Genomic DNA, 72089 nt, shown 5'->3' on the forward strand with positions numbered 1-72089 from the left:
CTGAAATGAGGCAGAATAGTATTCAACTTCTCTAGCCCAATCCAAATTGATGATATGGGTCATTTATTCTAACAAAAATCAATCTGGCTTTTTCTTCCAGGGAAGATATAGCAGGTCACAGTCAACTATTGCTCCCATGACAATCAATGAAGAAAGCAGAATAAATTACAAAATATCATGTTTTTAAAAAGAATAGCTGACTTAAAATTCTAGAGAGGAGAGAGTCCTTCTAAACCAAACTGTTAACCCTACCCATTTTTCTCTAGAGGCATTTGCCAATTCTAGGCATAGGCTGTGTTATCAGGATTGGTTTAGGCAGAGGGATTCTAAAGGGAAACAGGAGAAACAATTAAGCTTTAGCAGTACCACTGAAGAGGTACAGAATATAAATTGTTTTCAAGCACATACGGAAAGTTACTAAAATCAAACATATTCTGGGTCATAATTCAGGTCTAAACAAATTTTATAGGACTGAAATCAGTCCTATATGTCTTATGACCAAAGGATAGTAGAAAATGTCTGTATTTAGATGAACTGAAGGAAATGAAAAACACAACTTTAAAAAGCAACAAAGAAGTAGAAGATCTGAATAATACTATATCTCAATCCATAACTGACGATCTTCCCACAAGAAAAATCCAAGCCCCAGATTGCTTCACCAGTAAATTTAAACAAACATGTAATTAACATATGTTAATTAATTAATGTATCTCAGACACTCCTCCAAACAACAGAAGAAAAAGGGACACTGCAGCCCATTTTATGAGGCCACTATAATATTGACACAAACACGTGACAAGGATATTAAAATAAACAACAGGCAAACAGCTCTCATGAACATAGATGCAAAAAAATTCCTAAAGAAAAACAGTAGCAGAAGAAATCCAGTGATTTATAATAAGTATAATACATAATGAGCTTATCCTACCAATGCAAGGTTTGTTTAGCATTAGAAAATAAATCAATGTAATTCACCCCTTTAATAGGATAAAAGTGAAAAACCTTATGATAATCTTAAGAGATTCAGAAAGATTCAATGTCCCTTTATAATCTTAAAAAAAGTATCAGCAAATTAGCAATAGAAGAGAATTCCCTTAACCTGGTTATGGACACTTACTAAAAAATCTACAAGTAACATTATAATTATTAGTGAAATGTTGAATGTTTCCCCTGCATTTAAGAACAGGAAAAATTATGGGAACATATGTATATGTATAACTGATTCACTTTGTTATAAAGCAGAAACTAACACACCATTGTAAAGCAATAATACTCCAATAAAGATGTTAAAAAAAAAAAAAACAGGAAAAAGGTGCCTAGTATTACCACTTCTAATTAAAATTGGGTTGGTGGAACTTATCAGTGCAGTAAAGCTAAAAAAAAGAAATAAAAGGTAGGAGCTTGAAAGGGAGAACTCAACGTCACTAATTATTAGAGAAATGCAAAACAAAACTACAATGAGATATCACCTCACACTGGTCAGAATGGCCATCATCGCAAAATCTACAAACAATAAATGCTGGAGAGGGTGTGGAGAAAAGGGAACCCTCTTGCACTGCTAGTGGGAATGTAAATTGATAGAGCCACTATAGAGAAGAGTATGGAGGTTCCTTAAAAGATTAAAAGTAGGACTACGATGTGACCCAGCAATCCTACTACTGGGCATATACTCAGAGAAAACCATAATTCAAAAAGAAACATGTACCCCAATGTTCACTGCAGCACTAGTTACAAAAGCCAGAACATGGAAACAACCTAAATGTCCATCAACAGAGGAATGGGTAAAGAAGATGCGGTACATATATACAATGGAATATTATTTAGCCATAAAAAGGAATGAAAATGGTTCATTTGTAGAGATGTGGATGGACCTAGACAGAGACTGTCATACAGTGTGAAGCTAAGTCAGAAAGAGAAAAATAAATATTGTATATTAATGCATATATGTGGAATCTGAAACAATTGGTACAGATGATCTCATTTACAAAGCAGAAATAGGGGTACAGACATAGAGAACAAATGTATGGACACCAAGGGGGAAGGGGAGGTGGGATGAATTGGGAGACTGGGATTGACATATATACACTATTGATACTATGTATAAAATAGATAACTAATGAGAACCTACTGCATAGCACAGGGAACTCTACTCAGTGTTCTGTGGTGACCTAAATGGGAAGGAAATCAAAAAAAAGAGGGGATATATGTATACTTATGGCTGATTCACTTTGCTATGCAGTAGAAACTAACACAACGTTGTAAAGCAACTATACTCCAATAAAAATTTTTAAGAAAAGGAAGAACTAAAATTGACTTAATACATAGATGACTTGATTGTTTGCATAGAAAATTTGAAAAGAACTTACCAAAAAAACCACTATTAGCATTAATATGGGAATTTAGTGAGGTGGCTAAATTCAAGGTCAAAATACATAAAAAAATAAATTGCATTTCTATATACTAGAGACATAAAAATGAAAAAGAAATTTTAAAATGTCATTTCAAATCCCATCATTATGATTCACTTTGTTTTAAAGCAGAAACTAACACACCATTGTAAAGCAATTATACTCCAATAAAGATGTTAAAAAAAAAAGAACAAAAATCCCATCATTAAATATAAAATATCTATGAATAAAGTAATGAAAGCTGTATAAGGCCATTAAACTAATAATCACAAATACAGCTAAGAAAAATTAAAGACCTAAATAAATGGGAGGTGTAGAGCAAATGATAAATCCCATACATTGCGGGTATGAGTCTAAATTTGTATAATCTCCTAGGAAGACATGTTGGCAATAACACTAACACTGCATGTGCACATAATCCATGACCAAGCAATTGCACTTTGAAATATATACCCAAGAGAAATGCATACTTCTGTGCATCAGATATACTCCACAAGAGGTTCATTCATAGAAGTATATTCGTAATAGCCCCAAACTGGAAACAATTCAAACGCCTGTTTAAAGTTGAATAACTAATAAATTGTGGTATATGTATACAACTATTTATTACATAGAAATCACAAAAAAATGCAACTTCTGCTATATAAAACAACATGGATGAACCTCAAAGCCATATGCTGAGTGAAGAGTTCAGAATAGCCTTTAACCTGAGAGGCATATTAATTGGAAGGAGGCATGTGGGAGCACTCCAGGTCTACTAGAAATGTTCTATAGATGGCTCTAGGTAGTTGTTACACAGGTGAATACATATAGAAAAATTTATGAAGTTGTACACTTAAGATTTAGTCACTTGACTGTATTTAAATTATACTTCAATTTTTAAAAAGTCAAAGGGATAGGGTAATGGAAGCAAACAATTCGTCTTCTGAATCATACTTGTCTCTTACACAGACTGTTGAGACTGCACTTTCTTTCACCCAGTATTGCTAACATTAGTTTACACATGTTTTCAATTTTTGAGTATTCACTACATGAAAATACAGCACCATATCCTAAGATCCTATTTATCATTGTACCCTCAGTTTCTAACTCATTGCTTGACAGTTATATACATAAAACAATAAACATAAAAGATGACTGTGAGGGATAAATGCAATAACATTTATTATGAACATATAACCTAGGACAGTGCCAGAAAGTAGCATGTTTTAAAAATACTTACTATTTTTCTTCCCTTCCTAGCAACACAAGCTAATTTTATGCTTAATATGCAGTAATTACAGCAAACTGCTTCTTTCATTCTCTAATGAAATTCTCTCTGTGAAATGTACTTTTAATAATACGGATTTCTTGTAAAGTATGATTCAAAGTATATAGCAGAATTACTGTGTTGGTTAAATAGCAAACTATTGAACAATGTTGACCTTCCATTAAAGGTGAATCAGGGTGATCTGTTTTAATTATTGCAATGTAATTATATCAGGATATAACACTTGATTTTCACCTTGTTTTTGAAGAAATATTGTTAAACAATAGTTAAAATATATAATAGAAAATATTTCCAAACAGTTCAGGAGTGATGGAAGTCTAATTTGATTAGACAATTCAATTATTTTAAATGAATTTGTGTGTAAAAGATGGATATTCTCAACTCATTTTTAAGATTCTACTTTTTCTATTATAATTACCTCTAGGCTATGTAGCATAAACAGTGTCTTCTTTGCATGGATCTGGGGCAAAGGAAAGCTACATCTAAAACAGACAGACAATTAGCATTAAAAGTAGCTGAAGCTGAGGAACAGGAGAGGCCCCTGTATTTCCCAATAAGAAGTAAGTGGCATGATTTCATTATACGTCTTAAATTGTAATTCACAGGGACAGACACAAAATTACTAGCATTGATTTGTGGTTAAACTGCTGCTCACATGAGCAATTCTATGAAGTATATTTCTCGGTTGAGTAGCACCAGGAATATATTCATTTTATGACGGGAAATTATTTTCCTCAGGAACGACTGGAGAGGTCAGCTAATTAAACATAAATTCATATGGCTGATAAAAGTGTTGAGCGGCTTATAATGCTATGGGATAAAGAGCTATTCTCAAAGGGTTAGCCATCTATGAACATGATACTGTGTGGTTGGGTTAATTTTTAATACTACACAATGGCTGTTGCTTAAAACAAAAATTTTTAAACAGACTTTAAAAAATATCTAGCAGAGAGATCTTAGGACAGCCACAATAACTTACCTAGATTATCCACATAATTTCACTAGCTCTCCAGTTTATATTGAACGAGTGTGTGTGTGTGTGTGTGTGTGTGTGTGCGCGCACGCGCGTGTGTAACTTCCAGTCAAAGACACTTACTTTATCTATGCCATATAACAATGCAAAGGTGGTCCCTCTTTTGACATACCTCCATACATTTTCCTTCTATTGAGAAGTTTTACCAGGACATATTTTATTTATTTTACAATTAACCAAAGATAAAGTTAGCCAAACACTAACTAACCTGGGAAAGTTATTCCTACTACCCAAAGAAAGAAAACAGTAGTATATTTTATTTATATGTTACCACAAGATAACAATTAATTGCTAAATTTTAAAAAAAGAATATTCATCCTGACATAAATATCTTGGTGTTTCCTCACTTGGAATGGTCAGAACATTCTACCTGTAGTAGAATCTATGGAGATGGTAAATACCTTAAAAGCATTTTCAAAAGGTATAGAGCCTCTCTAGCCAGCTACAATTCAAAGGAGAAGGGAGTAGGAACCTTCTCAGCAGATGGGATGGTGTAACGCGTCTGGGGCTGGGGATTTGCATGAATATGAATTACAAATAGCACAGATAACATGGTGTTCAAAAGCTGTTATGAATCTTGAATGTCAAAGTCATTTAGCTGACATTTGGAGGGACATAATTACCTTAAGAACATTGAAACGGGTTGGTCTAAATTGCATGGACAGAGAATCACAGGACACACAATGGCATTGCTTTGGCAATAATTGTGACAAGCGGGCATGGCCAAGGAAGCCAAGAATGGCACACATTAATGCAGTGACATTTTTTCAATGCATGCTGCCCTTTCAGAAATATGCATATGAGGCCTAAATAACCTCTGACCCATCATAAAATAACAGGAGACCAAAAAAACACAAAAAACAACAAAAAACCCTACCATAAGCCCTATTACTGGTAGGCTAAAGAAAAGAGTTCATTCACATGATACACACAGTTTTACATATTTCAAACACTTAAAATGCATTTAACATTACCAGACTTCAAAGTTTCATCATTTTTCATAGGTTTACTCACAAGTCACTAATGGTACCTAGAGTGACTTGAAAAGCATTGAAAAGATTGACAGTTCCCGATTGTAGAGTATGATGCTGTTAACTAAAATCCCCTATATTATCATAAATTATCAATCAAAACTTAAATATGCATTTGTAACGGAAAAATGTTTTTCATCAGTGTTTTAATCATTCAGGTGTATAAAAAGATGTTTTAAACGTGAGGCACTGTGAGAACGGGAGGAAGTGTACCAGACATGGTATGTACAATAATAGGTCAGTTCATGATTTCCTAGAGGAGCTAATTTACCACACTTGACAGGGACCCACAGGAGAGCATATTTTACTCCCTAATTTTTGACATTGGTGCTACACCTTCAGTATCAGCTCTGATATTAGAGGACAGTGCAAGAAAGTAATGTCCCATTAACATTTCATCAGATAATTCACATATCATTTCTGAAATATCGATTAAAATGCAACACCAATGAGGCAATGAACACTTTAATATCTACCCACTAAAAGCAAATTTGTGAACTCTTATTAATATTTCATTTTCAAAAGTGAATGAGATACTTGACTTCTTTAACAGATCAATATCTCAGGCTGTAACAACATTTGGAGCCCAACAAGCAGAATTCAATCTACACTTCTATTTACTTCCATTCTGATGCCAGCCCTGATAAATCCCAGCCTCACTGATCACAATTTCCTCTTATCTTCAATGGCACTGTGGTCTATTCCACACCATTTAATACTTGCTCACTCCTGTACTGTGGGCTGATCTTTCATATACGTCAGTATTTCCTTCTTAGTGGAATTATATAAATTATTTATGGAATGAATAACATTATATTGAGGATGTAATAGTTATTGATAGAATTTGTTGATAGATTAGAAAGACACTGATTGCTGTGTGTTGATGAAAACAACAAACATGGATTATCTATTGTATGCTAGGAACTGTGTGGGATAAAAAGACAAACAACATGTATTCCTCCAAATGGCGATCACAGGCTGGAAAAATCAGGAAGTAGACAGATGCATACATAGTTAGGAGTCAAAATGACTGAGAGACAGACAGACATGATGATAATTACTATAATAGAAAAACATCATGACAGCAAGTAACGTGGAAGATCCAAAGAGGTTCTGTTAGTGAAAGGAATAAAACCACTCATCATAGAGAGGGCTATTTGTTAACTGTAAAATATTTCAAGGTCAAACTTGAAGAATAATTCAAGATCATGCAAAGACACAACTTTTTAAAGAATCATGGAAATAAAATCAATATTAGGTTATCTCTAATCTGAGTTGAACAAAATACTGAAGTCATTATAAGATATTTGAAAGGTATTCTGCCCTAAAGGACTTGATTCTGAAATATAATCATCAAAATCAAAACTGGTCCATTCATTTAATGAATGAATACTGAGTCCATACTCTACTCAGACAACATGCTGAGGCGTTGGGAAAGAAAAGTGAGCAAGACAGATCTAGTCCTGTCCTCATAACAGTATTTCCCTTTGAACAAAGTTCTGCTTACTTTGGTTGGTTCAGTATACATCTAAAATATCAAATAATTATGGTTACATTTTCTTTATAGTAATAATAATAAATGTATGTTATGGAAAAATTAGAAAACAGAGAAAAGTGTAGGAAACCTGTAAAACCATCACTTTGATACTTAATAATTTTATGTTTTCTTGAATACCTCTAAGTTTAAATATCATATTTTAAACCCTGATATCTTACTCTATATCAAATTTTTATCACATTTCCATATACCTTTATGTTTTAATTATTCTCCCCATAAATCTTCACAACCATAAGTATTATGTTTCATATTATTCCAATTCATTCATTCAACAAATAGTTGCTCAGGGCATACTACACTCCTGACACCATTCTATATGCACTGATACAGCAGGGAACAAGGCAAATAAGTTTCTTGCTCTCAGGGATCTCTCATGGCTTACATGGCTTTGCTATAATTCTTTTATTCACTGTTTTTGGACAACTATTTATTATTTATCCCTAGAATAAGAAAGTGCAACGAAAGCCTTGTACAAATATGTCATCCGACACTTGATTATTACCTAATGATACAGTTCTCGAAATGTCATAACTCATAAGCATGTATAATTTAATATTTTGATCCATTTTTCAAAATTTCTTTAAAGAAGAATTTCATAAATATCCACATGCCCACCTGCTGTGTATGAATGTGGACAGCATTACATACTCAAGACTATTAAAGATGTTTTTAAAAGTCTTTGCCAATTTAACGGTCAAAAACAACATCTGCAACTGACTTTATTTATTATAAGACTGCATAGATTTTCTTAAATTCACTGGTAGCATGTATTTTTATTTTTTAAACTGTCTGTACAAAACATTTTCTCATTAGTCAACTGATGGTGTCTTTAATGGATTTGTAAGTGCAATTTGTGTGTTTTAGTCTGTAATTTTTATAAATATTTTCCTTTTAATAAAATGGCTTTGTGCTGGAAAAGTGCTTGCTTACTTAAGTCAATTACTTACCTCTTTTTATAGAGATTTATACTTTACACTAGCTGCTTTAATCCATTTATTTTTCTTACTGATATAATATATGAGATAAATACCTAACTTGATTTTCTCCCCCATCTTCACCATCAGCACAGCAGCAGCATCATAAACTCATTCTCTTTATTTCCAGGAGGTAAATATATTTTTTTCTATTTCATATCTCATGCCATAAGGTGGAACGTCTAAAACAATGTTCATAATAGTGGTGATAGCAACACGATGGTCTCATCTTGATTTCAATAAAAATTACTAAAGTATTTATCTTTTAACTGCAGCGCTAGCTGTTGACTTATATGTGCATTTTTAGTGAAGTTAAGGAAATAGTCTTCTGTTATTAGTTCATCAAGAGTTAATTTTTATCAGAAACAGGTATTAGATTTTCTTAAATGCCTTTGAAGCATTTACTAAGAACTCCTCGGTGCTTTTACTTACTTATTGACAGACTATAATATTCATTTTCCTAAAATTAAGTTCCCATTTGTATATCCTAAATAAATTCTTGATTAAAATTTATTATATTTTGATAAGCTACTGAAATTTACTTACCAGTGTTTTTTTTTAAGTTTTTGTATCTATATTCCTACATAAGATTTGTGTGTAGTTTTGTTTTTGTGCACTGTCTTTGTGAGATTCTGGGATTAGGTTTTTTAGAGCTTCATGCAATAAATTTGAGAGAATTCAACATTTTTCTATGTTTTAGAATGTAATTTAGAATGCTAAGTTTCTAACAATTGTAAAAGTTAAGTTTATCAGGGTGCCCAAGTCTCTCATCAAATACTGAGGATCACATTTGGACTCCAAAGAAAACCAAGAATTGCTATATATATTGCTATATATATACATATATATATATATATATATATATATGTATGTATGTATATATATCAGAGGTTTCTCTTTAATGTAGACATTAAGTAAGTCATAGTTAACACACAGCACAGATTTTACACCTGCCTTTCCATACCAGTATAATATTTGTTTTATGTTTCTTTTGTGTGTTTTGCTTTGTCTCGTTTTAACACTACTCAATAGTGTAATAATTCTAGTCCATGGTTATATGGATTGGGTTTATTTATCAGTTTAAAAAGAAATAGTTTCACCATATTCTTTTTAAATAACTAATGTGATTCGTATATCTTTTAACTGTTCCTTGGCATTAATTATTCCCCAGAAATTAATTGCTGTGAATGTATAATTAATGAATTAATTGAAGGTGAGGTGTCACTTAAGTAGTTGGCAGATTGTCTTTAAACTAATAATCTGTTCTCCAACTATCTGCACTTATTTCAAGGTGCTACTTTCTTTTTAATGTCTTTAAATCTCAGATAACCTCACATGGAATAGGCTCTGTGGCATGACAAATTTAATTAGAAAAGAGGAAATATAGTGCAGTAGAACTTATGAGAACACAACATTTTCAAAGTTTAAACTGGTGACTTTTCACATTTATGAGGGAAACACAATATTGTATTCTTTATCTTGCAGGTCATGGGTTACTTGCACATATGCGTGCGTACATGACTGACGTCACTTGGCTCAATGAACAATACCAAGTTATCAAGGCATCCATGAGAACTGCATTTATGAAATTCATTAAGTTATTTCCTGTTGTATATATTCCCCTGGCATTTCCTTCCATTTAAAAAAAGTGGAATGCTTTTAATTTTCTTACTCTGGAATTTCTCCAATTTGACTTGATCAACATGATTAATTCCTGTTATGTCTTTTGAGTCTCAGTTTCTTCAAATTAAATAGGTTCTGTTGGATTTGATGATTTTGAGATCTGATCCCCATGTAACATATTATAATTAATAGGTGATGAAATTTATGGACATTGCAGACCACATTAATGACCTAAAGGTGAATTCAGGGTTTTGTTTTTATTTTTGTTTTTTTTTTGCTTACCTGCCTTTATTTATAGATAATTCATTTAAATCCAGTAACTCTGAGTATCTTAATATGGAAAATAATGACAGCAATAGACCCTAGGTCATAGGATTGTGAGGAAGTTAAAAAAATACGTTTGCAATTACTGTTATAGAATCTAGCATGTGGTGGGTACTCAATAACTGTCATTAAAATAATTACTATTCTTTCTCCACATTGATGGGGACCTTTTTAATCAAGTACTAATATCAATGAGGGCATTGCATCCTATAAAATATATTTTTTAAAAAAGAGCTACGATCATAATCTATATCATTATTTTTAGTTAAATTTTATTCCGGACTCGTGCACAATTTTTGGAAACATTTAACAATTCTTCATTTTAATCCTTACATCTTTATTGTAAGATTACTAAAATGTTATAGGCATAGTGTGGCTGATTTTGAATAGCAATTTAATAGTCTTATGATTTTATCTTGCAAAAGCTAATACAATGAGTGCTAAATTAACACTAAGTGGCTTTTCAGTGGGCTGAAAGATTATTCAATGAGTCATTACTAACTGAGCAAAGTCCACATGAAAAAACAACTCTGTAAAATTCTGGGGTATAACTTTAGCTACTAAAATTGGGTCAAATTTTTGAATAAAGAGATAGTAGACATATGAATCAAATTTACAAGTGACACAGAACTGGATATAAAAATCAGGAAAATAATAGGTTAGAATTATAAGAGATCTTATCAGGCTATAAAAATTGGCAAAACTGAGCAAGTGAAACAGAACAGGGACAAACTCCAAAAGCAAAAGTATAAGGTAAAAAAACATTGAGGGAAGTGACTTCCTTATCAGCTACACGTATAAAAAATTCAGGTTTGGATTGACTATAAGCTCAACGAATGACAAGTTTGTTGAAAAAATACAACACAATCATAGGATTTATTTTAATTAAAGAATGGGATATGATTAATCTTTGACAAAGGAGAAAAGAATATACAATGGGAAAAAGACAGTCTCTTCAGCAAGTGGTGCTGGGAAAGCTGGATAGCTACATGTAAAAGAATGAAATTAGAACACACCCTCACACCATAAACAAAAATAAACTCGAAATGGCTTAAAGACTTAAATATAAGAGGGACTTGCCTGGTTGTGCAGTGTTTAAGAATCTACCTTCCATTGCAGGGGACACAGGTCAATCCATGGTCCAGGAAGATCCCACATGCTACAGAGCAACTAAGCCCCTGTGCCGCAACTACTGAGCCCATGTGCCACAACTACTGAAGCCCGCGCACCTAGAGCCCGTGCTCCACAACAAGAGAAGCCACTGCAGCAAGAAGCCTGTGCACTGCAACAAAAAGTAGCCCCCACTCGCCACAACTAGAGAAAGCCCGCATGCAGCAATGAAGACCCAACACAGCCAAAAATAAATAAATAAAAATAAAACAAATTTTTAAAAAAAGACTTAACTATAAGATACGATACCATAAAACTCCTAGGAGGTAATATAGGTAAAACATTCTCTGACATAAGTCGTACCAATGTCTTCTTAGGTCAGTCTCCGAAGGCAACAGAAATAAAAACAACAATAAACAAATGGGACCTAATCAAACTTAAAAGCTTGTGCACAGCAAAGGAAACCATAAACAAAACGAAAAAACAACATACAGAATGGGAGAAAATATTTGCAGATGATGTGACCAACAAGGACTTAATTTCCAAAATATACAAACAGCTCAAGCAACTAAACAACAAAAATAACAAACAGCTCAATCCAAAAATGGGGAGAAGACCTAAACAGACATTTTTCTGAAGAAGAAATAGATATGGCCAATAGCCACATGAAAAGATGCTCAGCATTGCTAATTATTAGAGAAATGAAAATCAAAACTACGACGAGGTAACACTTCACACCAGTCAGAATGGCCATCATTATAAAGTCTACAAATCACAAATGCTGGAGAGGGTGTGGAGAAAAGGGAATCCTCCTACACTGTTGGTGGGAATATAAACTGGTACAGCCACTGTGGAAAACAGTATGGAGGCTCCTAGAAAACTAAAAATAGAATTACCATACCATCCAGCAATCCCATTCCTGGGCATATACCCAGACAAAACTATAATTCAAAAAGATACATGCACCCTTATGTTATAACAGCAGTAGTCACAACAGCCAAGACATGGAAACAACCTAAATAACCATCGTCAGATGAATGGATAAAGAAGATGTGGTACAGATTGGGTTCGTTTGGGTTTTTCTGTAAAATGTTATGGAAATACCCGAATGAACTTTTTGGCCAACCCAATGTATACAATGGAGTATTACTCAGCCATAAAAAAGAACGAAATAATGCCATTTGCAGCAACATGGATGTACCTGGAGATTATCATATTAAGTGAAGTCAGTCAGAAAGAGAAAGACAAATACCATATGATGTCACTTATATGTGGAACCTAAAAGATGATACAATTGAATCTATCTATGAAACAGAAACAGAATCAACAGACACAGAGAACAGACAGGTGGTTCCCAAGGGGGAGGAGACTGAGGGAGGGATGGAGCGGGATGTTGGGGTCAGCAAACATAAGCTATTATGTATAGAATGGATAAACAACAAAGTCCTACTGAATAGCACAAAGAATTATATTCAATATCCTATGATAATCCATAATGGAAAGGAATAAATTTTTAAAAAATGAATGTGTATATATATATATATATATACATATACATATATATATGTATATATATATATATGTAATACTGAATCATTTTGCTGTACAGCAGAAATTAACACAACAAAGTAAATCAACTATACTTCAATTTTTTTTAATTTTAAAAATAAGATATGGATAAATATATATATATAAAATGCCTCTAAATCTCAAATAACTACACATGCAATGGGCTCTGACTGGTTGCCTGACTATGGCATGACAAACTATATATATAAAAAATCATGGAATAATCATGAAGAAAAAAGTTGAGGGATTGGGCTTCCCTGGTGGCACAGTGGTTGAGAATCTGCCTGCTAATGCAGGGGACACAGGTTCAAGCCCTGGTCTGGGAGGATCCCACATGCCGCGGAGCCGCTGGGTCCGTGAGCCACAACTACTGAGTCTGCGCGTCTGGAGCCTGTGCTCCGCAACAAGAGAGGCCGTGATAGTGAGAGGCCCGCGCACCGCGGTGAAGAGTGGCCCCCTCTTGCCACAACTGGAGAGAGCCCTCGCGCAGAAACGAAGACCCAACACAGCCAAAAATAAATTAATTAATTTTAAAAAAAATTGAGGGATTAAGTTGGGGCAGGTGATACCACAATATCATCCCAGGTCAAGCTAATCTTATCCTTTGCAATGTTGTATATGACACAATAGAGCAGAAGTTACTGGGAGATTAAACCTGTTTATAAGGCTGAACTTTAAATGCTGCACCTAGAATAAGGAAGAAAAAACCCTGCTTATTGTCTCTATCTGATGGGCTTAAGCACTGGCTGGAGAACTAAGAAACCAAATTTTTTAGTACAGTCACAAAGAAAGCCCCAGAATGAACAAATTTTTCCAAGAACTTATGAAAAAATAGTACCAATCTTTATTAATTTTTGCAGATCATAAGAAAAGGAAATACTTTCCAACTCATACTTTCAATTTGGATGGACTCTGACACCAAACACTGACAGGATGTATGAGAAATTAGAGGCTATTTTTTCTCATCAACAAAAATGTAAAAATCCTAAACAAAAGCTTAGCAAAATGAGCTTAGTAATAATTTTAAAAGATAATAATACATCATGGAAAAAAACAGTTTTTTAAGAATGCTTCCTGGATATGTTTTAGGACATTGTAAAATACATATTGTCCCAATCAGCAAAATCTCTTCATTATTATTGACAGAAAAAATATTGATCTCTAATCGGGAGAACCTTTTCTTATTGGACAATGAAGAGTATGTAACTGATCATATTCTTCCTTTACCTTCTGTTGCTTGGAAACTCAGAATTCACTTATTTATTCAATCTTTTCTTATCATATTTGTACATTTTATTTCAGAAGCTGTTCTGTTCTAGGTACTGGAAACACAAGAGTGAAAATGACATGCTCTTGTGGAACATCTATTCTTGTGGGCATAGAGGGTGGAAAGAAAAGGCATGAAACAAACAAGTAAAGAAACACATGAGAAAAATAATTTCAATAGAGAGAATGTTATGAAGGAAATTAAATAAATTGACAAAATTAAGAGAATGTGGCATTTAGATATGGCACCAGAGTTGAGTCTTGACTAATTCAGGACAACTGCCAAAGAGCTGGGATCAGAGCCTCTAAACAAATGGAACAGCAAGAACAAAAGCCCCAAGGAAGGCAAGAATCTTGAGTGTTGATGGGAAATAGGAAGAGAAGAAGTCTGCAAGAGTAGTGGACTTAGTGTCCTGTCATGGAGGTCAGAGAGCTGGGCAGGAATAGATAGTGCTGGTACTGTAATATGAAGAAGTAATTAGGGTTTTATTCCATGTGTGACAGGAGGTCATTCAAGGGTCTTAAACAGAGGACAGCATGATCTGTTTCTTGTTTTTCAATAAGCAATCACTCTGTAATGCTGTCAACTCTTTAGGAATCTATGATATACATATATAAGCATATGCATTCTTAATTTCTCCCATATTGATCTTCTATTCTGATTTCTTTGTTCTCTAGTCTTGTCAACTTATTATTTAAATCTCAATATTTAGTGTGTGTGTGTGTGTGTGTGTGTGTGTGTGTGTGTGTATTTCTTGCAAGCTGATTAAAACCTTAATTTAAATAAAGGTATGAATTATGATTTGGTGAGTATGTTTTTTGAGAAGAATTAATTTCCAAGACCCAAGTTTGGTCTTCAAAAACTCAAAGTCTAACAGTCTAAAGATCTCTCTTTTTGTCCACAGGAGAGGGTAGGTGGGTTGGGAAGTGAATTTCAGGCCAGGTAGGAGGGTGAGAGACAAGTGAGGAACCGAGACTACTGAATACCAGAAGTGCAAGCTTGGCCTAAAGACATAGGATTTCATATTTTCCTAACGCTGGACTGACCAAACAAGATCTGTTTCCCCCTCAGAATGGGGTGTTTTCCATGATGCCTGTTGAAGATCTTGGTCCACAAACTCAGGGGTGAGAAAAACACTATCTTATTTTCCTTATGTCAACCCCCTCCCCACTGAGATGTGAGAAATTCCAATGAGTAATGGGAGTCTTTTCCCCATTCAAGAGTATGAGAATCTGAAACTTCAAATGATGGCAAGAAATTATGGGAAGGAATGCTAATTTTCAGTAAAGCCAGGTCACTGCTGGCATCCTCATTTTCCAAGTCCAGTGGCTTTCCATTTCTTGCCACACATTTGGTACAGAAATATTACTTCGGTTAGGATCCTGTGATTCAAGTCCTACTTTCCGAGGTGCACCATGCTACCAACCCTTGCGGGAGTTGGCAGCCTCTTTGTTTCTCTGCCACAGAGCACTTCCTGGGTCCCCATTACTCCCTGGACAATCTTCCCAACATACCACCACTCATCCCCACCCTATCTCATTCCCTTACCCAGTGAAGCTTCAGCATCAGCATTTAAAAGATAACCTCTCTTGCCCTTCTTGCTAGAAAATCAAATGAAATCTCTTCAATTGGCTTTGAATTTCTGAAACAGTCTTTTTCAGGTTATTCTTACTGTTCACATAAAGATTTCCAAAAGCCTGCCTGACTCAAATGAGAGAGAAGAGAGAAAATAAAGGAAAAAAAAAAAAAAACTAATAAAAACTATTATTTTAGTAAAAAATCATACCTTCTTTTATAAACTATTTCTGCTTGAAAGTATGGTCTTATTTTAAAAGTCATATGAAAATTCTGGTAGCAGGTCATTTACAAATCACATAATGCTTTCTGAATTTTCTTAATATTGAATTCATTTTTATAATAAATATCATTTAGTTAAGAATAAAATAGAAGACATGTAAAATATATACTATGGCAAATTAATGGAGAAAGTCAAAAGGATTCGGACTGTTTTTAGGACTAAGGAGCAAAGGACTAAAATTATTAATAGGTTAAGTCCATGAATGTAAAATCCTGATGTTTTAAGAGTTTTGGAGGAAACTGATTGTAATTTTGCAACAATACGATTATATAACCAATATCTGTGGCTCTCTGAATGTTCCTCATCTTGGAACCTTCCAGGGGCCTTCTGTAAATAGGTCAATCACAGTATTCCATTTTAGATCAGTTGTTTTTGACAGTGATTAGATGAAGCCAATGGTAATGTTTAAAATATTTAACAACAGTAAGAAAGATGCACTGATCAGTACACCTGGCTTTAACCCTGTAATTAGTTGTTGAATCATGAGAAGGTATGAAGATTCATGAGAAAGGAGCTTTAATGGGACTGGGTTTGGGAAAGCTATTTGCCTATTACTGGTAAAGTGTTTCAATGTTTTAGTAACTAACAACAACTCTACTGGTGTGTAGCAGCTGACTATTAGCTCTGTATGTAAGTATCATTCTGCCAACTAGAGAAGTTGGTTGAAGTAAATGCAAGTATGTATTTCTTCTCTCTACAGTGGAAATGGAAAATGAAATTAATTACCGATGTTACAGATGATATATTAAAGCTAAATTTCAAACTTAATGTAAGGGCACACACTATCTCAAGAAGTATTTTAACACTTTTTATATTAAACGCCACCTCTTCACAAAAACCTTCCTGATCTCCTCATTAAAAATAAAATGTTTCCCAGCTCTCCGCTGACAGCCTCCTTCCCATCTCTGCATCTGTTTCCTTCATATCACGTATCACAACTTGTAATGTTTTTAATTTATATAACTGTTTGCTTGTTTAACTGTCAGGGCTTGGCATTTATTCTTGTTCTGTGTGCATGTGTGTGTGTTTGTGTGTGGGTGTGATGGGGGGTGTACGTTTACACTGGTTCTTTGACTAGAATGCAAGCTTCTTGAGACCAGGACCACTTTTGCGTCGTACATGTCTGTATTCCCTGTATTCACAGTGCCTGGCACATAGATGATCAGTAATTTACTAACTAAAATAATGACCCTAAATCATTAACCAAAATTAATCACTCCATGTTCTTACATTCCCATTTCTTTGGTCATTTACCTCCATCTTAGCAATTAATATTTTGTAAATGGTGTGAGCTCCTTGAGAATAGAGGGCACGTCTCATTCGTCTGTGTAAGTATGCCAGTCTGTTACCCAGCGCCAGACCCATAGATGGAGTTATTAAATGGCAGCTGAAACGCGAATGGAAGGCAGAGAAAGCTGCTTCTATTACTTCCCCACAACAAAGACACACTTATTTGGCCAGACTTTGAGATGCTTAACTACTCAAAGGCTGAATCTCAACCTCAAAACATGGGGTTTATTCCAAGATTATATGAGTTACAATGAAAAAAGAAGAAAGGAATGCAAACTATTTCTGCCTGAAAGCATGCTTTTGCACTAAAAGTCATATGAAAAATCCAGCAGCCAGTCACTGGCAAATCACAAGCATTGCTGTCTGAGTCTTTCGAACTATGTATTCCAAATACCTCATTTTAGGAAACAAAGATATAATAATGTAACCTAATTCTGATGTCTCTCCCAACTTCTGGAAAGCTGGGAGATCAATTAGTCTGAGAAATTTGTATACAGTTAAATCTTCCTCCACCTCAGAGAACCAAAAAGGAAACATGGGGCTTCCCTGGTGGCGCAGTGGTTGAGAGTCCGCCTGCCGATGCAGGGGACGCGGGTTCGTGCCCCGGTCCGGGAATATCCCCCATGCCGCAGAGCGGCTGGGCCCGTGAGCCATGGCCGCTGAGCCTGCGCGTCTGGAGGTAACAGGAGAGGCCACAACAGTGAGAGGAAAAAAAAAAAAAAAAAAAAAAAAAAAAAAAAAAAAAAGGAAACCTGACTTTCTCCTTCAAGGCTTTAGATTTGGGATCCACGGGAGGATTATGTTAATTTCTTAACCATTTGATACAGTGCAGCATCCACAAGAACAAATGTGATGAACTGGTGAAAGTCCTACAGTGAGGCAAATGTCAGCAGGGTAGGGGCCCTAGGGTTTGTCTGCTGCTGTTACCACATGCTGGCTTAGACCAAGTGCTGGCAGCCGGGTCTTTGCACTTCAGCTGAGAAGCAATGCATATATCAGTTTCATTCATGTCAAATTATCCACATTCTTTGAGCATAATCTGGAAAAATAATAAGCCATGCCTTTTTTACCTTTTTACCTTTGCCTTTCAGGTTGTGATTAAAAAATTACATTGTTCTTCAGAATATAGAATATACTGTGATTATGAAATTATAGACACAGCATGTGCCTTAGTGACTCTAAGTAAGGCATGCCAGATTTACCAACTAAAGTTACAGAATCTCCAGGTAAATCTGGGTATCAATAAAGAACGGTCTTTTTTGTTGTTGTTGTTTTTGTTTCTTTTTTTTTTCTTAAGTATACATACGTCCCATGCAACGTACTTATACTAAAAAAATGTAGTTTTGGTTATATAAAATTCAAATTTATCTGGGAGTTCTGTATTGTATTAGGCAACCTTTCTCAAAGTTTAAATTCCAATTTTCCTACCAACTGCTTTGGCTAGTAATTTAACCTCTCTGAGCCTTCCCTATATGGAAAATGAGAGTAGACACATTGACCTTGCACAGCTTCTGAGATAATTAACTGAGATGCTGTACTTCCTCGTATGGATGCCAGATAAGAAATAAACTTAAGCATACCTTTCAGTGTTAAGGCATAGTATTAGTCAAGATAAGGTTAAGCATATATTGTGCTAACAATGTCCAAATGTCCAATCTCCTAACATTAAAAGAGTTCATTCCTGAGCTTCCCTGGTGGCACAGTGGTTGAGGGTCCGCCTGCCGATGCAGGGGACGTGGGTTCGTGCCCTGGTCCGGGAAGATCCCACATGCCACGGAGTGGCTGGGCCCGTAAGCCATGGCCGCTGAGCCTGCGCGTCCGGAGCCTGTGCTCCGCAACAGGAGAGGCCACAACAGTGAGAGGCCCGTGTACCGCAAAAAAAAAAAAAGAGTTCATTTCTCTCTCATGCAACATCACTTTAGATTCCATGTAGCTTCTCAGTAGTCCAGACTGCCTGGATCTTGTAGCCCTACCATTTTGCTATGGGGCCACTTTCCTAATTGTCAGGCACAAGTGTGAAAGACATAAGAACTGTGCCGCCAATTAACTGCTTCAGCCTGGAAGTGATACACTTGACGTCTGCCCACAATCCACAGACAAAACTTGTCACATAGCCCTGCTTAGCTACGAGGGGGCAGCAAAATATAACCCCCATATGCCAGGAAGAAGACAGGAACCAGTGTGTGTGAGCCCTACAAGTCTTTACCACAAAGGTTATCATGATATTAGAAGCAACAGCAGAATCTACAAGTTAACTAAGCACTGAGTGGTCCAAACTTCTTCCTAATGTGAAAATCTCTTCCAGGATATGTCACTAGTGCTTCATCAACCCTTAGCTTGAATGCATTCAGCAGCAAGGGACTCATGGCTCAGTATTAAAGATTTTCATTTTTGTTGAGCTTGTTGAACTCAAATCTGTATCCTTACAATTCCTAAAACTTGCTCCACTCTGTGGCTGTTACTGCCAATGTCTGTACTTTATTAAAAGAAAAAGAAAAAAGAAAAACAACTATAGAAAACAAGGTAAAAAATGAGAAGGCATAATTATATTAAGAATGAAGAATAAATAAATACTTGAGAAAAGAAAAGATCACTTTTAAATTTAAAAATGCTTAAGGAAAACTACAATGCATAATCAGTCAATTTGTTTTCTTTTAATTTCCAAGAAGTTACTCTCCAGAAGATGGGAATAAAGGTGTAGTGGGGCCGGGGGACGGGAGATTGTTTACTGCAAAAAGAAATGTTTGCTTTTTTTATTCTGGTTGCTGTGTGTATGTACCACTTTTATTTTGAAAGAATAATTTTATGTGGAAAATTTCCGATTATAGAAAAAAGAAAGCTTAATAACTTTAACCAATTTGGGGCTAAGTTTTTAAATCCATTAGCCAAGTAAAAGTGTATAGTGTACCACATTATGTTTTGAAAAATAATAAATTGCAACGATAGCAGTGCCTAATGTTTTAAGGACCTTTTTTTTTAATTCAGTGATTAAAATAATGATGGGAATATTTAATACATGTATTCTATGAATATAGAACATAAATTGTTTTATAACTGGATTACTATGCTTCATCTATTCAAAGAAAGTTTTGTTTGCTTCCCATTTGATCTTTCCTACCAATTGGTAATTGGGCTTAACTTTCCTTCTCATCAGGTTTCTATTTTGTTCATTAAAACCTCTCATGCATGTTGAAAGAAAATCACTGACTATTTCAGAAAGAATACAGAGCTCTATTTTCACTGACCTACTTATAATTCTGAATAAGAAAATAACCTACTGGTAGAGCTCATTTCAAATTATAGGAAAAGATTTAATAATGACCACTGACTAAAAGGAGACTCAAATAGCACCCAGAACATTACTCCAGGGTTAGACAGGAGTTTGATATTAAAAGGTTACAGTCTATAATGGTTAATACAAGTCATTAACACAGCTTATAAATGAAACTTATCTTCTATCAACCAATTTCTCAGTCCCACAGACATCAGTTGACTGCTTTTTATAATTCCTCTCTTTGGGCTCCATCCCCATATTCTGGCTACAACTGTCCTGCTTATTTCAAACTGTATAATAATACAACCACAGTTAGCTGTAACGCTGTGGAAATATTGCTGGAAATGGCACTAAGACAATGTGTTCAATCCCAGCTTGCTTCTTTAGTGGTAAACAAACATGAACAAACCATTTTAGTTCTATGAACCTCTGTGAGTAAGGATATCTACCTTATAGAGTTGGAGTGAGGATTAAACAGAACCAAGCTACAAATTTGCCCCCAATACTGTAAGAACTCTCTGAGTGTGAGTTCCCTACCCATTTTGGATGTCCACAGAGACAAGAGTGTTCGTAATGAATGGTTAATCTATGCACACCTTTACTATCAAGAGTCTAAATAAAAAGTTATAAAACAAGCAAAAAGCAAACATAAAAATCAAAAAATAGAAATTAATGAGCCCTTGAAAGATAGAAACTATAAAATAAGCAGTGCTAATAGTTCATTCCTTAATATAAACAAAATGCTTTTTCTATAGTCTCTATAAGCACATAAAGTCATACTTAAGAATTCTTATAAATATTTTACAAAGGTAAGAAGTCACTGTTGACATTAACAAGGCCTTTTTATAGCTCTCAAGAATTTCTAGATGCTGAGAGCAATAGATGTGAATAAACAGGCACAAGAACATTTGTAATAAGCAGCATACCCACCTACAATGAACTGCCTCACTTTCTCAATGTGACCCATAAAAAAATCTTTTTCTTCCACTTTTTTCCATGGATGCGCATTTCTGCCTGAGGACTACTGCATCCTCCCACGCCCCCATACTGAACATTCCAGAACAAACAAGTGCAGAAATTCATTTATATTACTGATAGCACTGGTAACCTTGTGCTATGACGCTAATGTGAAAGGGCAGGATGGTAGAGTGCTCTCAAATAAAAGCCGTAAATGATAAAATTCACTCAGCGAATTTTAAGACAGAATTTATTTTAATCATCTGCTTAAAGTCAGACGATGTTTGTAGATCACACAGAGTCCACAGGGTACCGAGGACTGAGAGGGCCTCCTCTGGTCTACAGCATGCACCTGAGCACCGTCTCCTACACGGATGTTCACCCTCCTAACCTAGTCCTTCACAGTCACCTTACAGGAGCCTCCACATGCTTCCCCTGCTGCCCTCACACCCCGCATCCCCCGCCGGCCCTTCGGGGCTCTCAACTTCTTCATTCCCTCCCCTTTTGGTTTAACTTCTGAGGACCAGGCCCCTGGGATTATCAGATGGAGTAGGGAGGAAGGAGAGGGTAAATTTTGATTCTTGGGAAGAAGCGGAAAGGGCAGGGGAGTCTCTACCATTGTCTGACTTCTGGAAGGTTATCTAAAAATTAAGGACACATCTTTAATGAGAGTATTGACAAAACTGATTGTCTCTTCAAACTCCTCATGGTTACAAAAAAGAAAACCAACAAACGGAAAAGCTGTCTTCTTACCTAAATATGAATGATTTACATAACCAAATAAAATGGGCCTTACAGGTTTCAGGGTAAGGAATGTGTGTGTGTGTGTGGTGTGTGTGTGTGTGTAGAAAAAGGGAGAAAGGGAGGGGTGATAACCCATCTAAACAGTTCAAAACTAATTGTAAGAAATAATAGCAGTAATCATACACGTACACAGAGTCTCTCTGTGTTGATCATACTTTTTATTTATCTCTCCAGATCCCCTAATTTTAACTTCTTGAATGTCTCATGAATCAGATATGAATCAGAAAATTATATGTTCATTCAATGAAAAACAATTGTTTGAAATGTAGACGAATAACTAGCTTGCTAGATGAAAACTAGTTGATCTTCCTTGATCCATTACTGCATATTATAGATGTCATCCTATTTTATTAGTGAATTTGACAATGATTATGATTTCCAAGAGCCTCACTTTTCCATCTGCATATTTCAAAGTTTAATTTTAATTTTTAAGGAAAGGATTTTTTAAAAATTCAATCTTTTATAGGGTTTCAAAGATCTTCATTCAAAGTGTTTTAACATGATCGTTCTTATACATAAGATTTGCATATTTCTTTATTAGATATAAAATAATTTAAATTTAACTTGGCTTAAAATAAAGACTTAGGTTACTTAGGCTTTGGGTTAGTTCTCTTTTATACATGAAGCTACTTTTATAACCAAAATGACAGGTCAGGGAGGTGCTTAGAAGGCTGCCTTTTGGTTGACAAGTAATAAATAACCTTCTGCTAAAGGCCGTGAACTAACCCCTCTGAGCTTCCCCAATCACATGCTCTTGAATATACTGTTTCTACTTGATCAGTTTGCTTTCCTGATCTTTTCCCTCTCTAATTTGAATGTTTCACTGAAATTATCCAAAGCTAATCATTTTTTCTGGTCTCAGAAATATCTGATGTCCTTTACTAGTGAGAGTTCTATAAGCACCAAGTAAAGAAAATTACCAGCTGTCCTTCAAGTGGACAGTAAGGAAGAGGAGTTGAATCCAAATCTCAGGGAGTCTCTTTCGGTTAGCAGTATTTAATTTCCTGTAGCGCTAATTATATTGCATTTTAGTGAAGACACTATAATGTCTTGTCAATGGTCCCAACAGGACAGCCACACCCTTTGTAAATCTTTTAATGCTTGTCACTGCATTATTTATGAATAGGGACCAGAAGTGTTTTTTAAATGGGAAATGTGATTTTGCCAACACTGAGAAGATCCATCAGTCTTGACTTCCTGTCTTGCAGAGGTAAAACTAAGGGCTAATAATTGATTTTATACTATGGGAAATGTCCCTGGTTTCTCTAGACCATGTAATTCCCCCAAATTTTATAAACCAGGCTAGGGTTTGAATTTTACCTGTGTTTTTCAGTCAACCTCTATTTGTCTTATGAGTCACTGAGATCCTCACCTACTTCTGGGCTTCTTCCTTGTGGAGGCAGTTACCATGGTATCATTAATGTAGTGTGCTACCTTGTGCTTAATGATATTACAAACACATGGCATCTATTCCAATTAAGTAACAACACTGTAAGCACTGAGTATTGTCTTGGCACTATAGCAGCACTACAATCTCCAAGCATCTATACTACATTTTCTTCATACTCTAGCCAAAAAAGAACTTTGATCATGCATCAATCCATAATGATCTTACTCTTTACTAAATTTCCATCTCCTCTGCCTCTACCAGTCATTTCAGCAAATACATTTTGAGGATCATAATTCTGTCTCCCCAGTTAGATGCAGGCTCATTGAGGAAGGAAGCCTTTTCCTACTCTTCTTTTATGGTTGTTGAAGCACTGACTGATATATGAGGAATTTTACCCATCAGATATAACCATTTATTGAGAAATTCTGTCAGGCCCCTTCTGAAGAGTGCTGCAAGCATAAGTCAGAGAAAAAAGGATCAGACAAGAAAACAGAATCACTAATGGACTCTACATATCAAAAATATGACAAATCTTCCATCTAGAAAAATAAATACATATTTATAATTATTATGCTGGCTATTTTGTAATCTTCAAAATAGCTAATGATTGGTCACTGCAAGAGGGACTGCCAGCTCATCATCAAACCTATTTCCTCTTTTTCCTTGGGATACAGCTAAATGATGTTTCCCAACATCCCTTGTAATAGTGTGGAGGCAAATGACTAATTTCTAGCCAATGGAATTTTGTAGGAAGTGACAAAAGCTACTTTCAAGTCTGGCCTATAAAGAAATCTTCCTTATAATTATAATCCATATTCCTTTCCTTTTCACTATATTGATGCAAATATGCATGGTGATCTTTGAAACCATGTGGTAAAGATATAAGATTCACAAAATGGAAGTAATATAAATTCTCTCACTTGAAGAAGAGCCACTCTGATTAGAAACATCCACCTACCCTTCACATGAAAAGGAAATTAACAATTATGATAAGCTATGTGTCTGAGCCTACTTAACTGTAAATAGAGTTAAAAATATGAAGTCAGTCATCCTTCCTTTTTGCAAAAGGTATCATATTGAAAGAAGAGGATGAAGAAATGTCACTACCCAGCCTCTAACCTCACCTCACCCATGACACCAGACTGGTGTACCAGAGTAGTTACAGGGCTCTCTCATGTCATTACGTACGGTGTATCTCAGAAATAAGACTCCATGCCATTATACATGCACATCAACTTAGATATAGAGACTAAATTCCAAATTGATAAAGCAGTCACTTCCACAAATTATACACACACACACATATATACACATATACATATATACTATCATATATTACATAACATATCTCTATATAGGTACCTAATATATTATATTTAACTATATTTTCTATAATGTATATCTATACATTTAACTATCATTAATAATATAGTTTATAAATTAAAATTACATCTCATACATTAAATTTTTTCAAGTAGTTAAAAAGAAAAAAATGGTTTAGTATTCATTCTGTATTAATTGACACTTTCTTTACTATAGAAGGTTTATGGCTTCTTAAATATTTCTTTTGCTAGGTCACTAATTCCTATGCTTTATATTATGGATATTATAATAGAAGTTCTAGTAGAAATTGTCAATATTATTGATCAATTATATAGGCTTGATATTTTGCTCATTTCTACATAATTCCAAAATATGGTTTAAAAAGTAAGAATTGAGCCAATATGCTCATTACACACATACTTAACTATTTCAGAAGCACTTGGAGTATAGTGGCTATACTACCCCGTTGTTTTCAGAACGTCAGTCTTGTTTCAGCCCCTAGCACACAGCAGATGCTAAATACGAGGATATAGTCATGATGATACCATAAAGATATGTTTAAAAGTTGTAAAATAATGGAAACTTTATCTTTTACAAATATTATAGTGCAGCCATAATCTTTGGAAATGAGCACAATAATTTTAACTACACAACAAATGCACTACTTAATTCACTCTCAGAACAAGTATTTTTGATTATTTTGACTTTCAACACCTAACACACATGTATTTAAAAATTTCTTATGGGGAGCTCTTACAAGGTCATTTGTACAAGCAGGATAGAAATCATCAGTAAAAGAAACAGTTTAAATGCTTTAATCTTAACTTAGAAAGAGAGAATTTCACTAAACAGAAATTAAATTATTGTTAATTGGCCCTACACCAGTATTTGCAATATTGTGTTGAATTTAGAAAACTCAATGAAGAAATTAATGGCACATTTTATCAGAAACTACATTGTTTGAGATGTCGACTTGAAATATTCTGCCCTAAAATAGCAATGTTATGTTTGACTGAATCTCTACTCAGTGACACAAAAACACAGCCCTAACATTATTCTTCTTTGCTTTCACAGAGTTTAAGCTTCTCCATGAGGCAAAAACACATGACTGGCCTAACAGATGACTTTGAGTTGCCTTAATGCCTTTGGAATTCTAGCTATTAATCTAAGCTTACTATAACTAAGCATATAATTTAATGAAATGTAATTCAATTGGACAATGAATATATTCAATATCATTTGCCACAAGTGATCACTAAATATATTAATATTCATCAACAATTTTTCTGGAAAAATAAAGATGCTCCTGAAACTCTTATTCTCCTCATTTTAACCTAAATTCCTGGTCTTTATCATTTAGCTTTTTGACTACATCTTTTATAAATGACAATCATAGGACTTCAAAGGAAAAACGAGGATGAGATATGAGCTTCACATCAGCTTTGGATATATAACATGCACATTAATGGTGGTTACTAATAAGTCTTAATATGCTGCCCATGTGTGCGTTTCTGAATAGCCCAATTCTTTTTTTTTCTTTTCCATTATGGTTTATCACAGGATACTGAATATAGTTCTGTGTGCTATACAGTAGGACCTTGCTGTTTATCCCTTCTATATATAATAGTTTGCATCTGCTAACCCCATAAGGCAAAATTACTGTGTAAAATTTAATTTCCATCAAAGAAATCTTAGAAATAATTTCTGTAGGGGGCCAAGGAGTGTTGCACATGTATTTTGACACTGATTCCTGACCTATGCTGTGAACAACTTTGTTAGAGTATGGCATTTTAACCATTCCACAATGTTTGGTCAGAGAGCAAAGACAAGTATGTTTTTCTTTTTACACTTTGCACCTGACGCCTACATTAGAAAACACCTGCAAGCTGAGGAATGATGTCAATATGTGTGGTAGAATATACTACTGGTGGTCTATTGCTAGGCTTTTACAACTAACAGAGATTGCCATTTCAGCTTTTCCTCTTTCTTCAATGCTTGGAATTCTTGTTTCACAGGATTACTCATAAAACTGATTGGACATTCGGTAATAATGAAGGCATGGTGTAAATTGTGTTCCAGTCTACTAAGATAATTATGAATAAGATATTAATTTCAGTATTTTTCATCTACTTTAAGATTTCTATCTTTGATTCATTTAGTTATTAAACTAGCATTGATAGTCTGTACTCTCCTGGTTATATATCTTTGTTATACATATTTTATAGATGAGGGACTGAGACTCAGACAAATAAAGGCACCTGCTCATTGAGGCAAAGCTGGTATATTTTATGACTCAAAATACAACACTCTCTCCATTCTCCAGCCTTCTTTTTTAGAATGTGAGCAGTACTTAAAAAATACAAACATTCTGGAACCAAATTAATTTGACTTCAAAACCGGAAATTGCCACCTACAAGCTACATAATTTTTTAAAGTTTTGAATCTCCATAAGCCTGTGTTTCCTCATCCTGAAGAAGAGGAATAAAAGTAATACTTTAATAATATTTTTCAAGAATGAGAGCTAATATATGCACAGCACTAAGGGAAATAACAGGTGCTCACGAATAGTAGCTAATGAAAATATTGGAGGTAGGTTATATATATTCATTTTAGTGGCAGTACTGACAAATTACTAGACTGAGAGTAAATAAGTCAGATGTCTAGTCCTAGTTCATTTAAAAAACAGCTAAATGGCTCTCTAGAAATCTCTCAGGTCAGTATTGGAAGAAAGACAAAAACTTGTCTTCTGATAAGTGAGACAGACAATAAACAAGTAAAAAAATGAATAAGTAATAAAAATTTCAGGCAATGTTTAGTACTATGAAGAAGATTTAGTCTTTATAAAGAGAGTAATGAATGATGGGTTTAGGGATAGAGAGGTCTATTTTAGGTGGGGTTTTTAGGCCAGGTCTCTCCGAAGTGGTAACATCTGAAGAGAGACCTGAAAGACATGACGCAGCAAGTCACACAAACACCTGGGGAAATGGCAGAGGGAATAGTAAGTGTAAGAAACAAAGTAGTGAATAAAAGAGTTTACCAGGGAGGGCAGTGAGAGTGAAGGTTGCCAGAGATTGGAGGGGCCAGATAATGAAGGTTTCTGTATGCACTTGGGTTTTATTCTAGGTATGTTTGGAAATCACTGACAGATTTTGTTTTCATCAGGTTATCAGTAATAAAAAGCTCTCTCAGGCTGCTGAGTGAAAAATAAATTGTCATGTGGAAAATAAACTCCTGTGACATTAAGTATAGCGGGTGAGGGGATAAATTAGGTTTTTGCCACAGGGCAGGTTAAATTTTTCCCTTTGCCTAGAAATTGTAACCTGGATAAAATAAGTGCTTCCTAAACTTATAGGAAAGTAGAAAAATCCAATCGTATTTTTCCAAAATCTAATGATTCGTACCTTAAAGCGATCTAGTATGGCCAACTGGCAGTTAAGACATCATTAGCTCAGTCCAGTTTACTCAGCATTGGCTGTAACCAGTTCTCTGCCTGCTGGTCTATTAAAATGTGATGAAAATTATGTACTATAAGGCACCAGGACTTTTCAGTTCCGACATTCTAGGTATAATAGGTTATTTTCTTAATAATTCTTCCTTTCCCAAAGGACCTCTTCCTTTTCCCATTTACCTGTTGCACAACTTCTTACTTACTTATTTGATAAAGTCATAAAAAGCAAAAATTGATGCTATCCGTTAATCTGGCTCAACTGCCAAACATAGTTTTGGATATTTACCTGGTGACTTTTGAGGTAACTTGACTTATTCTTTTATTTTTGTTCCTACAACCATGCAGTAACAGAAAAACAACACAAATTATTAATATAAACATTGAGCCTGGTGATTTAAGATCAAATTTTATGGTGAGAGAACTGCCTGTTAAATATATTGGTATATTCTTAGTCTATAACCTCCTGGAGTAGAGTCATTTTATACTATAATAATAAAATCCCCAGCTTGTGTTTTGTGATTCTAACACATCCAGGCTTTGGTTGCTGACTCAAAGAGTATGGGAATTATTTTCTTTATGTATTTTAATATAATTTTAATGATAAAACCAATTTCCACGTGATTTTAGATAGTTCCAACGGACTGATATGACAATATTTAAAATTACCCAACAACTTATAGGTATCTTCTAATAGAAACCATTAACTCTGCCAATTTATACAAAATACAAAGATAGGTTAAGAGATATGAAGTACAGAATGAGAACATATGCCTAATCATAGGCCCAGAAGAAGTAAACAGAGTACAGAGATAAGGCAAAACTGGAAGAGAAAAATTACTAAAATATTTCCAGAACGGACAAATTCATGAATCTACAAATATGTAAAGCAAAATGTAGACTAAGTAGAATAAATAAAAATAGATCCATTTCTATACACAACCTATGAAAGCAGAGACAAAAAGAAGATCTTAAAAGAAGTCAGAGAAAGAGAAGACAGATAACTTACAAAGAAACACCGTAAGAATGATAGCAGACTTCTGAGGAACCTCAGTGTCAATGAGAAAACAGCACAGGGACATCTTCAAAATTATCACTCAGGAACTAAAGTGAAATAAGCCATATGGAGATAGACAACAAGGTCCTACTGTATAGCAAAGGAACTATATTCAATATCCTATAATAAACCATAATGGAAAAGAATATGAAGGAGAATATGTATATATATATATATAAATAACTGAGTCACTTTGCTGTACACCAGAAATTAACACAACATTGTAAATCAACTATACTTAATTAAAAAAAAGATTTTTAAAAAAGAATACATAACATTGACACAGGGATAGTCAAATTCACCAACAGAACAGAAGAGCAATGCCAGAAATAAATCCATTCATACATGAAAACCTGAAAGGGTGATACTGCAGATGACTAGGGAAAGGATGACTCCATCTATAAATGGTGCTCAGAAAAATTGGGTTTTGATGTGGAACAAAAAGTTGAACTGAGGTTCCTATTCACATCAAGCACAAGACCTAATTCCACATGCATTTAAAGAGTGAAATGTGAAAGGCAATATTTAAAGCTTTTTATGTTGGAGACAACATTAAAAAATAGTTCATTGCTTGTGGAATGGTAAGGATTTCTTAAACAAGACATGGAAGCTACTAACAATAAAATAAAGGACTGATACCATGACATTAAAATTAAGAACTACTCATCCTCGGAAAACTGTGTCAAGAATGCAAAACTTAAGCCATAAATTAGAATAAGATATTTTCAATATATTCATCTAACAAAAGATTAGAAGACAGAACACATAAACAAGTCCTATATAGCAAAAAGACAAAAAACCTAATTAAAAAAATTGGCAATATGCATGAAAAAAATTTACAATAAAAGAAACAGATGGGATAAAAGCACAAGAACAGTATTAAAACATATTAGTTATTAACATGAATGAACTATCTATCTCTATAATGTTAATTAAGTCTATTATTACCAAGTGTTTGCAAGTTTGTGAACCAGTAAGAAATCTTAAGCACTACTGGTGGGACTATAAATTGATACAACCACTTTGGAAAACAATTTAAAACTAACTTATAAATATTCACAAATCCTATGACTAGCAATCCACTTCCTAGGTATTTACCACAAGAAATTCTTATATATGTTTAAAAAGAAACATTTACAAGCCTCTTTACAGCAGTATTGTTCATAAGACGAAAAATTAAATTAAAAATCCTGGAAAATAACCCAAATGTTCACTAACAGGAGAATGGATAGAGTATATTCTTACAATGATATAGCAAACTGACATTAAAAAAATAAAATAGAATACTGTTACACACAACAACTTGAATACATAGTATTAGTGGGGAAAAAAAGTTTGGTCACTGAAGCCTACTTAAATAGTAATGATGATATGATAGCATTTTTGTGATTCTAGTACCCGAGACCCAAGGCAAAAAAGAAAAAGGGACTTTTGGCCTCTATGCATGCGACAGATCATAACCAGGATTGCTATGTTTCTTAAAACATTTTAGGAAATATCCTAATATGTATTCACATTAGCAGATTGTTTTATACACAACAGACCAAAATATAAAAATAAATTTAAAAAGAATAACACTAGATTTATAGACACAAATCTTAATAACCATGGCTTGATATGGTTGTAATAAATCATGTTGATGGCCTGGACAAGGGGCCGTGTATAGGAAATTCTTCTTATTCTTTTTATCTTAATTTGTAGACATAGCCTTGGTTGGCTTTTTGTTTGTAACCATATACCCAAGTCCTTTATATAGGTTTCTGGACAATTTTATGGCTGAGAGTCAAACAGGACAGCTAACCCTGATCACAAATTCTGATCGCTTTTGCACAGCAATTATGTACTCCAAACTAAAGATTAACTTTGAAAATTGATTTCATATGTATGGGTCTCAACTCCAGAGGAAACTTCCTTTTGAAATACAGGAATCTATTACCCTTAGTGCCATTAACTTAAGGCTGCTTGCAGAGAAGGTAGGAAAGAATAAGGTATTTAGTGGTCATTTTCTAAACAGTAGACATAGCAGTGACCCTGAGATCCTTTGCCACAGAGATGAACACCACCCCAATGGAGGTAAGGGAGTTGGAGTACCCAGCTGTCAATACCAGCAGGCACCTTGATAGCCAATGTCATGTCAGTTGGTGTAATTATATCTGATGCCTTTTCTACTACAATTATTCTCTCTGGAAATTTTAAGAATGGCAGCATCTGTTTTCAAGACGGAACACAATCGAAAGCTACCATCAGGTGTAAGCATTAGCCTAGCCCTTTATCACTAAGAAAAGGTAAGTAAACTCATTTATCCTCTAAAGATATATTTTCAAGGGAAAAAATAAAATTCTCTGCAATGAAAACAAAAGCTCTCTAGTTTCTCTGACTTGTTGTATTCCAAATTCGTGGCTCTGACCTTTTCTTAAAACTTTAAACATCACAAGGAAATCAGTGGGAAGGCAATCATGTGCTAACCAACTACTTAAAGGGCAGAAAAATTCACTGAAGTGAAAAGAGATTAGTAAAGGGTGGAAAAGAGGACCAGCCCCTCCCAGTTTGGGTGAACAGATTTGGGATGAGTTACCAGGCAGAAACCCACAAGCAATTAAAAGCTCTGACATCAGGGGACAAGCAAATATAAAACACTCAGTTCTAAGAAAGGCTCAGCAGAGGATCCCCTCAGGAGTTCAAGGTACTGGAGAGAAACTCTATGGGGAGTGGGTGGATTCCCGCCAAAACTCCATTAGGATAAAGGGGACTTTAAATACTGGAACTTAACTTGCTAGAAATCTGCCCCCAATTCTTCTTTCAGCTCCATGGATAAATGTAATTAACAACGGTGACCCGTTAATGAGTGCTTTTGATAAATGACACCCAGGATAAGTATTTTTTTATGTAAACAGAAATTTAAAATGAAGAAAATTAAATGACGAGGACAGGGGATTTAATCATGTAGGTATTGTACATGTCAAATTTTTAAAGGTAAATTACTATTTTGATTCGTTTTTGAAATGTCATTTTACAGATATGAAAAGCATTTTGAAGGTGGGTTGGGAAGGGTTTCATGCCATTTATAACAGTACAAAAAAACTTGCATAATTCCATCTTGCTTTTTCCTTTTCAGCTTGATTTTTATCTATGTGCCTTGGGCTCTACACAAAGGGCTGAAAACCAGAGCCTGTACTGCATTCTTGCTTCAAGCAGAATGAAAGCTCCCAAACTCCTCTCTCTGGGCTACACCTTCTTGGCCCTGCTTTTTTTCCAGCAGGCCTGGGCTCAATTCCCAAGACAGTGTGTCACCATCGAGGCTTTGAGAAATGGCGTGTGTTGCCCAGACCTGTTCCCACTGTCTGGGCCGGGGACTGACCGCTGCGGCTCCTCATCAGGAAGGGGTAGGTGTGAAGTGGTGACAGCTGACTCCCGACCCCACGGCCCCCAGTACCCACACGATGGCAGAGATGACCGAGAGGGCTGGCCCACACGCTTCTTCAACAGGACATGCCACTGCAATGGCAATTTCTCAGGATACAACTGTGGAACCTGCCGTCCTGGATGGAGCGGAGCTGCCTGTGACCAGAGGGTTCTCATAGGTAAGTGGGGTGTGAATGGATGCACAGTTCTGCATGGAACTCAACACACTTACCAGAATCCTGAACCAGCTGAACTTCCAGAACTCCTAGAAATCTTAAAGCTCAAGACTTAACTTTTCACAGCTGAGGAAACTGAGGCTTAGAGAGGCTGAGAAATGTATCTGATTTAAGGAGTTGAAGTTGAAGCTCAAGTCTTCTGACTAATAACATTTCCTTTCAGAAGATTAGTTGAGGGCTTCCCTGGTGGCGCAGTGGTTGAGCGTCCGCCTGCTCACGCAGGGGACGCGGGTTCGTGCCCCGGTCCGGGAAGATCCCACGTGCCGCGGAGCGGCTGGGCCCGTGAGCCGTGGCCGCTGAGCCTGCGCGTCCGGAGCCCGTGCTCCGCAAAAAAAAAAAAGATTTGTTGAGCAGCAACTCCTTTATACTAGGAACTGTGCTAGGCGTTTATGACTGGACCTTTCAGTAACTTTGCAAGATAGTTATGTTAATTGTGAGGTTGCAAAAGGTCAAGTCCATGTAGCTGGTATGTGGTAAACCTGGAATTCACACTGAGGTGTGTCCAGCTCCAATCGATGACCTTCTTCCTTGCTGACCACAAGGATGGTTCCTGCTCTGATGCTCAAGTTCAGCCATTTTTAAATAACAATAAATGAGAAAGCTTTAAATAGTAACAGCTGGCAATACTGGATTGTTTTCTTTGTGCCAAACATGGGACCAAGAGTTTCAGGGGACGTTTACTGAGCCTTTTTTTTTTTAATTGAAGTATAGCTGATTTACAATGTTGTGGCTACAGCAAAGTGATTCAGTTATACATATATATCTGTTTTTTCAGATTTTTTTCCCTTATGGGTTATCACAAAATATTGAGTATAGTTCCCTGTGCTACAGAGTACATCTTTGTTTGTTATCTATTTTATATACAGTTGTATGTACATGTTAATCCCAAACTCCTAATTTATCCCTCCCCCACCTTCCCTTTGGTAGCCATAAGTTTGTTCTCTATGTCTGGGGGCGAGTCTTTATTCTGAGCCAGGCTCTGGTGTAAGTGCTTTTTACGTGTGTCCTCTTAGTCTTTACAACTTCATAAAGCGGGTATTTTTATACACACTTTACAGATGAAAAACTGATGCTTAGAGAAATGTGTGCAGTCATAGAATGAGGCTCTGGTCTTAACCACTATACTATACCACATACCGTGTTTTTGCAAAATTTATGGTATTAAAAAGGTAGAAAATTCCAAGAAATATGCCAATAGTGAGCAGAAATCAATATAACAGGATCATAGAATCAAGGAAAGCTCATAGGAATCCTAGAGTAAGGTGGAGAGAGAAAGAGAGGGAGGAGAGAGAAAAAGCAGGCCTGAAGAAGGGATTTTAGCAAGGGGTATTTTTAAAAGTATAAAATGATGTGAGCACACATGCAAATTATCATTCATGGGTAAATGGGACGTGGTGTTACAAGATGATTATGTGCATTGTCTACCCATGCCTGCGCTTGCAGATGTTTTCACGTTTGAATTTTGTACCCCTAAAGTCAGGAGAAACCTACTGGACTTAAGTACAGAAGAAAAGAACCGCTTTGTCCGGGCCCTGGATATGGCAAAGCGCACAATTCACCCTCAGTTTGTCATTGCCACCAGGAGATCAGAAGAAATATTGGGGCCAGATGGCAACACACCACAATTTGAGAACATTTCCATTTATAACTACTTTGTTTGGACGCACTACTACTCAGTCAAAAAGACTTTTCTGGGGGCAGGACAGGAAAGCTTTGGTGAAGTGGATTTCTCTCATGAGGGACCAGCGTTTCTCACATGGCATAGGTACCACCTGCTGCAGCTGGAGAGAGACATGCAGGTATGCACGAGGCATGGCCACGTTCATATCCTTTACAGAGGAGGTGACTTGTTTCTAAGTTGTTGATCCACTGTGTTCCGAATGATCAAAACAGGCGATGACAAAGCGTTTCACATTATTAATCTGCCTTTGGCATTCTGTTAAGTTTCTCCCTATGCTAATTACTTACTTATTAATTAATCTTAACCCTTTGTGAAGTGAAAAGAAAGTCATATCAGTGATGAGGAAGCCAACTGAGATATTTGTAGGTGTGAATTAAAGCACTGGACATATTCTACAGCTCTGTCATTGAAAAAATAACCCTCATATAGTTTGCAATGAAGGACTCTCACTTAATATGTCTCCCTTTTCAAATGTAAACCAATACCTCCTCCTGGTTTGGATGAGGCAGGTGTGTTTAACTTCTCAGTCTTCCAAGTCCCAAATGTATAGCTCACTTTGTAAGTTGATGATTCGTTCTGATATGATATGGGGTTTAAATTATGAAAAAAATTACTTTTCATTTATATTGTCATATTTTAATTGAACTCCATTTTTTCCATGCCCCCTACCACTTTGAGGCTTATAGAAGACACCTACTAACAACATCTCATAGGTCAGACATCATTTTAATTTAAAAGGCACTGACTTTTTTGGCATAAAGTGAAGCTCAAAGTTATTTCCTGCTTATTTTTAATCAGATAAGTTAAAGCCACATTAAAGTATCTGTTAACATAAATACTTTCATACTGTTTATTTTACTAATTGCTCTATATTTTAAGAAAAGTATTGTTATTTTTAAATGAAGTTTTTTTAAAAAATTTTTGTTATTGAAATACAGTTGATTTACAATGTTGTGTTAATTTCTGCTGTACAGCAAAGTGATTCAGTTATACATATCTATACATTCTTTTTTTATATTCTGTTCCATGATGGTTTATCATAGGATATGGAATATAGTTCTCTGTGCTATACAGTACGACCCTGTTGTTTATCAATTCTGTATATAACAGCTTACATCTGCTAACCCCAACCTAACCCTTAACCCCTTTAAAATTCTTAGATCTCAATTAGGAAATCCACAAACTGAACCTGTTTTCTAGATGAAATAACAGCAATGAATCCCTCCCCACAAATTGAAATCTAAAAATTAATCTAAAAATATCCGAGGGCAGATTCCCATATTGATTCGCAGTATGCTTGTGCCCAGCATTATCCGAGAAAATAAATGGTTAGAAGGGAGAGATTTAATGCACTAAAATACAGAACAAAATATTCACATGTAAGTAGTCCATCCATATGCAATTTGAGAGTGATTAAATGAATTCACCTGATACTCTGAACTTCACAGTTTATAGCTCTGATTTCAAGGCATATTTTAGATTATGAGTAGATAAATCTGTCATTTGTAATCGACTCGAGCTCTTCTTGCCTTCAAGTCATTTTCCCACAGGTACACCAAAATGAAAGGGCAGGTGGAAAGTATCTAAAAGCTTCAATTTTGCCTGCGTAAGCTTCAACCTCTATGACTTACGTTTTTAAAACCCAACAGCACAAGGGATCCAACAAATTACAATCTAAATGTAACACACAGTTGAAATGCCACATGAATCTGCTCCAACTCCCAGACGCCAGTTGCTGAACCACAAACTGACTCTTAATGATCCCTTAGAAGCTGTCACTAATTTTTGTGAACCAGAACAATGGCTTCTAAATAAGGACTCTAAAGCTCTGGAGATCAATAACTGGGGAATACCTTGGAAAGTTTTGACCCTCTAAAATACCCCGAAGACAAGGAAATGCTTCCTAGAAAGGGTTTAAAAGTAAAAAAGTACATGTGTACTAAATACTTGTGAGATAAATGGCAAACCAATGGCAATCCCTACATTTATATCCCACACTCTAAATATAGCTCACTAAAGGCTTAAAGGAATGAGAAATAACAAGTACAATAAATACATGTTTAAAGGAACCCAGTAAAATAAGCATGTGATCTTGAATCCAGCATTTTTAAAATTGCTGAGATCAGCTCTAAATGGAAACTAGGTCTCTGGTCTAAATAACAGTGTGCACAGAGGAATATTCTGCTTCAGTTTAGCATTTCCTGTCTGTATTAGTTTCTAGCAGAAGCCTGAGTCTTCATAGTTTAGATTCCGAAGCAGGGGTCTCTAAGTAAAACACCTTCAGTGCCCCGGCACATAAGGCAAGTGTGAAAGAGCCTCCGTAGTCTGTGGCCAAACCGGAATCTAAATACCTGAAGCTGTTCTGGTTAAATTAAAAAACAGAAACAAAATAAAACGCACTGCTTCACATAATATATCTCAAGGCTGAGTCTGGCGCCAGACCAGGAGTTAGTCATGCTTGAATTAGAGATAAGAAAATGGAAGGAACTGGAAATGTCAAAGAGTAGAAGTGATTATTGATAATTTTTAGTATAACCAACAGAAATGTAACTACTTGCCTAAAAAAGAAAAGGAAGACACCTCCCCAAAGCGTTTGCAGAAACTCCTGTATAACAAGTTGAGTTTCATTCCCTCTAGTGCCCAAGTGACTTCTTGTAGTAAATTTGAGGCTTTGTTAAATAATGTATTTAAGTCCTCTAGCCCTTCAGACACCACTGACACACTAACTGGTTCCTAAGTGGCTGAAGGGAACTAATAGAAACAGACTGCCAGGGAGTAAACCAAGCAAAGGGAGAATGTTAAACAAAAGCAGAGAATGCTAACAGAGTTTCTGTGATCTAGGAAATGTTGCAGGATCCTTCTTTCTCCCTTCCTTACTGGAATTTTGCCACCGGGAAGAACACCTGTGACATTTGCACCGATGACTTGATGGGATCAAGAAGCAACTTTGATTCCACTCTTGTAAGCCCGAACTCCGTCTTTTCTCAATGGCGAGTGGTCTGCGAATCCTTGGAAGATTATGATACCCTGGGAACCCTTTGTAACAGTAAGTTCCAAATGACAACTAGGATTCAGAATTGCCTGTTAGGTAAAATGATTAAATGTGCTGCCTGAAGGCCCTTCATTCTACTAAGGACTTCAGACTAAAATCCACTTTTATTATGGAGAGTTGATGTACAAGTATTCACTAAGTACCTAGGACGGTCAAGGCAATCTGAGGTGCTCCAGGGGAAAAAGAAAGTGCCTATACATTTTCCCATTGCTTTCCTTGAACAACTTGGTCAGTGCATTGCTCACTTTCTTATTTTGGAAATGTCTATTTTGTATTAATTAATCCTCTTAGTAAGTTCAGCATTGCTTAGTAGTCATGTGTCTTGTGTTGGAATTTCACAGAAAATGTTTCCCTAGGAAATCTGAAATATGCAGAAAGAGTTGGAAGTGCCCTGGGAGTAAAAAATACATATAATAATAATAATTATTATTATTATTGTTGTATAATGATTATTACTATTATTTTGTTATTATAATATATTATTACTATTATTTGGTCAGAAGGTTAAAAAACCAAAAGGTGACATGGAGGATGCCTTTAATAAAAGAAGGATACTGTACAGAAGATGTCTGCCAACTAGCTCTTTCCAGAGCTCTTTCCAGCTCTCCCAAAGTGAATACAAAAAGAGAATGAATATTAACCAGTTTTCCTAGCATCCTTTCTCCAGTGGTCTGAATGCCATCTCTGTCACGTTTCTGTCCTATGTGGATCAGTTCCTGTGAAGCTTTCTGTTCTCTTCCTTAGATCCTATTTTTACCGGCTCTCTTGCTGCTAACACAAGGTCTTAATTATCAGTCTTTTTATCCCATCTTATTTTTCTTCTTCAGGCACGTCTGGCTATTTTGAACTTTTGTTCTTCCATATAAAAACTAGAATTATTGGAATTTATTTTTTATTTTATTATTATACTAATAACATTTATTCTGCACATATTCCTTTAGGCACCAAATATTAAATTACTTTGTAAACTTAAATAGAGCATATTTTAAATAGAGCAAAGAAGTTAAGTAGATTTTTCACCATTAGAAAATTATTTAGCCATATATAGGAATAAGAGAAGTAAATGTATATAAAATTTTATTCTGTAGAAGTTTAAAAATTAAAATAAAACTTTGTTTGGCGTGTGCTGAATGGATAAAATTGAGGATCAGTATGTCTTTAGATACCAAAACATTCATTTCTCTCTGACTGTGATTTTTTTTTAATTTGTCTGCACATGGACAACTTCTGCCATTGCACCTAATAACATCCTATGGATTGGAGTCCTGTGGGATTTCCATGCAGGAATGAATGAAAAGTTCAGAGTGTCTGAAGTAGAAAGCAAATTTGAGAAGTATAGTGAGGAAAGAGCATGTTTTTCATATGATGAATTAAAGGTGATATTTTAGTGGCTGGAAGAATGTTAGATGTCAATAATTAACTCTTTCAGTATACCGAATTTGGTGCATTTATGGAATACTGGAAAGATACTGTCCAGAAAGCATATGAGGACATAAGCATGCAATGTCTAAGGAAGGTTTGATCTAAAGCTGTACAGGTATGGGTGTCCTGTAAAAGATGATCAGTGAAACCACAGGAATAGATAATTTCATCCAAGAAGAAAAGTAGAGAGAGGCAAGAATTACCGTGAGGATTAAATCAGATATCTTATTAAAGTATGTGATACCATATCAGACACATTAATATGTGTTCAATGAAATGCTATTTTCCTTTTTTCTTTCACTGGCCTAAAATAAAACAGTTCTTGTCTAGCTTCCTATCCTTCCTGCCAACCACTACACCCTTACGTTGCCACATACCCTAGGCAAGCTGTTCACCTAACAGGCCCTCTTGTACAATCAACCTGATCTTTTCATAAATCAACATACACCAAACAACTATTTAGCTTTAATTATATGCCAGTGCTGGATCAAGACTGGAGGACACACTGGTGATCAAGAAAAGAGTTTATGCTCCGATGGGGCTTATATGATGCATAGAAGAAAGCTTATCATCTTTTATTATTACCTCTGCTTAAAATGTTTGACTTGTAAAATCTGTCTTGTTTCACCTCTGGCAATTTTTCCTCAGTCCTTCAGGGCTCTTTGCAAATCTCTCTACCTAATGAAGGCTTCCCGAAGCCACCCAATTGGGAAGAATTGATTCTCTCACTTACGCTCTCCCCCCTTCCCACCCCCACCTTCCCTCCCTTCCCTATTTCTCTTTCTCTCCCTCCCTGTCTCCCCAAAGGCATCTCTGTATCTCTAGGGGTACATATTATCCCTAGTATAGCAGCTCTTTGTTTACCTGTTTATCTTACTGACCTTAAAATGTTTCAATTATTTTCCACATTAATTGCTGAAAAATATGTGGTGATTGCAATACAGACCGCTTCCCAAAGAGATTTAAGGTTGTTTTAACTTTATTTCTCTGAAGGCTTGAAAGACCATTCAAGTACAAAATTTCATATGTGTATGAAATATGGATTTCAGTGTAGAGTTTCGGTTTATGAGATTATGTTGGTAGGATTTAATTTTCCATGGAATTTTCATTTTAATGTGCTCTCTTGAAAAAAGCATGTGTTGATTTAACAAATACAAGGACCTCTGTCTGTTATTGTGATCATCTTTTTCCTCAGGTGATTTTGTGTATCACATATTTTCCCTGTTCACAGAAGTTGGACATGATAACTTATTTCCTCACTTTAATGCCACTAAATATGCACTTTAAAAATTTTCTCTTCTACCAAGGAAACCCTGTTTTTCAGTGTTCGTGCTATGTATACAAATTTGAAAAGCAAAGCTAAGATCTCTAAATGTTCTATACATGTTCACCGTTTCCCATCTTTTCCCCAGGCACTGAGGGTAGGCCAATTAGGAGAAATCCAGCTGGAAATGTAGCTAGACCAATGGTGCAACGTCTTCCTGAACCACAGGATGTCACTCAGTGCTTGGAAGTTGGTTTATTTGACACACCTCCTTTTTATTCCACTTCTACAAACAGTTTCCGAAACACAGTGGAAGGCAAGTAAAAATCGGTGCCCTGAATTGACCTAGTTGTTACAGGGAAAACTATTCAAATTCAAATCTCTTTGAAAAAAACCTTTGAATGCCATATGGATCCTGTAAGTTTATGTGAATAGGGCTGCCTATTATGATATAATCACAATTCTCTGCTCAAAAAAAGAACTTTCTTAAAGAAAAGTGTAAGACCCTGAAACTTTTTATCATAGGAGAAGCCCTTGGAAATGATTCTGTTAAAATACCTAAAAGGTATTAAACTCAAATTTCTGTTAGGCAGCTGGCCAATATGTGTATAACTATATCAAATTCTAGTATAGGCAAATAATATTCAAGACTTGGAGAGATTATTCATTTTTTTTCTTAAAAAATATAATAAAAAATCCTGAACATAAGTTGCCATTTACTAAAGCCTGGTTTGGACACATGTTTTATTTAGGTATCATCCTGCAACTTTTATTAAGATCTATAAAAATTGGAACTTGCATCTAGAGATATTTAATTTGGTTTTCCTTGCTTAATTCAAAGTATTTTAAAGCTGAGAAACTGAGGTCCAAAGAAGTGAAATTAATTTCCAGAGATATCCAGCTAGTTAGTAACAGAGCACAGATTCAAATCCAAATTTTCTAAGTCCTCTAAAATAAATTATATTTCATTTATAATTATTTTATAAAATAATTTACTTTATAAAATAAATTTTGATACCTCTAAATTATTCATGATACATATTTAAAGTTTTAAAAGAGTAGAATCACATTTAACTTTATTATAAACTTGTTATTGTCAAATTTTACCTTAAATACAGCATTGCACATGTTAGACCACCCTCCCCCCAACCAAAAAAAGGGAATAGATCTCTCTTTCCCATGATCTGAGATATCTGATGTATATATCTGATAATTATTTTCAATTATCTCCCCTTTTATCATCAAAATTATATGCCATTCTTTCCTATCTTTTTGTTAATTTTCATAACTACAATGATACACTGACTTGGAGATGACTCAATAAATAATAACTATAGTTTGACTAAGCTGGTATTTATAAACTAAGACTCTAAGTAGTGATTTCATAAAGAATTTGCAGATTGTGTCTTACTGATGCCCAATCAAAAGACAAATTGTACTGATTTCCTGACAGAATGCATGAAAAGATTAGTGCTTAACCACCTGCTGTGTACATTACAGACAATCTTTAAATGTTTTATGAGTCAAAAAATAATGGAATAAACATATAAAAAATGAGTAAATGAATAATTATACAACTGAGTTAATGTATTTCAAATTCTAATTTTGTTTTATAATATACAGCCTTTCCTTGCTATCCCCGCTCTGGTCCTTCAAGCTAACTACACACACTTGTAACTCCATCCCACATCAGAGACCGTCTATTTTTGTTTGTGATCTATCCTTGTCTTCTCTCTAATATGTATTCATAAACAATATATATATGGGAGTATATATGGGAAATATATGTTATATATAATACGGGAAATGTATATATTGTATATGATATATAATATGTGGATTATATATAAAATGGGAATATATATGTGATCCACATGTGAAATATATATAATATGGAAATGTATTTGGAGAAGATATATATATATATAGAATACAGATCATTCTCAAAAGTTCTATAAACGTTTTGACAGCAGTCTTTTCAGATATTTAAAACTAGCACAGAGATGGTAAGAAAGCTCTGAGAAATTGTAACTTCTCCACAAAAATAATTTTCTAAAAATAAACATGCTGACAGTCATTCAAAAGGAATAAGGTAGGAGACTAAAGTAACATCTGGCAATTTAAGTTCCAGGACAATCAGAGTGGTGTTCTCCCAGTTGTATCAGCAGCTTTTGTAGAAGCTAGAGCTTTCCACTATCTTTATTTCCACGTAGACCAATGTTACCCTTGTCAAAATACAGTGTTCTATATATTGTGACTGGTAGTCTTTGCAGGTCATTATTTTTAACCTAGAGGCTACATTTAGAATGTCATGCCACTAGCTTCAAACTAACCTAGCTCTCGGTACAGCAAAGACGTCACCAACCATAGGTACAGAGAAGCAGTGCTATTACACTAAGGTAAAAATTGGCCTGACAAGCTTAGGAAAAGTTGTTTCCCAATATAATCACTGCTTTGGACTTGAAAAGTTAGATATGTGTAATCGTTTTTACTATTCTCATCCTTCTTTTTATATCTAGGTTACAGTGATCCCACAGGAAGGTATGACCCTACTGTGCGAAGCCTTCACAATTTGGCTCATCTATTCTTGAATGGAACCGGGGGGCAAACTCATTTATCTCCCAATGATCCTATTTTTGTCCTCCTACATACTTTCACTGATGCAGTCTTTGATGAATGGCTGAGGAGATATACTGCTGGTAAAACTCTTTCATATGCTTTTTTGCAGGCTCAGTAAAGGAGATTGTTCAGATGGCATAGTTACCACTTTAGGCTAAGCATTTGGCACATTTAAACTACACTTAACAATAGGATAAAATAGCTCTAATATCTAGCCATTTCCAACTATTCTGAACCACTTTGAAAAGGCAGATGAGAAGTCTCTCAGAATAGTAATTGTAAGATGATACTTATTAACATTCAATAGGACTAAAAAGGTAATCCCTTCTCCTTTTTACCATGTAAAGATGACTACCATGTTTCCCCAATTTTTCTTTCTCATATCTTCCATGAACAACCTCATTGTTTTTAATATGAATGCAAAAACCTTAAAGAGCTCTTCTTTGATATACCAAAAGACAGAAAAATTACACTCATAATCCACAGTTCTGATTTTTATTACTTTAAGGCATCTCACAAATGGAAATTTTATTCAACTTGAAAAGTTAATGTTAGTTAACTTTTGAATGTGCTTTTACTGGTTAAAACGTCATAAATTTTCACATTTTAAAAGTGTTCTAAGTTTTGTCTTATGTGCCTTTACTTCGTCATGCACATAAACATAATATTGGAGATTATCTACTGATTCATTTATTCATTCAGCCATCTCTTACTTCCGTGCTGTGTGTGTGTGTGTGTGTGTGTGTGTGTGTGAGAGAGAGAGAGAGAGAGAGAGAGAGAGAGAGAGAGAGAGAGAATACAATAGAAACCGCTAATCTAACCCGATTTGGACCATTAATTGATGAGTTGGTCAAAATAGTTTGTTTCATCTGAAAACAATTTAAGAAATAAATAGCTTAAATATAAATATTTATTCACTTATCAATCTTCTATGAATTCACTGACTGGAGTTCCATCTGATTTTTCATGTGTATTTATATACATACATACAACCATAATGAATTGTCTATAATTTACAGTGTCTGTTTCTTTAAAGTGAAACAAGAAATTAACAACCCTTGTGATGCAACCTGAGTACAGTATTATTCTAAATTTTCATAATGCTCCCCTAACCCTTAAAAATCATAGTTGCTCATTCCTAATTCTATAGCAACGTTGCAGCCACTCATTCTTAATAAATCTTTCCAAAGCATTCCATTTATTTATTATAAAAACAACATCCTCCTCTTTTTACAATCATAATTACCGATTTACGTGTGTTTTGTTCTATTACTTTTATTTCAATAACAAATAACTAGAATTAATAGGTTTAGGAATGAACATAACAAACTTTTGTTAAACATACACTTCTGGAAACTAGACAGCAATGTATAAACTGACAATAAGCATATGTAAATAAATACAGAGTATGTTATATGGGGGAAAGTCTTTGTAGACAAGTAAAATCAGGAAAGGGGATAGGAAGCACTGCGTAAATATATGGAGAAAAATGCTCCCAAGACAAAGGAACAAAGGAGCCACTGTGGCTGGAGCAGAGTGGGGAGTGGGGAGAAAACGGAGGGAGATGACAAGGTCAGAGAGAAAACAGGGGGCAGATTCTTAAAGACATTGGGTTTAACTCTAAGACAGAAGGGGAGCCATTGAAGGGTCTGACACAGGGAAGCAACACTGCAATCCAATTGCTATTGTTATTTTTATTCTTCTTCTTTTCCTCCACTTATTTTAATGGACATAAGTTTTTTATGCAGCTGTGACTGGACTGGGTTGAGGCCAATTCAGTAAAGATGAAGTGGGAAGTTTAAAAAATGATCTAAGTTATTAGCTTTAACATCTAACTTTAACAAATAATTAATAGGAGTGCCTTGAGGCCAGGAACCTTGTCTTTTGTTTAATGCTATACCCCATGTGCCTAGATCAGTGCCTGGCATTAGCAGGAGCTCAATAGATTTCAGTGGATAACTATTTAATTAGCATTAATTCATAGTACATTTAAAATCACTAGATTTTAAAGTACCTAAATTTAAAGTTACAAAAATATAAACACTACCTGCCATTTCTATGATCAATTTTTCTTCAGAGTAGATGCTAAAATAGTCTCCTGTGCTTCACAGGATCACAATGACTGTGCAGGTAATATACTTCTTGCGAACAGAAAACCTAATATTTCACTAGCCTTCTCACATATTCCAGCTCTTTTAAATGTATTCCCGCTAATGTCCTACCCAAACCCACTTCCAACTCTGGTTTTGTGACATTCCATTTGGCATTTAATTGTACCAATATAAATATAAACAACAACAACAAAAAGGAATGATCTTTTGCCACAAAGAGTATATCACTCCTTTTATCTGTGACAACAGAAACTTACTAATAATATAAATGCCTATGACTTTTATTTAAGTAGAAACATGAAAGGCGGCAGGAAGCAAATAGGATTCTAGGACCTTGATTCAAAGTGTTAAGTGCTTTTTGTTAACAGAGTAAAACCCAGGGAATAAGTTAATATTTATTTCTCTAATTAAACAGAAAAATGAAAAATACTAAACAGAAATAGTCATAGTCAAGGACAAACCTCATTAGCTACAGTGTCTCTCATATTTAAATCATAGATGATACTACAGCAAATTACAGGTCCAATCTTTTCTTTAGCTTTGAAAAGTAAGTTTAATGAATTTTATTCAAATTAGTTTCTGTAATATAAAAGTAAAACAACTAATGATCATCATAGATAAGAAAAGACTAAAACTTCCTTACTTTTAAACTCTCTTTTTGTATTGGATGACATGTTAGTGCTGTACTCAAAGCATCTGAGCTCTGTTTTACGCAATTCCCTGTTCTGCTGTAGCGAAACATTTTTATGTCTTTACTCAGTGTAAAATATGAAAGAATTTTTAATGTTACCCTTGAATACTTTGGGTCACCTTCAGAACATAATAATAATGTATTATATTAGCTTGAGTCTGTCTATTAACAAGCTGTCTTTGACATATTTTAGATATATCCACATTTCCATTGGAAAATGCCCCTATTGGACATAACAGACAATACAATATGGTACCATTTTGGCCTCCAATTACCAACATAGAAATGTTTGTTACTGCTCCAGACAACCTGGGATACACTTATGAAGTTCAATGGCCAAGTGAGTACTGAAAATGTATTTTTACTGTGGAAATTTCTGAAAGCAAATTGGTCACCCTTAAAGTAATCACATTTTTCTGAGATAAAGTAATCCACAGTTTTCCACTTGGATTTAGAAGCTTTCATTTGAATTTTTATTTGTGGATAAAGAGACTGAATTTAACATTTGTTGAGAGCCCACTCTGACCTGGTACTGAGCTGATTACATACCACACTATTTCATTTAATCCTTACAACCCTCTGAGGCAGGCATTAAAATCCTCATTTTACAAATAAGGAAGACAAGGCTTAGAGGGAGTAATTGTCAAAGATCACCCTTCTAGTGAGCATAGAGAATGAGTCTTGAGCTTCGCCCTGGGTAATATGCCCTTATTTTTCTACTACATAATGTTGCTTCCGTTTATTTAGCCTAAAAAAAAAAAAAAAAGAGATGGAATGAGATATTCTGAGCTGTTTTTTCTGAGGTTTTGGAATTCAAAACTTTCTGATTTAATTTTAAATCCCTTTCTTAACGAAGGCAGTGGGGTACAGTGGAAGAGCACAGGATCTGGATCCTGAAAGACCTGGGCTCCAAAACCAACTCTACTGCATACTAACCAAATGACCTTGGGCAAGTGACTCAAACTCTGAGCCATCATTTCCTTTAGAATGAATATAATAACTATCCCCGTAGGGCTCACTATGAGAAATTGGGAAGTGCTTTGAAGATGCCACGAGCTATAACAGGCGATGTAGCCAATAAAAATTAAATATGAGGACTTTGTAAAGTGCCTGGAACAGTGCCTCTATTAGGGTATCCAATTTTGGGTGGCAACTATTTTATTATTTATTTTTTGCTCTCATTTTCTTTTTCAAATAGGTCGGAATTTTAGTATTTCTGAGATTGTTACCATAGCAGTAGTTGCTGCTTTATTACTGGTTGCAGTCATTTTTGTGGGTGCTTCTTGTCTGATTCGTGCCAGAAGAAACATGGATGAAGCAAATCAGTCTCTCCTTACTGATCACTATCAACACTATGTTGAAGAATATGAAAAAATCCAGAATCCTAATCAGTCTGTGGTGTAATTACAAGTGGTATATTCTCTTATGCATTACTATCATAAAACCGTATGGTTGAAAAATACTTGGTTGAGTCAGTAATTGTATTTTCTTTCATTCTGTTACTTCCATCCTTGTGCATGCACATGCTGGAATTAAAAGCACCAGATACTATTTTCCAGAAGTGGGGAAAGTCACAATATTTTCAATGCTTTCTATTTTTCGGTTCTATTTATAATGGTAGGTTGCACCCATTCTATGGTATTTAAGCAGATAGTATGAAGATTTGGGGCATGTTTTGAAGGTCAACTATATGACAAGATAAATAAGTTGTTGTACTTTGTTCATATTGTAAAGAAAAATCATGATTGATAGTAAACCCCTGATTAAAATACATGAGTAGGACACAAATGAACTTATTTACAAAGCAGAAACAGACTCACAGACGTAGAAAACAAACTTTCAGTTACCAGCTGGGAAAGGGGGTGGGGGAGGGATACAGAAGGAGTTGTGATTAGCAGATACAAACTACTATATATAAAATAGATAAACAAGGTCCTACTGTATAGCACAGGGAACTATATTCAATATCCTATAATAAACCATAATGGAAAAGAATATGTATATACATGTATAACTGAACCACTTTGCTGTACACCAGAAACTAACACAACATTGTAAATCAACTACACTTCAATAAAATTTTTTTTTAAAAAAAGAGTAGGCATTTCTACAATGTCAAGATGTAAATACATTTCCATTCATTGACACTGGCCAACAGATATAAAGGAAGCTACATTTGTAGTTTAATTATGTGACATTATAAATGGGATCCCAATTAACTTTTTCAAACTGATCTTCCCCTTTGAGCAGCAGCCTATATTATTTAGTTTAAGGTTCAAGGCCACAACAAAATCACAATCTTTGTCACACTTTGGAGAGGTAAAAGCTTTACTTTGTTTAAAAGACTGTCAATAGTGCCTATGCTTGCAACGGTGTTTTCCTACCTCTCAATTCACTGGAAAAAGAAGTACCCATCCATGCATTTCACCTCCCACTTCCTCTTCTAGTTTCTTAGAGGTCCACAAGGAAGGCATAAATGTAGAGAATATGTGTCATAGTGCTCTACAAATAGCATCAGTTCATGGTGTTTAATTCAAATACCATTTTCTTGTCATTTATCAGCCTTTTATATATTTTCAAAATAAAATATTAAAATATTATTTCATCAGTCCCCCTTTTCTGTACAATTCTGTGAGAATGTCATTCTTTAATTTCTTCCTATCTTTTAACAAAACATTTTTTCTCTTTTTGATCTTGTATTACAGAAATAATATTCCCAATGAAGAACTCTTATAGTTGGTTGGTTATATGAACAGACATTTTAATGAAAATTGGTTAAATTGGTTAAAAAGAAATAATATCAGTAATAATTATACACTATAGAAAATGGGTAGTGTCATATTCCCAACTCAATAAACAGAAACAAGATTAAAGTTATATACACCTGATTGGTTACTGGGTTTCCTGCTATTAAGCAATCTTCAGGCTATGTACACAAGATAAACAGACAAAACGTGTTAGTGAAAGAGAATGTATATAACAATAATATTGTTTTAACTTTCAAAGAGCATTACTCAGTTGGTTCTCTCGAATACATTTTGATTTATTAAAATCTTATGTACTCAAAGCTTTTCAGAGAAATTATTGTATAATGTAAGGTTTATTTTTATATAAACATCAATGAAACTGAGTTCCTTACTTCATATTTTTGGAGATTTACTAAGTACTCATTTCACAAACATGTATCAAGCACACACTATGGATTTGGGGAGGGGAAAGTCAGGAACATAAAATTAAGGTGACATTTGACTTGGGCCTTAAGGAATACCAATGAATTTACCAAATATAAGAGTAGAGAATGAGACTCCATGCAGAAGTGACAGCATGAGCAAAGTCACAGAAGTTTGAAAGAGCATGGAACATTCAAAACTATAAAGCAGGTCAGTGTGGTTAGAGCACAGTTTTCATGGAGGGGAGAAGAAATATAAATTGGGAATAAAATCAATGTCCTATGTGCAATCCTCAGAAATTTGGAATTCATTCTATTTGAATTCCAAATTTGGAATGAGAGAACAGGGGACAGTCACAAAGTATGCCTGAGAAAGACAACGGTGGAGGTAATATTTTTAAATAATGATGATTAATAATGATTTGGGAGCTTCCCTGGTGGCGCAGTGGTTGAGAGTCCGCCTGCCGATGCGGGGGACGCGGGTTCGTGCCCCGGTCCGGGAAGATCCCACGTGCCGCGGAGCGGCTGGGCCCGTGAGCTGTGGCCGCTGAGCCTGCGCGTCCGGAGCCTGTGCTCCGCAACGGGAGAGGCCACAGCAGTGAGAGGCCGCGTACCGCAAAAAAAAAAAAAAAAAAAAGAATGATTTGGAATGGTCAGAGTACAAACTAAGAGACTAGTTAATATCAAAGAGTTCATGGGAGAGAGGAGAGCCTGTCCCAAAACATGAGCATTAATTCTAAGAAATCCTAACTCTAATAGAGAGCTACACCCATTATCTTATAAATACAGCTTTGATAATTTCTCCCTAAATGTGCTGCTTTATTTTTCTTTTACTCAAGGACTTCTTTCTATTTATTTTACAGCTCTGTAAGATCTTAAGACTTATCTTGATCAGGTAACCATTACTCCCCCTATAATATGCTACATTACTCACTGTAAATAATACTCTTCTGCAATCTTGGGAGATTTTTCACTGTTCCCAGTCCTCCAGCCCTCTTATAAAACACAGTAAATGAAATTATTATGTACTCACTGGAAAGCACATTGCATACCACTTAAACCAAATCTTTCCTGTTGCATAAGCATACATTGCATGCCAATACCACAAACTGAGCTGAGCTTTACAGTCTAAACAGAGTGAGTACAAATGTCTGACTGGACCTTCCTATATAATCAAGAATGAAAAGCTATTACTTTTGTATCCCTCTGAAGTTATATCCTGTCTTCTTTCCTATAAGCAGATTTCAGAGATGGTGCTCACTTACAGCTCCATGTAATCTTTAAAACTGGACGCAGGGAGAAAGAAGATTTGTCTATTAAAATAACTGTTCCAAGACTGGTTATGAGATACTTGTTCTGAGCTCAGTCCATGAAGACCCAGTAACATCATGTATTTTGTTCTTCGCCAATTCCCAGTCAAAATCATTACACAAGCAACCAATCAATGGAAGATCAATTTGGGCACAGAGAGCTAATATGAAACAGAAAAAAGAAAAAAAATTTAAACATGTTAACAAACCAAGATCAGAGCTTGATATGAAAGAACTGAATGTAAAAGGAAAAATGCAAAATCTCGCACTTTGAAAGCACAATTGAAAAATTAAAGGGTAGAACAAGACAGAAGCTAGCAGGAGATTTTAGTGAATTTCAAGGCCAGGATAAGGCAATAGTGCAATGCAACCAATAAAGTGGGGGGAGGAATGCTATGTGATTGATAAAGAGGAAAGAAATACTATGGAAGTGCTAAGGTATTATGCGTCACTAACACAGGAACAGAAATCTGTGGTGTCTGAGTCACATCTGGAGTATTGATTTGACTTAAAGGTCACGGTTTAAGAGAAACATTAACAAACTGGAACATGCCTCTCCATCTTTTAAGTGATACGATTACTAGCCCAAGAGAGAAACTTGGAAGTCACCCTTGAATTCTACCATTTCTCTCAATCCTCACATCCAATTAATGAATCATCTTGATAATACCGCCAATATCTATTGGTCAGTATCTCCCGGGCACTGAACCCATCATCTAAGACAATGCTTCTCAGTTGGAGAGCAATTTACCCCCAGGCAACATCTGGGGGTGGGGCATTCTACGGGCATCTAGTGGGTACAGGCCAGGGGTGCTACTAAACATCCAACAATGCACAAAACAGCCCTCCAAATCAAAAAATAATCCAGCCCAAAACGTCAATAGTGCTGAGGTTAAGAAAACCTGATCTAAGGCCACAAGTATAAACAAGGTTCATAGTGCTCGTGGCCTAACAGAGCTTGAAAGAGAATGAAAAGAGATGAAAGAGAATGGCAAAGCCAATGCACTGTATTAGGAATGCATTATTTTCTCACAAACTAGGAAGTCTGAAAGGCAGAGCCCAAGGGAAGTAAGACCGCACAATGACGCCTTCAAGAGTACAGGCTCTTAATAACTTTTCTCCAGCACCTTTAGTGTGTGGTTTTTACCTTTTTATTTATACTGTCACTGCTGTAAAATGGCTGCCACATCTCTAGACTTTATATCTATCCCACATAGAAATTTTCTTTTTATTTGGAAATGGATATCCTCCCAAATTCTGCCTATATTGCATTAGAAGTTTATCACATGGCAGGAGAGTATAAAAAATTGAGGGAGTTTTTTGTTGGTGGTGGTTTGTTGTTTGGCTGGTTACTATCCTGAATAAAATCAGAATCCTAATCGTAAGGGATAAGAAAGAAAGAATCTGGAATTGTGGCAGCTGGGAGTACTGCCACAGCAATAAACAAGCAAAAACAATCAAGATATGTAATAATTATAGCAGAATGAAAGAAACACACAGTGTGCTTTTCTTTAAAAAAAAAAAAAAACCATCTGGTGGTGGAGGGTGGCATCTAATTGATAGATAGGTGATTAAAGAAAATCAGCTAAAGAAGTGAAATTTAAGCTGAAACCTAGAGGATGAGAAAATTGCTGGAAAAGTACACTGAACAGGTCTATGATAAAAGCTGAATCCCCACTGTCCTCAATAGAACGTTAAAACATGCTACCTCTAATTTTTTTTTAAGGTAATAAATATACTGTCTCTGTTTAGAAATAAAGAGGCAAAATCAAAAGAATCAACTTGAAGTGTGAATTGTATGTGGGGAAGATTGGAGCAGAGGCCATTTGTAGTTGTTCGTGAACGCTGACTTTTCGAAAGGAAGTTTTAAAGAAAAGAGTGACTTTTTTTGAAATCTCAGTAAAGAATGATTGACTTAAAAATTTATGTCACTAAGCAGAAGTTTATTCTTAATTTTTCCACCTATGAAATAGGAAACTTTAGACTTTTAATTTGGGCAAGAAGGAAAGAAAGAACAATGAATAAAATCTGTCGTGGCTCTCAAACAGAAATGAGTAAGACTGGTCATCAGTCAGCTAGATTAAGTAAATTACACGTAGAAATACACTCTTGTATTTTTTTATGTAGGCTTCAAAACAGACCTTCTGACATGTTGTAAAATGTATTTCTGCAATGTTCTTTCCTTCTAGTCTTTGGATTTAGTCAGCTTTTTATTAATATATCTGCTAAAAGTTGAACAGAATCTGACCACAAGATGGCAGCTTTGAACACATTTCAAAATGTTGATTATGAACATCAAATGTCTCCAACTGAAATGAACAGTGAAGACATCTGCTCTTCGTCTTCTGGTTTAAAAAAATGTTCATGTGATCCTTGAAAGCAGAAGAAATGCAGTTTTTCATTTTGGTAGAAAAATGGCCTGTGAGATTAATAATCTCCACATGGCTGAAATTCCCAACTGAATAATAATGACAAAAATGTGTCTTCTTATTGACTAGAACTCTCTTGTATACATTATCCTCCTTTATCACAATCACTTATCATCAGGCCCTTGCAGGCCACAAAATGAAGAGTGAGGGGCAGATCACCCAGATGGGTTTCACATACAATAGACGATTACACCAGCACCAAAGACACTGATAATTTGTGACAAGGGTGAAAGGGCTAGTCAGCTGTGGGAATCAGCTCTACTCAGCCCCTGAGACTACACATAATGAAAGTCAGGGCTAACTTTGCAAATGTACGCCTAAAGCTGTCAAAGAAAAACTGGCCTAATAGAAGGCTAAAGAGAATATCAATTCGTTTTAACTTACTTTGAAAAAAAATCCAACCTAGACAATAGATGCAAGAATACAACAAACTCCTGCATACAGTCTCCTAAATTTACCAATTGTCAACATTTTGCGCATTTCCTTTGTCACTCTAGTTTCATATTACCTGTGTACATATCATGATTAATATTTTTCCCGAACAAGACTGAAAGTAAGTAGCAGATATTGTGACTTTTTAATCCCCATTTCTGTGTGTCCCCTAAGAAGAATGGCAATGGCATCCTCTTACACAATCCAATTGTCAAATTCAGGAAATTTAACATGGTTACAATATTATTTTCTAATATACAGTCCATATGAAATTGTTCCAATTGTTCCAATAGAGTCTTTTACAGTAATTTTTTTAAATAACCAATTTAATACTTTAAAGAAGAAATAAACAAATAGCATGATATAAAAATGTCAAATACGTAAGAAAAACTTATTTAACTCAAGTTGAGTAAACCCAAAGAGTAGAAAAAGGGGGGACCTTCTGTTAAATTCCTTTTTTAAAAAGTCCTCAACATCTGATTGAAATAGGCAAATTACAGGACAACTCTAAACCCAGACAGCCCTAGTTTGGCCTCATGTCTATTCTATTTATTAGCAATGTGTCATTGAGCAAGTTGCATTACTTCTTTTCTTATCTGTAACAGAAAAGGCAGTTCTTTCAAAACAGAAATTTTTAGAACATTAAAAATGACTTTGTATGGTAAGTACATCTCCCAATGCCTGGAATGCAGTAGGTGCTTACTAAATTCTTTCATTCCTAGAATCTTGAAAACTTAACTCTTTCTGACAACTTCCTTAAAAACTAGTTTGGCAAAAAAGAGTTCATGCTCCAAAGTTAAATCTCGTGGTTCATGAAGCCACGCTGCACACTGGTTTCCAACTGAACGCTCTCATCCCACTGCCATCGAGGGCATGTCACAGCTAATTATCTGTCATCACGCCCTGTTGCATAGGCAGTACCTTGCCTGCTGCTGCTGGGACCTCGCTGCTGTCTGCTGATTCATTTGCATTGCCTCCTGAGTGTCTCTGCTGTGTATGGATCACACAGAATGAAGCCCAGGGGCCAACTGGCAGGCCCATCTGAATTGTGGAACATATCTAAAGCCCCTCCTCATTACTTAGTGAGTAATGCGGGGGATGTTCGCTGGTTCACACACCCTGGCAACGTAAACGGTCATCTGCTGCCTCATCTGCTTTTCCGCGTCTGGGGTGCAGGACCAGATCGGCTGAGGAACTTTGCTAGCACTTATGCAAATAGCTATGGGAGTTCCTGGGTTTGGCAACGTTTCCTTTCAGTAGCCTCATTTGTGGCTGCACCGTCTGCCTCTTTTGTGCTTCCACAGCTTTGTGAGCGACCTCAAAATAGATCTCTCCCATACTCATGTTGCGTTTATGTCCCTTTACCACAGAAAGACTATAAAACTCTTCTCAATACGTTTAATACACCCTGTTTAGTGACTGATCTTTCTGTTTAAGCCCTAAAAGAACATATATTTAAGAATGAATCAGACTACGTATATCTAGTTTTCCAAATTAAGGGGGAATGCATTCCCCAATTTAGATTTAAAGTACATAAGTAAAATTTTAATGTATGCATAGACATGGAACAATGAGGCCTAAATTGTTAGACATACACACATAATATCATAATTTTGTACCAATACTATTCTTCCAAATACATTACATAATACATCTTCTTAAAAAAAACAAATTTGCTTCGAATTTTTAAAATTATTTTCAAATTACCAGCTTCGTAGAGCAACTATGGAATCTGCAACAGCACATTAATAAATGACAAGGATACAATTTAATCTTGATATAAATTCTTATTCCATTAATGGATGAAGTTTCTTAATTTTCTTCTTTTTTCACGTGTTATAATTTTTACTATGAGATACTCCTATAGAAACTAAGTTCAAAGTTTGCTTAGAAAAGAAGGAAAAAATAAAGCATTATAGTAAGCCACAACTGTGGGAACTTGATCTACAAGGGACTGGGAAAAGCACTGCAAATAAGTGATACTTAAAACTGATTTCCTCTAGGTGGCAGTAGAGTCCCAGAACGTAAACCTTAACGTTAATGAAAAACTAAGAGCACGGCAAAATAATTGTTTATGCCAGTCCATAATATTTATACATTTGAAAGATTTTTCTTTTGAAAACTGAGCTAAATGTACAACTGTGAATGTTCACCTGCAGATGACATAGTGGATTCTGTACAAGAAAGAACAAAATGTGGCTATGATATATTTCAGCAAACACACATTGTTTTCCGTGTCTTTTTTGCCACTGTAAGACCCTATCACTCATTATTGGATATTGTGATTTACCTTCTCCTTTATAGAGACATTAATGTTTTAAAAACTCAATAAACTTTATCTTAGATAATTACTGATAGCCATTACAATAATTGGACTCAATTCAGCAATGCCCATTGGCATGGAGGCTTGAATTACATCTTTTTCACCAACAGTGTAGATTTGTTTAATTAGAATAACACAGAATTTTAAAAGTAACATAACATACAAAGATTCTAATGAGTGTGTAGTTGATGTGTATCACAAAACGTACTCAGTTGAAACACTAGACTCCCCATTCCCTCAGCCATAGAAAATTCTTCTCTTTCTTCTCTCCAAACTGTTTCCTCAGTCGTCTATATATCATCCTGATGTCTCCCAGTGATCAGACTAAAAGTAATAGTGACACATCTTCACCCATAGATTTAATGCATTTCAGAAATTCATTACACCCTACCTCTTAATTTTTCTCCAAACTTTATTTTGAAAATGTCAAACCCTCAGAAAATTGAAAAAGCAAAACAATGAACACTGACATACACATACATACATCTATTTCATCAGTTATTAACATTTTATTACATGTTTTACCACTCTAAGCAAATACCTTGACATATAATTTTAAGTAGAACATATTTCTGAGTAACAGAAAATTGTTACTAATCAAAAACTTTGGTAGTGTAAATAAGCCTGACAGTAACTCATGAAGTCTTCAGCCTAATTATTATACTATATTACACATAAAGGGTTCCTGTTTGTATGTACGTGTCTAGTTGCCTACTGGGATGATCTGTAGTCCCCAGAAAGGGCTGGAGATCTGAACACAGAGCAATCAGGGAACACTAAGATGATAGGATATTTGCAAACCCTTTCAGAGCTCACATTACAGAGCCAGCACATCACTCTGTAATCTGAGGAGGGAGAAGGCTAGATGACCTGGGTTACCAACCTATAAGGGTCTGGAAGACATCACTGGAAAATTCAGGAAAAAAATGGTTCTGATGACCTCACAGACAACTCCTTCTATTTATGGCAAAATGTAAAGTGGTCCCTCTCTGATCAAACGAGATCAGAATTTTTTTTCTTTTAAATTAAACTAAACTCTATAATGGAAGTGACCCTGCCTATTAAATAAATGAATACACTGTATATTTATTCATTAACAGTTTGAAATGGCTGACAAATTATTAGCCTGTCCTGGGCACCAAATCTTAGTCCTATTCAATTTTCTTCCATAGTTCGATGGCCAACTATCCTGACCATGTCCCTCTCACAGTTGAAGGTTAAAGTTCATGTATCAAAGTTCTCCAGAGAATAAGATTGAAACTATGCCCACTTTTTTTGAGGCTTTATTTTGCACTTTGTCCAAACATAAAAAGAAAATTTTCTCTCTTTGCTTAAGTAAAACGTTTTTGGTTTTTTGTTTCTTTTTAATAACTCAGGAGATCTCTACAGTAATTATTTTATGAGTTTAAAATACTGTTTTACCAGGGCTTCCCTGGTGGCGCAGTGGTTGAGAGTCTGCCTGCCGATGCAGGGGACACGGGTTCATGCGCCGGTCCGGGAAGATCCCACATGACGCGGAGCGGCTGGGCCCGTGAGCCATGGCCGCTGAGCCTGCGCGTCCGGAGCCTGTGCTCCGCAATGGGAGAGGCCACAACGGTGAGAGGCCCGCGTGTCAGAATGGCCATCGTCAAAAAATCTACAAACAATAAAAGCTGGAGAGAGTGTGAAGAAAAGGGAACCCTCTTGCACTGTTGGTGGGAATGTAAATTGATACAGCCACTATGGAGAACAGTATGGAGTTTCCTTAAAAAACTAAAAACAGAACTACCATACAACCCAGCAATCGCACTACTGGGCATATACCCTGAGAAAACCATAATTCAAAAAGAGTCATAGACCACAATGTTCATTGCAGCACTATTTACATTAGCCAGGACATGGAAGCAACCTAGGTATCTTTCAACAGATGAATGGATAAAGAAGATGCGGCACATATATACAATGGAATATTAGCCATAAAAAGAACAAAATTGAGTTATTTGTAGTGAGGTGGATGGACCTAGAGTCTGACATACAGAGTGAAGTAAGTGAGAAAGAGAAAAACAAATACCGTATGCTAACACATATATATGGAATCTAAAAAAAAAAAAGGTTCTGATGAACCTAGGGGCAGGAAAGGAATAAAGACACAGACGTTGAGAATGCACTTGAGGACACAGGGTGGGGGAAGGGTAAACTGGGATGGACACAGGGTGGGGGAAGGGTAAGCTGGGATGAAGTGAGAGAGTAGCACTGACATATATACACTACCAAATGGGAAGCAGCTGCACAGCACAGGGAGATCAACTCTGTGCTTTGTGACCACCTAGAGGGGTGGGAGAGGGAGGGTGGGAGGGAGGCGCAAGAGGGAGGGGATATGGGGATATATGTATATACATAGCTAATTCACTTTGTATATCCTTGGCAATTTCCATGCCAGCAGCCTGGCAATATTGTGTGTTCTTTGAGGGAAGAAATCACATCTTACTTATTTTTGTGACCAGATACCCTGCAGGTCACCTAGCCTACTGTAGAAACATGTAGAATATCAAACTGAACAAAACTGAGTCGAGTGAACTTGAAGGTGAGGCTTCCACACGTTCTAACCTCCACCAGATGGCACTATTTTATTTTCAGTGGAGACCAAATCACAAAACTAGGAAGAAGCACAGTGTTCAGAGCACTTGCATATACCCATGCACTGTATGTACATTATGCAGTGTGGGACTCTTTTCACTGCTACCCATTTATACTAATGCAAAATACGGACAGTCAGTTTAGGTACTTCCTTTTTGATCTTTACAAAAGCATAGTAGAAAAAAATGTTATTAAATTACCGGGCAGTTAATTATAGTCAATCTTCCTAAACAAACGGGACCTGGTGTCCTTTTCATTTATAGTGTTATCACCCAAAGGTTTTCAAGAGTAGAAATGACAGTGAATTTCCACTCTTGAGATGATTCGAGTTATTCTCAACAAGAGAGACAGGAGGATGGAAAGATTGGGAGGCTTATAAGCAAAGAGCCCTTGCTTTGTACAATTTTTTTGTTTGGTTTGGTTTGGTTTTTTTGGCCTCTCACTGTTGTGGCCTCTCCCGTTGCGGAGCCAGGCTCCGGACGCGCAGGCTCAGCAGCCATGGCTCACGGGCCCAGCCGCTCCGCAGCATGTGGGATCTTCCCAGACCAGGGCATGAACCTGCGTCCCCGACTTCGGCAGGCGGACTCTCAACCACTGCGCCACCAGGGGAGCCCACGTACAATTTTAAAGATTCATGATCTCAAGTATAGAAGCTGGATAATGATGCTTACCTTTAAGTTGATATTAAAAGATTATTAAACATATGTAACCTATAATACACTTAAAATACTTAGCACAGTGAAGAAACTGAAGATATGGATGATGATTATTATTAGAGAAGTAAGATGGATCAAGAAACTTATGAATTTCATCTGGTCTTAAAGTTTGTGAAAAGGTCAACTGAGGCATATTAAAAATTTAAAGAGTTTATCTGAGCAAAACTCAGTGGGAATAGGGCCAAACTACCAAACAGGAAGGAGTTAGGAGCACTCTGCAGAGAGGAGCCAGGAGGAAGAGTTACAGAGAGAAAGGGGGGGAAGAAAAGCAAGGAAATTGTTTGATTGGCTAGAGCTTGAACCCTACTTGGCTGTGTGTGATTGGTTGTCCTTAGCATTTGAATTTCGTAACCTTGAGGTATTTACAGGCTGAGATTTTGGTTTGCTTTTATGCAGACTGCCATGGCATTAGAGCCACCTTGGTCTAAAGGCCTCCTGGTTTGATTAATTTAGCAAGTTTTAAAAATTCAAACTGCTTTTGCTTTCAAAAGACTGCCTGGGCTAGAATCTGTCTCAACCACTGTTTTGATGTGTAACATGTCACCCAAGCCTATTATTCTCAGCTGTAAAATGAACCTTGTAGCAATCTCTGCCACATGACTGCTAGAGGGACTGACTTAAAAATTAGCTATTAGTTTAATGGTAATGGTGCAGCAAGAGTGGTAGAAGTCTAGGATGTAGCAAATTATTTGCCCAAAGCTCTATCCATGAATCCCAAACCATGGTCTAAACATGAAATTTCAGTTCAGAATGCTGAGCCCACCAGTGGTGCTGTGTTCAGATAAATGGTGTTTAGCCGTTTCAATAGGGTTCAAAAATTGGACTTAATCTATGTTTTCTGCCCTCTGTCTCCTACAAGAAGGTGATCTTTCTTTCTAAGGAAGCAAAGCCCTTTTGCCTCAACTGGATATTTACACGGCAAATGCAAACATACAGGTACTGCCTTAATTCCTATGCCGGTGGTTCCCCTAGTTGAGTGGAAAAAATGTTTAATAACAATGTCATTGATAGCAATAATATTCTGTTTGGGAGTTCTGCCCTTCCTACTTAGAGATTAGGCACTTCTTTCTTAAATAAGAAACAGAAGAAACCTGGTGCCTTTTTAAACAAAAACTTAACTACTAAGAAAATTATCCATCTTACTTATTAGTCACCACTTCCCACTTGGGTGTTGACTACTAAGTATGCAGAATGCCTATCACTTCCAGGGGTGGAACAGAAAGCATGGGGAAGTGACTATCTGAGCAATGAATTTCTCCTTCAATAATTAGTTAATTCCTAAAATTCCACAGTTAAAGATTCATTCTTTGGGCTTAAAACCTTTGGCCCCTGGTAAACATATACAAGGGCAGGTATACTTGAAGTCTTATCAGTTATTTGCATCTAAATATGAGTAATCTGATCAGATCCCTTCCTCCTTAAGGTTTTGAAAAGGTAAGAATGGAGAAAACATAAAGTCTCCAAAAGCTGGAGGGCAAGGGGGAGGCTGTTGTGGGTACACTAGTTACTTGATTTTAAATACTCTCAACCATGCCCTGAAGTTCATATTTTTAAGACAGTTACTCACATTTTATAGATAAAATGAAGCTCAGATAGGCCATATAAAATCAAGTGACAGAGCTTACACAGGCATACCTCAGATATAATGCAGGTTCCGTTCCAGACCATGGAAAGAATGCAAGCCACATGAATTTTTTAGTTCCTTAGTGCATATGAAAGTTAAGTTTATACTGTACTGCAGTCTAGTAGGTGTGCAATAGCATTATGTCCAAAAGGAAAACAATGTACATACCCTAGTTTAAAAATACTTTATTGCTGAAAAATGTTAACCGTCATCTGAGCTTCAGCGGGTCATCATCTTTTTGCTGATGGAGGTTGGTGCCGCAATGTTGATGACTGATCAAGGTGGTGATGGCTGAAGGGTGGGTGGCTGTGGAAATTTCTTAAAATAAGACAACAATGAAGTTTGCTGCATGGATTGACTCTTCCTTTCATGAACCATTTCTCTGTAGCATGCAAGGCTGTTTGATAGCATTTTACCCACAGTAGAACTTGCTTCAAAACTGGAGTCGACCCACTCCAACCCCGCTGCTGGTTTATTAACTAAGCTTATGTAATATTTTAAATCCTTTGTTGGAATTTCATCAATCTTCACAGCATCTTTGCAGGGAGATTCCATCGCAAGAAACCACTTTCTTGGCTCATCCGTAAGAAGCACCTCTTCATCTGTCCAAGTTTTATCATGAGCTTGCAGCAGTTCAGCCACATCTTCAGGCTTCACTTCTAATTCTAGTTCTTTGGCTGTTTCCACCACATCTGCAGTTACTCCCTCCACTGAAGTCCTGAACCCTTCAAAGTCATCCGTGAGGGTTGGAGTCAACTTACTCCGAACTCTTGTTAACTGTGATATTTTGACCTCTTCCCATAAATCAATAATGTTCTTAATGGCATCTACAATGGTGAATGCTTTCCAGAAGGTTTTCAACTTACTTTGCCCAGATCCATCAGAGGAATCACTATTTATGGCAGCTATAGCCTTACAAAATGTATTTCTTAAATAATAAGACTTCAAAATCGAAATTACTCCTTAACCATGGGCTGAGAATGGATGTTATGTTAGTAGACATGAAAACAATATTAATCTCCTTATACATCTTTATTAGCGCTCTTGGGTGACCAGGTACATTGTCAGTAAGCAGTAATAGTTGGAAAGGAATCTTTTTTTCTGAGCAGTAGGCCTCACCAGTGGGCTTAAAATATTTAGTAAACCATGTTGTCAGCAGATATGCTGTCATTCAGGCTTTGTTAGTCCATTTATAGAGCACAGGCAGAGTAGATCCAGCCAAATTCTTAAGGGCCCTAGGATTTTCAGACTGGTACATGAGCATTGGCTTAAACTTCAAGTCACCAGTTTTATTAGCCCCCAGCAAGAGAGTCAGCCTGTCCTTTGAAGCGCTCAAGCCAGGAACTGACTTCTGCTCTCTAGCTATAAAAGTCCTAGATGGCGTCTCCTTCTCATATGGCAATTTATTCTACATTGAAAATCTGTTGTTTAGTGTAGCCACCTTCATTAGTGATCTTAGCTAGATCTTCTGGATAACTTGCTACGGCTTTTACATCAGCACCTTGCACTTTTATTTTATGGAAACCCTTTGGCTTTTTCCCTTAAACCTCATGAACCAACCTCTGCTAGCTTCAGACGACTTTTCTTCTGCAGTTTTCTCACCTCTTTTGGCTTTTGTAGAACTGGAGAGTTAGGGCCTCGCTCTGGATTTGGTTTTGGCTTAAGGGAATCTTGTGGCTGGTTTGATCTTCTATCCAGATGGCTAAAATTTTCTCCATAACAGTAGTAAGGCTTGGTTCACTTTCTTATTCATGTATTCACTGGAGTTGCACTTTTAATTTTCTTCCAGAATGTTTCCTTTGCATTCACAACTTGTCTAACTGGCACAAGAGACCTAGCTTTCGGCCTGTCTCAACTTTCAACATGCCTAATCACTTCTCAACATTTTCACTAAGAGTAATCATTTCTAACTTTCGATTTAAAGTGAGAGACTTGCGACCCTTCTTTTACTTGAACACTCAGGGTTATTAATTGGTCTAATTTCAACATTGTTTTGTTTCAGGCAATAGGCAAGCCCAAGGAGATGGAGAAAGATGGGGGGAAAGCTAGTCTACTAGATTAAGTTTGATTAAGTTTGCCATCTTATATGGGCATGGTTCACAGTGCCCCAAAACAATTACAATAGTAACATCAAAGATCACTGGTCATAGATCACCATAACAAATATAACAACAATGAAAAAGTTTGAAATATTGCGAGAAGTACCAAAATGTGACAGACACAAATTGAGCAAATGGTGTTGGAAAAATGGCGCCAATAGACTCGTCTGACGCAGGGTTGCCACAAACCTTCAACTTGTAAAAAAACACAGTATCTGCAAAGCGCAAAAAAGTGAGGTGCAATAAAATGAGGTGTATCTGTATTCAGATGAAATCTGTATCTCTAAATTATACATATTCAAAGTGAAGACTGTGAGACCAAGGGAAGACTGACTTTATCAATGCCACAGTTCTGTGCTGAATGCTCTGTCTCACCCTTTTTATACTCATACAAGGCTGCCAGTTTATGGACAGTTAAAGGAAAAGGAACTCTCTAAATAAAAAGCCCATGTTAAAATGGCAACCACAACTTTACAGCTCTTCTCCATACATCTAGATCTTTATCCCTTGTCATTCCATACATGTTATTAAGTTTAATTTAATATATGTGAGAAACTTGATGGATGTGTTTCAAATTCTAGTCTATCTTCCTGCAGCTATGAGGGTTCACAGAAAATATCAAAACTAGGAGTTAATTACTTTAGGAACTTTTCTCCACAACCAGAAACTATTTCATTTGCTATCCAGCTTTTTCCACCCCACAACTCAAAGCAACTACAACATACAAGAGATGTCAAAAGGGAACCTAAAATGATACTGTACTGCTTTCTTTCACAAAACTGAATATAGAAGTTAAAAGTGACCTCTGTTAAGACTCTTGAAGAAATTTTACCATCAGAGCTTGACATATCTAATAGCATTTTGCACACGTGATGGCTCTATCATGAAGTTTTCAGCATTTCTGTCATTGTGTTTGACAGGTGGTAAAACACATTTCTACTAGTAAAAGGACAAGAGTGAATTTATCAAAATCTTTTGTAAGCCAGTAATGTTTGTCAGTGCAATGCTAGGCCAGATCTCATACATCACCTTCAAAAGTCAACCATTTTGTTAAAATTCAACAATGATACAGGACCTGTTCAGTACTCATGATCCATGGTGCAATTTTCTTATTTGTCTACTAATGTGGTTTTCTAAAGTGCTTTCTTCAGTTGACTAACCGAAGCAACTAAAAAAACCTTTTTCGAGTAAAGTATTTATAGAATGTGGCAAGGTTTATTTATTTGTTCACTGGTTTAATTCATTGAATAAGTAATATGTTACCAGTCTATTGTGCATAAGGCAGTATGAGTTGACAAATATGTGTAAGATATGTGTAAGTACAGGCTTTGGTCCCAAGAAACTTACAGAAAATTTACATACGAAAACAACTGCGAAAAGCAGTGTATAATAAGGGAGTAGCCAAATAACCTTGCCTTGCTGAGCATTCCACTAAACTATGGTAGGAGTCAAATGTCTACAGGAGGCACAAGTTGTTATCAATGAGTGAAATACTTAAAAAAAAAAATACACACTTGAAAAGGGAAGCTGCCGTTCAATCTAAGCCTATTGTTAACATGCAACTATGCAAGTGCAAGATTGTCGGGTCTTATTATTTTTCAAAAGAAAATCCAGATTTTTATGTGGAAATCTATCGTTATTTAATTAGTGTCATCTACAGATTTTTTAAAATACTGTGTAAATTAAACACACACACACAGGACAAAATAAAAATCAGTTTGCAAATTCTGTAGTTTTCAAAAGAGCAAGGAACCACAACTGACCAGTGTGTCCTAGAAACACTGTGCCAAAGGCAATATTTTAGTTGTGTCTTAAAGAGGAAATAAAATTGTCAAAAGATGGTAGGAAAAATAAGCAATCCAAATGGAGAGAAAGGTTTGAAGAATGGGAAGGCACCTGGAAAATATATTTAGGAAGCAGATAAGTAGGTTTCTTTTTCTAGTATCTTCAGAATTCTTTATGATGTGATCATAGTGAACATCTCTTAAAAACTGATGATGACAATATAGGAGAACCTTAAAATTTAAACCATTTTGAAAGAGCTGTTTTTTCTTATCGTTACAAAATGAAATATGTTCAAGTTAAGAAAATAACGTCATCCTTATGCTATCACCTAAATATGACAACTGTTAACATTTTGTTAAATTAAAATAATAATAACATTTACTATACATTTACTATATTTTGAGCACTGTACCAAGCACTCTGCAAGGCTTCACCTCATTTTATGTAAATATAGATTTTAAGTCCAAATTGATTATCGTATGTATACTGTTTTTAACTCATTTATACACAAAAATATTATGAATATCATTCTATGTCATTATATCTTCTTCCACAGTGTCATCTTCTAATTCCTGCTCACTATTCCATTGTATTAGTGATTTTTTATTTAACCCGTTCTCTATTGGTTGATATTTAAGATGTTTGCAGTTTTTCTTTCTACAAAGTATTGATTTTGATGAATTCAATGAAAAGAAAAGATGTAATTCAAACTGCTAAAACCACATTAAATGGCTTATTAAGGCTCACATAACTGGTTAAAATCCAGATGTAGGGCACTGGTCAGCTACGGTTAAATCAGAGCTAAGACTCCATTTCTCTGAGATCCTTTTGGCCCTGCTTTTGCCAAAGGTCCACTCAGTCCTTTGGTGGTGAAGAAAAATGAGAGCAGCAGTTCTGGGCTTCACATTCAAACACATCCAGAAGAACAGAAACCACCTCTTCCAGTGCCCCTGGCAAATGTCCTCTTATGTCTCATACACCCACTTATGAACCAATTCCTGAGATGGGCAGAAAGCCATCAATAGGTTGGCATAGGCCAGTGTTTCCAAATAATCATTGGAAACAGAAAGCAGATTTACCCAGTGAGGCTCAACTTCAGGACTGGAATAGAAAAATGTTAGCCCAAAAATAATAGGGGTGAGATGGATAACTGAATGCAAGTTTAAAATTCTTGAGAAGGGGAAAATAGATTGGATAAGCAACCAATGATGTTCACGACAATAAATAATGCAACACCTTTAGGAAAGGTAAGGTGGAGAGACCATGTGATTGTACACAATTATTTCCTTAGGAGTCATTCCAAGAAGAGGAATTGCTAAAGCAAAGGAGATTGTTTTTAATGTGGGTTTGGGGGTTTTGTTTTCGTTTCTTTATGTAATGTTAAACTGCCAACCAGAATTGCTACACCAGTTTATGTTCCCTCCAACAGTATCTGAATTCCAGGAAAGAAGTGTCTATTAGTCTGGCACAAAAGTGAATGCAACTGTTACTTGATAAGACTAGAAACATTGGTTGGGCTGAACTATGGACATCCGTAAATGCCGGAATGAGGAATTTGAACTTTATTAAGTATTTAAATATTTTAACTCCTTTTTAAAATCTGACATGCTACTTTTTCTTAAAAGTGTTTTGAAAGGGCTTAAAATAAAGGATAAATACACAACAATATCAATTAAATAGAAATTTGGGAGAGTGAGAAGACAAGCCACAAACTGGGAGAAAATATTTCCAAAAGACACATCTAATAAAGAACTGTGACCCAAAATATGTGAAGATCTCTTAAAACAACAGTAAGAAAACAGGCAACTCTACTAAAAGAAAAAAAAAAAAAAAAGAGGAAAAAGACCTTAACAGATGACTCACCAAAGAAGATATATAGATGGCAAGTAAGTATATGAAAAGATGTTCAACACCATGTTATTAGGGAATTAAAAATTAAAATAACAATGAGATAGCACTACATACCTATTAGAATTACCAAATCCAAAACACTCATGACAACAAATGCTGATGAGGATGTAGAGAAACAGGAACTCACATTTACTGCAGACGGGAATGCAAAATGGTACCACCACTTTTGGAAGACAGTCTGGTAGCTTCTTACAAAACCAAACATACAATCCATTAGTCATGCTCCTTGGTATCTACCCAAATGACCCTCACATGGATGTTTCTATCAAGTTTATTCATAAATGCCAAAATTTGGAAGCAACCGAGATGCCCTTCAGTAAATGAATTAATAAACTGAGTAAATCCAGACAATGGAATATATTCAAGCCATGAAAAGGCATGGAGGAAACTTAAACGCATATTACACTAAGTGAAAAAAAAAAGCCAATCTGAAAAGGCTACTATGATTCTGTTGGACATTCTGAAAAAGGCAGTAAAGAGATTAGTGGTTGCCAGGGGTTTGGGAGAAGTGAGGGATGAGAGAGGATTTTTAGAGCAGTGAAAATACTCTGTACGATACTATAATGGTGGGTATATGTCACTATACTTTGTTAAAACCCATAGACAGTACAACACCAAGAGTGAACCATAAACTCTGAACTTTGGGTGGTAATGATGTGTCAGTGTAGGTTTATGAATCGTAACAAATGTACTACTCTAGTGGGTTGATAATGGGGAAGGCTGCATATGTGTGGCGATGCGGGTATATGGGTAATCTCTGTATTTTCTGCTCAATTTTGCTATGAACTTAAAACTGCTCTAAAAGTAAAGTGTGTGTGTGTGTGTGTGTGTGTGTGTGTGTGTATACACACACATGGCTTTTTTTCTTTTTTTTTTTTTTGCAAAAGAGAGTGGCACATACTTTAGAAGATTAAACCTGCATTATTGCTGAGGAAGAACTGAAAGTCAACGAAGCTGGTGGAAAGAGACATGTACAAAGCTGCTGAAATTGTCCACATAGAAGTCATAACATATTAAATTAGGAGGGTGCCAGTAGACTACAATAGGCTACACAAGGGAAGTAGAAGGAACAGTAAGATTTGCCAACTGATGGCATGCTGATGTGTAGGAGGCAATGTGTAATTTCTCATTTATATTTTTACTCAGACATACTAAATTATTTAGCATTCTCTAAATAATACCATGTTCTTTCATGCCTCGTATCTTGTACCATCTATTTAATTAGTGTCATCTATAGATTTTTTAAAATACTGTGTAAATTAAACACACACACACAGGAAAAAGTAAAAATCAGTTTGCAAATTCTGTAGTTTTCAAAAGAGCAAGGAACCACATCTGACCAGCATGTCCTAGAAACACTGTGCCAAAGGCAATATTTTAGTTGTGTCTTAAAGAGGAAATAAAATTGTCAAAAGATGGTAGGAAAAATAAGCAATCCAAATGGAGAGAAAGGTTTCAAGAATGGGAAGGCACCTGGAAAATATATTTAGGAAGCAGATAAGTAGGTTTCTTATATCTTATAACATATATCTTATCTTGACAGAGTAAGGCTAAGATATCAGATCTGCCACTGACTGGCTGTGTGACCTTGGGCAAGTTAATTCCCATTCTGACTCTCAGTTTCTTCACCCATAAAACTCAGGCAATAAAATAAAAATATACATTTCATAGGACTGTTGACCTAATTAACTAATATAAAATATCAAGCAAAGTGCCAGGAACCTACTCAATGTACAATTTTTTTTTCTCCTTTTCCAGTGATCCTTCAAAACACCCATACATGCACACACAGAGGCTGACTCTGGTGACCTTGTTTACTCTCTACCCAGCTCTTTTTAAAAACTTTCTCTTGGTGTAAAGACCTGATAAAGTGATTCCTATAAAAGTGTAAATAACTGGTAACTCATGGAGGGTTCCTTGAGGTATTTCCCAGGTAATCTAGGCTGTAAGCCAACAAAGAAAAAAAAATTTTCAATCTATAACTGAAATTTAAGTATAAGGTGATGACTGCAAAAGGTATTCTCTATATGCAGAAACTTATAAGACACTGATGAGAGAAATTAAAGATAATACAAATAGATGGAGAGATATACCATGTTCTTGGATTGGAAGAATAAACATTGTGAAAATGACTCTACTACCCAAAGCAATCTACAGATTCAATGCAATCCCTATTAAACTACCACTGGCATTTTTCACAGAACTAGAACAAAAAATTTCACAATTTGTATGGAAACACAAAAGACCCCGAATAGCCAAAGCAATCTTGAGAACGAAAAACGGAGCTGGAGGAATCAGGCTCCCTGACTTCAGACTATACTACAAAGCTACAGTAATCAAGACAGTATAGTACTGGCACAAAAACAGAAAGATCGATCAATGGAACAGGATAGAAAGCCCAGAGATAAACCCACGCACATACGGTCACCTTATCTTGGATAAAGGAGGCAGGAATGTACAGTGGAGAAAGGACAGCCTCTTCAATAAGTGGTGCTGGGAAAACTGGACAGCTACATGTAAAAGTATGAGATTAGATCACTCCCTAACACCATACACAAAAATAAGCTCAAAATGGATTAAAGACCTAAATGTAAGGCCAGAAAATATCAATGTCTTAGAGGAAAACATAGGCAGAACACTCTATGACATAAATAACAGGAAGATCCTTTTTGACCCACCTCCTAGAGAAATGGAAATAAAAACAAAAATAAACAAATGGGACCTAATGAAACTTCAAAGCTTTTGCACAGCAAAGGAAACCATAAACAAGACCAAAAGACAACCCTCAGAATGGGAGAAAATATTTGCAAATGAAGCAACTGACAAAGGATTAATCTCCAAAATTTACAAGCAGCTCAGGCAGCTCAATAACAAAAAAACAAACAACCCAAGCCAAAAATGGGCAGAAGACCTAAATAGACATTTCTCCAAAGAAGATATACAGACTGCCAACAAACACATGAAAGAATGCTCAACATCATTAATCATTAGAGAAATGCAAATCAAAACTACAATGAGATATCATCTCACACCAGTCAGAGTGGCCATCATCAGAAAATCTAGAAACAATAAATGCTGGAGAAGGTGTGGAGAAAAGGGAACCCTCTTGCACTGTTGGCGGGAATGTAAATTGATACAGCCACTGTGGAGAACAGTATGGAGGTTCCTTAAAAAACTACAAATAGAACTACCATATGACCCAGCAATCCCACTACTGGGCATATACCCTGAGAAAACCATCATTCAAAAAGAGTCATGTACCAAATGTTCATTGCATCTCTATTTACAATAGCCCGGAGATGGAAACAACCTAAGTGTCCATCATCGGATGAATGGATAAAGAAGATGTGGCACATATACACAATGGAATATTACTCAGCCATAAAAAAACTAAATTGAGCTACTTGTAATGAGGTGGACAGACCTAGAGTCTGTCATACAGAGTGAAGTAAGTCAGAAAGAGAAAGACAAATACCGTATGCTAACACATATATATGGAATTTAAGAAAAAATATGTCATGAAGAACCTAGGGGTAAGACAGGAATAAAGACACAGACCTACTAGAGAATGGACTTGAGGATATGGGGAGGGGGAAGGGTAAGCTGTGACAAAGCGCGAGAGAGGCATGGACATACATACACTACCAAATGTAAGGTAGATAGCTAGTGGGAAGCAGCCGCATAGCACAGGGAGATCAGCTCGGTGCTTTGTACCGCCTGGAGGGGTGGGATAGGGAGGGTGGGAGGGAGAGAGACGCAAGAGGGAAGAGATATGGGAACATATGTATAACTGATTCACTTTGTTATAAAGCAGAAACTAACAAAAATAAATAAATAATTTTTTTTAAAAAATGTATTCTCCTAGGCAGGAATCTTTTCCATTATTCCATAAATGTTTTCTACCTGCTGCTACTCCCCTCCGCCCCAAATCACCCAAACATCACAGCTTTACGTTGCTATACTTTCCAGAGGTCATTTTATTAGATTGAACAAGCAGCAAACCTATCTGGGTCAGGATAGAATAAGAGGAACTAAGGATTCTTCCTTTCCTGAGATATCCTAAGCAAACTTGCACTCAGCAGGCAGAAAGTTACACAAATATTTTGGGGGGAGTTCCTAAAGGTGGTTATTGAGAACCAATTATAATTTTCAAAGCAGCAGCACTGGGCATGTGAGTGCAGTAGCAACAAGATATAATGCTATACACAAAAGTACACGCACATCTAGTAGCTCTAAATATGGGCAACAGGACAAAAAACATTGTTCCATCTTCCCAATTCCATCTGCTTGCACTCAAAAGGTAATTTAAAATGCTTTGTATATGATACCTACAGGCATCAAGGACAGTGAAACAGGGATAAAAATTTTAAGAATATTTATAGTTTAACTGCCCCAATATTTTGCTCATATTCCCAAAGTTGCACATCTAATCACCAGATTTTTAATGTTTAATCATATATTTTCCCTGTGCATTTCATGTATTGTTATTTAAATTTTTAATTAATAAATTGTGTTTAAAAAATTAGTTTTTTAAAGTCTGTTAGTATAAGAATGAATGATCAGAAATTCCATAGAATGATCAGGTTATTTTGATGGAATATTAACAAACTGCTTTCAGAAAAATATATTTATTCTGCTGAAGTAAAGTGACATAATTCAAAGTGCTTTTTTTTTTTTTTTTCTAATGTAGGTATGAGTTTACTCTGGATCCGTGTTAAATTTAAGTAACTGGTCTGATTACAAAGTTGAATGTTTGGTTTGGCCTACAGCTCCAAGTGTAGAGACAAGCTCTGTGCAACCCTGGAGCTTTAGAATCACAGCAGCTGATCCAGCCTCCTCATTAAGGGAATCAAATTAGACACTCAACTCCTAAGGAGATCCCTTCCAGACATGTTGGCACCTCCAAGCCTCGGAGATTCCCCTTGAACTCTCACTAGACTTTTCCACCTCACTTCTGTTTTTCCATCTGAATAAACCATTCCTACCAGGTGACTGGCCCAGCAATGACCTCATTTTGAAGGTGAGCCCTCAACACCTTCATGTAGAAGCATTGCACTGTGACTCAGGTACATCCTTGTAATTACACCTTAAATCAGCACACCTGTGGTTTTCCTCAGTCGGCTGGCAGGGCTCCGGAAAGTGATGGATATTTTAGTAATATTCCACAGAATATTTATACATGCTTAAAAGAAACAAATATGTTGTTTTAGTCTAAATGAGTTGCAAACTAATACTGGATGAGTGGTGACAGACATCAAAGATTTCAAAAAACTTATAGAAGAAAAAACCAAAGTTAGAAAAATCTTTAAATTAATTTACAATAGTATTTTCCTGAGTATTAGAAGATTCATGCTGTGGAATTTTATTTCATTGTGGAAGACAAGCATGGCATCGGAGAATAGTTTGTGAATGACTATGACCCAACAAACATAGTGTAAAACAACTGAAACATTGCCCACAGTGTAACGTGGGCAAGAAGTGTAGCACCTGTGAAATTTACTGAGAAACTATAGTACGGAGAGTGGTCCTGTGTCTATAAGGACACTGACTTGAGGGATATGAGCTCTCTTACAAAATATTTGCTTCTTAGTCTCAGAGTTAGGCCAAAAGTCCACCAATAGAGTCTAGTTCT

At 35.8% G+C, this 72089-nt stretch overlaps 1 protein-coding gene across 1 annotated transcript; it reads left to right on the top strand.

Moving 5' to 3' along the window:
• The first annotated feature begins 32226 nt into the window (after window positions 1-32226).
• Window positions 32227-47527, top strand: TYRP1 (tyrosinase related protein 1). The gene is made up of 8 exons (XM_007465636.1): window positions 32227-32248; window positions 32681-33146; window positions 34680-35002; window positions 37726-37930; window positions 40771-40938; window positions 43142-43321; window positions 46237-46383; window positions 47242-47527. The coding sequence occupies exons 2-8, from the start codon at window positions 32762-32764 to the stop codon at window positions 47445-47447; spliced, it is 1614 nt and encodes a 537-aa protein (XP_007465698.1). The 5' UTR covers window positions 32227-32248; window positions 32681-32761; the 3' UTR covers window positions 47448-47527.
• The last annotated feature ends 24562 nt before the right edge of the window (window positions 47528-72089 follow it).

The sequence above is a fragment of the Lipotes vexillifer genome, unplaced genomic scaffold (assembly GCF_000442215.2).
Source record: "Lipotes vexillifer unplaced genomic scaffold, Lipotes_vexillifer_v1.1 scaffold31, whole genome shotgun sequence".
Classification (NCBI taxonomy): Eukaryota; Metazoa; Chordata; class Mammalia; order Artiodactyla; family Lipotidae; genus Lipotes; species Lipotes vexillifer.

Excerpts from the sequence above, each read along its gene's own strand:
- TYRP1 (XM_007465636.1), top strand. The coding sequence starts at position 32,762 with ATGAAAGCTCCCAAACTCCTCTCTCTGGGCTACACCTTCTTGGCCCTG. Across the intron at positions 35,003-37,725 it reads AGCTGGAGAGAGACATGCAG|GAAATGTTGCAGGATCCTTC; the intron begins GTATGCACGAGG and ends TCTGTGATCTAG. Across the intron at positions 43,322-46,236 it reads GCTGAGGAGATATACTGCTG|ATATATCCACATTTCCATTG; the intron begins GTAAAACTCTTT and ends GACATATTTTAG.